Source organism: Falco cherrug, chromosome 8, assembly GCF_023634085.1.
Source record: "Falco cherrug isolate bFalChe1 chromosome 8, bFalChe1.pri, whole genome shotgun sequence".
NCBI classification, from domain to species: Eukaryota; Metazoa; Chordata; class Aves; order Falconiformes; family Falconidae; genus Falco; species Falco cherrug.
In genome coordinates, this window is record NC_073704.1 from 29243107 (window position 1) to 29313464 (window position 70358).

General features: G+C 46.9%; 1 protein-coding gene across 10 annotated transcripts; it reads left to right on the plus strand.

Moving 5' to 3' along the window:
• The first annotated feature begins 16019 nt into the window (after positions 1–16019).
• MRAS (muscle RAS oncogene homolog) lies at positions 16020–57428 on the plus strand. 10 transcript variants are annotated; one of them, XM_055718213.1, is made up of 12 exons: positions 18179–19009; positions 19280–19424; positions 19860–20003; positions 22029–22229; positions 22548–22600; positions 23192–23275; positions 27214–27330; positions 38711–38924; positions 48323–48476; positions 51805–51904; positions 53219–53298; positions 56431–57428. In XM_055718213.1, the coding sequence occupies exons 8-12, from the start codon at positions 38732–38734 to the stop codon at positions 56528–56530; spliced, it is 627 nt and encodes a 208-aa protein (XP_055574188.1). In that variant the 5' UTR covers positions 18179–19009; positions 19280–19424; positions 19860–20003; positions 22029–22229; positions 22548–22600; positions 23192–23275; positions 27214–27330; positions 38711–38731; the 3' UTR covers positions 56531–57428. The 10 variants fall into 10 exon arrangements, with proteins under 10 accessions (XP_055574192.1, XP_055574193.1, XP_055574190.1 ...); XM_055718215.1 differs by lacking the exon at positions 18179–19009 and adding an exon at positions 16181–16581 and having other exon boundaries at positions 19280–20003; XM_055718214.1 differs by having other exon boundaries at positions 18178–19009; positions 19280–20003; positions 38714–38924.
• The last annotated feature ends 12930 nt before the right edge of the window (positions 57429–70358 follow it).

Here is a 70358-nt window from a genome sequence, read left to right on the forward strand (position 1 = left end):
TCTTTCTCCTTCACTATATAATTCTTGATTCCTTTCCTTTGTCCAGCCAAATCTCAGGACATGGGCCTCTAACCTGGTTCTTTTTCTTATGAATTGTTAGGATCCAGCTTGTGGCTATTGGGAGCCAATTGGCAGAGCTGCTTTTATGTGCAAGATCAGGACTAGAGCTGAAAAAACAGAAGCGTTTTTTTCTCCTGGGTGTAGTCTGAGAGCATCTGCAAAGCTTGGGCTGTCACTAGCATCTTGTGTGTGAAATACCCGCTATCTTTAACTAGGTGAATCTCTGACAGCAGAGGCTGTTATTCATGGTACCAGCAATAGGACTGCATCAACCAGCCAATTTTCTGTGTAGCTGTAAATCACGTTGTGTTTCTGCGTGGAAGAGAAAACCCACTGAGAGAACTGATTCTATTTGGGTGAGTTGTAGTGAAGGAATATTGCTATTTTAGAAATAACTATTATTGGTTTTGATTTGATGTGGAATACAATAAATCCTAAGCTGAATTACGGAGGGTTAGTAGAATCATTTTGAAAGCTCAGCATGGAAAAATTTTTAACAGCTCATGTGGTCACATCAGGGATCGCTTCAATTTTGCCCTCATGAAAAGTTGTTCATTCATTGCTGATTACAACAATCTTTTAATCAAGAAAACAGCGTGGATATTTTACTCCAGCTGGTAACAGGGGTTAGAGGAAATGGAGAGATTAATTTTACAAGCTGAATTTGAGAACCGAATTTCTTCAGAGTAATGATTCTTTCTAAATAGAAAGAACTGGCCTTAAAGCTTCTTTCAAAGGAATGATGGTATCAAATTCTTAAGTGGTGTGTTGCAAATGTGCTCTGATCCTAGAAGCAGGCCTGGGAAGGTCTGTGTCAGGCAGCCTACAGAGCTTTTCCCCATTGCTCTTCATGTGGCAGCAATGGGCAGGAGTTCTGGTTTGCCTTACCCGCAACAAATTATAAATCACTGTGAATGAGCCAGCACACAACAAAACAGCTGGAAGCAAGGATCTCCCCTTCTCTTCTCCTCACTGCTCAAATTAGCTCATGCAGGGCTGGCTTAGCCTTCAGTGTCCAATCCCAGTATCTCACCAAGTACCTTAAAGGCTGGTGTTATTTGACAACAAAAAAGTGGACAGAGATTGCAGCTGGGTTCCCGGACAGGTAGATGTACTTAGGGGATAAGTATTTTCTGTGTTCTCCAAGTCCCATATCCGTTGTAGGTTACTCACCATCACAGATGTCTGGAAAGCACCTTTCATTATTTTCCCACTCTTAATGTTGAAGAGAAAGAAAAAGGCAGCGGAAGGATCTCTTTAAGAGTTGTTGTCTACTTCTGTGGGGCTTTTGCCCCTGAAAAAATGTTGGGGTAAGAATTGTCCAGTGAAAGGATGATAAATCTTGATGAAACCTGTTTTGGGGGTTCCCCCTGCAAAACAGACACACACACACACTTTTCCAACAGAAAATGGTACTTCTGGAGGAAAGAAACCCCACTTTTCTGACCACTGTTTGATCTGCTCCAGGACTATGACAAATCCTTCAGGTTCTGGTTATAGTCTGATGGGGTCTCCCATCATTGTTTTTAACTAGGGTCCATCCAGGTATCAATGGCACAAGCAATAGCATTTGCATCAAAGAGCTGCCTTGAAGAAGGACACATCTGGGCATCACCAGCGTCGAGTGTTCAGCTTCAGGTTGCCGTGTGGCTCAGTTGCCTGCTCTTACTGTGCTGTTGACCAGTTTGGATCCCTGCTTTGCCAATGGGGATGCTGCTCTGAGAGCAGGGTGCTACTTAGACTTCTCAGGCGGCCCATCTGAGGAGACAAAATCAAGGAGAGTTTACCCCACAGACCTCACAAGTAGTTTCTGTGACCAAGTTTGGGAACCTGTGAAGGAGACACTTAAACTGTGAGAATATAGTCTTAATTCAGACTTCTGCAAATAGACAGATATGAAGCAAAGCCAAAAGCCCTGTCAAGCCACACAAATACCTGTTTTGCCATCAGGAGATATGACTACATAGTCCATGCTGAAATAGGACACTCCGCTTTTATAAGTGTTTTTGCAATCTGGTAAGCAGAGGAAAAACTGCATCAAAGATGTATTTCTTAACAGTGAAGTGACACTGGTAAGTTATGTACAACTTGGGAGCTTTTCTGTCAGTACAAAAAGGTATGGCCAAGATGCTTTAGTTTAGCTTTTCTAGGCACAGATGGAGTGACCAGATATCAAGGGTATAACTGATGAGAGCCTTCCTTCCTCCCTGCCCCAGCAAACTCTTGGTGGCTTTACTGGGAATCACGCTGCAGAACTCGGGCTGAGGCCAGATACCAACACAATAAAAATCAAATGAGAAATCCCTGGTTAGGTATGTCATTACTACCTGTTTTCCCAGTTTACTCTCCAGAGATACTCCGTTTAGGGAGTTTGTTTTTCTATTGCCTCTTCTGGAATACTAATAGGGACTGGGAGACTTGAACTATTCAAATTGATCTCTTGATATTTCTCATTCATTTCTATATTGAGATTATTCTACAATGAGAAAATGTTTGGATTTCTCATACAGAATCAAGCAGCTTTGATATGCCATACTTTAGCCTACCCAGTACCTTCTACATGGAGGGAGTATAAATTGACCTCTGTCATGGTGATATTTTCCTTATCTTTTTAGTGGCATGAAAACTAGCAGGTAAATCTTCTGTAGAAGCTCCCAGCACACAAATTAAACTGAAATATTTAATCCCCATGGAAACAGCTTATCACAGATGGAGGATTTTCCCCAAAATCAGATTGTGAGCTTCCAAGAACACATCCTGGAAATGGTGATTTCACATCAAAGCTGAAAAAGCGAGTGGGAGGAGGAAAGAGCAGATTTGGGGAAGGAGGGGGAACTCTGCTGCTGGTGTTCACCCAGCCTGCACAGTCTCAGCCTCTGAGATCTAAGTCCCATGGATTTAGCATACATGTGTGCACTTCCACAGATTTTAAGCACTCTAGGCAGAAGTGCCATTGTTAGGTATTTAATCTGAAAGCTGAGAGGATAGTCTTTCTTCCTTTCAAATCTAAATCCCTTGTTAGCTTAATTTCTTAAGAGAGGAATACAATCAGATGTTTTTCCCCCCCCCCAACACAATTGAGTCAGGCTTTTTTTTTTTTCTTTCCCTCTTTACTCCTGAAGAAAAGTACAAGTGACAAAGGAATGCTTACTTTTATTTGTAGATTTTATGATCACTGAAGCGCACATGATGTGTCAGCTCCTTAAACCCCTTTATTCTGTGACTGTCTGTACTCTTCCAAGCATTTTATTTTGTCTGCTGTATCACTTTCTGCTTTCTTCAGAGGTTTGTCTTTTAATTGCAACATTTTAAAACTCGACGCCTGCATACCATCACATATCAAGACACATCTCTTAAGTCTTAGATTTCCCACTCCCGTTAGTGGACCTCTACTTCTAGGCAATGTTGCAATTTATTCAGTTGCTTATGCCATCCTCCAGTGGCAGAAGAAAGGAAAATCTCTCATGAATGGCCCAGACCGCTTTCCCCAATCCATGGGTAAACCAGGTCCCCCTGCTCCTGTGACCCAGAATTTATTTTCCTTCTGCAAGTGACTGAATTTTCCTCATAGTGTGTTATGGTATTTTCTTAACTGTCTCAAGTCATGAGCTTCTTGGTTCTGTGGTTTCTCTCCTTAAGAAATGCCACTCGGACTTTCAATCATCTGACTGCTCATGATCCTCCACAGCCGAGGGGGAATGGATAGGTCCCAGACAGCAGCTCACTTCAGAGCCTTTTCTAGCCTTGCTGATTTGGATGTTGGCTGGGGTCTCAGTAAAAACTGACATTACTTGACAGCTGGTTTTTAAATGAGCTGGCAGCTTCCACTTTCTAAAAGGCATGGCTGATATGGAATACTGGAAATTTTTGTGACACACTCTCAACAGTAAAGAGGCAAGTGTTTGAATTAGCATGCAATCTGAATTACTGGAGCATGCTGAAGCAACTCTTCAGATCAAATTAACTTCTTGTCAGTGAAAACAACTCCCATGGGCTCAACCCCTTTGGATTATTCCTTGGAACCTGAGCTGCTGAAGAATTCAAAAAATTACGTCCTCAGATATCAAGACCTGTGCAAGCAACATCCTTTATCCAAATGGATTTCAGATTGGCAATATGCTATGGGTGAGGTGGAGCCTCAACGCTGCAAGCAGCTTTGCACACGTCCGTGCAACTATATTCAAGCAGAGGTTCTTAGAGCATTAGGAGCCTTCATCAGGAGACTTCCACTGAAGGCCTGCAACCCTCAGCTTTACCTCTTCCAAAGAGGTACTTGTAAAAACGTACAGCCTTCCATAAACACCACCCAGTCCTGGTGAGCGAGGGGATGGGGGAGAAGGGCTGAGTCCTTCCTCACTCAGGCAGCATATCATTGATCATCTTCTGAAAAGAAATAGTTCACTATTAATAGAACTTGGCAGCAGTCAGAAGTATGAAGAGTAGCGCAATCCAAGCAGCATCCCCATAAGGCCTCCACGTGCTGCATGGATGCTGGGCAAGAGTCATTACTCTTCAGGCTGAAATCATTAGTCTGTCTTTGAAACTGTTCCAAGCTCAGCTCCCCTTCAGGAAGCACTGAAAAAGGAACAAATTTGTACCAACCATGATAGCAACTTTAGTGACCTTCCATTTCAAGACAGTCCTTTTTCGAGTAAGGAGTGTAAGTTTGTTTGTGACCTGATTTAACGCCTGGCAGATTCACTGAGCTGCGAGTAGGTTGTCTCCTTCTAAGATTTGCTGTGCTTGAAGGTTTGCCATCAACTACCTATAAAACAGTGGGGCAAAGAGCCTTTGTTTTCCCATTTCCAATATGTGAAATGAGACAACAGTTCTGAGGCTTGATTTACTGATGATTGTAAAGCTCATAGTAGTTTCTGTTTGGGGATTTCAAAGGGCTGCACTTCTGCCTAGTGTAAGTACCCTGACTTCAGCAAAGCTATGAACAGATGAATATCTCCATCTTGTGCTAATAACTCCTAACTAATCTTATTAAATCCTTTCCAGACCCAGACCAATATCTGAAATGCACTCTATCCTGTAATTAATCTGATGAGCCGTGTTATCCATGTTTACAAGTCCCTTCAAATTTTCTTTAGAGATTTTTATTTTAAAATTAAACTGGTTTAGCAGAAGCAGGGTCATGATCTCTGTTTCTCGGTAGCTTTTTCATACCCTTATTAAATATCCTGTACTGAGTGCACTCAGTAATTCAATGATGCTACCCTGGTGAATATAGAGTTGGATAGCAGGGTCTTAAAGACCCTGCACAGGGGCAGGTCTGGCAGTTTGATGTCTTGTGTGTGAAAGGCATTGGTCAGGCCAGTCTGACAGATGCATGGATTTGTCCCTCAGAGACATAAACGTGTGATGAAACGTGTAGACCTACGTGAGTTAAAGCAGCATCAAATCAGCACTCCTGGCTCCTACCTCATGCAGTCATGTGTCCTCACCAACACTTGGTCTACTTCAGCTCCGGGTGGTAGGGTCCACCTCCTGGTGAGGAGTTTCCTGACACCTGGCTCTTTTGCAGCGAAGGGCTATTCAACAATTAGTGATGAGCTACAGTACTACTAATTGGCGAGGGCATGAAAACACCAGCCTTTAGCTTTATATGCCCTTCAGAAAAATGGGTATGTGATCTTAGTTCGTTAATAATATAGATTACTTAATAGTATAGATGACAGCAAGACGTAGAAGTAAGATGTAGGAACAGAAGGAATTAATGGAATAATATGGTGTCTCAATTTTGTGGCCATTGACCAACAGTCACATAGCTCATGTGTGACAATGCAGCAGGCAGTAATTAAAGTGCCACAGTTGTGTCTGGGCTCAAAACCACGGGTGTCTGGGCTCAAAACCACGGCTGCCTGGTCTAGTGTTGACAGTAACTTCCACTTTGAGCTGGACTACAGACCTTCACAGGTTCCTTTGAACTTACCTTTCCAGGAGTCTGTGACCCTGCCCAGGAGTCCTATCATGTTGCACAATGCACAGATGTTCACAGTCTATTGTCATAGAAAGGGGTCTAAGGGCAGGGACAAGATATTGGATATATGCACAGGGAATCATGAAATAGCTGGAAACAATATATTTTTCTTCATCAGTCTTTAGTGTCCTTCTTTGGAAGGAACTCGGCTAACTGAAGGCATAAAGGAGGAGGTGCTGGAGAGGTTTCTGGCAACAGGGACAGCAGGAAGGCTGGGCCAAAACACTGAGATACTGGGTGAAGATTATAACAACCTGTATCAACCAGAGAGATTGTCTAGTATCTAGAGTTTTCCATGGAAATCTGAAGTTTTTCCCATTTTAAGAGTGGAAATCACAAACACCTGTTGTCTTAGATTTAAGGTTTCTCCATGAGATACAAAGAATGCTGCACAGCTGAAAAAGCAGTACTTGCAATCAGTAAGAAAGTTCCGTTCATGTCTTGGCCAGCACAGGAGCTGCTAAAGGTGCTCAAAGGTCCTGTGAGGAAGTTCATCCCCACCCCTTTTATTATTTGAAGCTTAGACAGTCATAGACTCATAGAACTGTTTAGGTCAGAAAAGACCTTTAAGATCATAGAGTCCAACCGTTAACCTAGCACTGCCAAGTCCACCACTAAACCATGTCCCTAAGTGCCACATTTGCATGTCTTTTAAATACCTCCAGGTATGGTGACTCAACCACCTCTCTGGGCAGCCCGTTTTAATGCTTGACAATCCCTTCAGTGAAGAAATTTCTCCTAATCTCCAAACTAAACCTCCCCCGGCACAACTTGAGGCCATTGCCTCTCATCCCATTGCTTGTTACTTAGGAGAAGTGAGGAGAGAAATAGACCCTTGTGTCCTTTCTGTAGAGACTAGAAGTGTGTGCTTATCAGCACTTCATCTAACAAGCTCACTTTCGCACCAGCCTTAGGCTGCTCTTGTGCCCAGCCTCGCAGCCGGTACATGTGCTAGTCTGGATGCAGAGACTGTTTAAGAACAACCTCCTTATCTCTGAGGGTGCTTGCATGCCTCGCTGTTCCCCTTGCATAAAGAAGAAGGCCTGACCATCCAGCTTGTGAAAATAACCCCACAGCTAGGGCACTTTTCTATTATAATGTTAGCTTGTAAGAACCAGCCTTGACCTGGAGAGCTAACCTGACCAGCCAGAGCAGTGGTGGCCTGCCGGGGAAATGGCAAGCTCTGCTCTGCAAAGAGCTGCTCAGCTGGGCTGCTGCATGGCATGTGAGGGTGAGAGACCCTTCTCGGTTGGGATCTGGGGCTCAGCCTCACCAGGAATGTGGGCTTCACTACCAGGGTCACGCAAGCACCCCCATTCCTGCAACTAAATTCTAGAAGAGTGCTCTGCATAGTTTGAATTTCCCAGTGTGGGGTGGGAGAAAGGGAGCAGCTCCAGGTCTCCTCTTGCCCTTCCTCCTCATGGGAATTAAACATAAGAGCTAAGTGCTTGCTTTTCTGAAGCTATTATTGGCAACAAATGCAAAATGTCCCTTTTCATGACAAGTAAATGACCTGCTAAGTACAAGCTATAAAAATTCAGGTCATGTTTTCTGTTTCATTAATATGCTGCCTGACAAAGCCTTTGCCTGCTGGGGCTCTCTGCTGGGGAATGGAAGTTAGAAAACCCTTAAGGATTTCTCACTGTCATTATGAGATAGAAAGGCAAACAGGCTTCTAAGGGAAAGAAGGCTCCCAAAAGACAGGCTGCCTTTGTGTCCTGATCTCATGAGCAACCACAGGAGGAGGGAAGCAATGCCATTTACACGCACAGTCCCAGTAGCGTGGGGTTCGAATGCTTTTATGTTTCACTAATAGCTGGGCCTGACTGTCCCAGAAGTCAATAGAAAGGTTTTCCTTGATTGCAATAGGCAGTGGACCAAAAATGTTATTCAGCCACAGAAATGTTTGTAAAGTTGGTAAGGAGGGGAAGAAGAGCAATATGATTTGGAAAGGGAATCCAAGGGATTTCTACAAGGGATTTCCAAGACTTTTTCTACAAAAATCACAACTGTTTCAGTTGGAAAAGACCTTTAAGATCATAGAGTCCAATCATTAACCCAGCACTGCCAAGTCCACCACTAAGCCGTGTCCCTGAGTGCCACAGCTACACATCTTTTAGATACCTCCAGGGATGGTGACTCAACCACTTCCCTGGGCAGCCTGTTCCAGTGCTTGACAACCCTTTCGGTGTGGACATTTTTCCTAATATCCAATCGAAACCTACCCTGGTGCAACTTGAGGCCATTTCCTCTTGCCCTATCACCTGTTATTTGGGAGAAGAGGCAGACACCCACCTCACTACAACCTCCTTTCAGGTAGTTGTAGAGGGTGGTAAGGTCTTCTCTGAGCCTCCTCTTCTCCAGGCTGAACAACTCCAGTTCCCTCAGCTGCTCCTTATAAGACTTGTTCTCTAGACCCTTCACCAGCTTTGTTGGGTACTGTAGTCTTTGAGCCAGTAGCATCAATAATTTACCAGAGATGTTTGTTCTTTCCACATAAAACTGTCTTTTAGATATCAGAGAAGTGTCTCCCTGCACGGGACATCCAAGGTGAGTTCAGAGGGTGCATCGCTTCTAGGTGTAACTACAGGGCTTTCCCATAAAGGATCTAGGGAGGATGGACCTTCTTTCATATGTTTGGCTAAGGCTGAATTGATCTAAAGCTGGATTCTGGATTGAAGGTGTTCTCCCTGTGTAGCGAGTTTGGGCTTGAAGGAATTTGAAGAGCATTAGCTTTTGCTCTTGGCAATGTTGAGTAAGACACATCCTGCCTTCTTGACTGCATTCTCTGGGCTGACAGGGTGGTAACTGATGGGGCAGTGAGGTTGCGCTGCCCCTCCTAGGGCTGAGGTTTGCCTTTCCACTCCAGGTCAGCTCCCACTCCTCTAGCCTGTCCTGCTTCTTCAGCTACAAGCTGATAGAGTGAGTCTGGAGAGCATGGAGGCTGAGATGAAGTAGAAAGATCTGAAATGTAACCTGACAGGTCAGTGCCGTTCAGAGGGTTATAAATATTTCCTCAAGCCAACAGGTACTTCCAGGTTTAGCATCCATGCATCCTGCTGAACTCTTCTTGCTAGAGGTGGGTTTTAGGGACCAGTCTGCTTTATGCCCTCCTCTGTGATGTTCATGACCATGTACCTTGTTCTCTGAAGTGCTCTTGCCCAGAATGCCAATGTTGGAGCAGCATTGTCAGCCTTGTTCCAGGGATACTCAGCCTGCACTGAACACATTGATTCACAGATTATTTCTAAAGCCAGAAGGAACTGCTATGTTGATCTGCTCTGACCTCGAGCATTCAGTGGGCACAGCAGTATTTATAGCTCTGTTCACAGCCAGTAAGGCCAAGTAAAGAACACGGTCCCTGCCCCAGTATAGATTTGACAGTCACCACAATCTCAACTGCTTTATTAAGCTATTGTCCTCAGTAAATGGCAGAGCAGACTAACCCTGCTGATTCCAGAGCACGTGGGCAGACAGTGGCCCACGCAAGGGACTTGTTGCACATACATCCGTGGCCTCTCTGTAGCAGAAGCAGAAACAAGCTCCAGGTGCAAGGACAGAGATCTGGGAAATCCTGGGTCTATGCTTTAGTGTTTCTCAGTCTCCAAGCTAAGCCTGTCTTGTATCTTCTCTTGGGGGACCATCTTTCCCATGTTCTGACCATACTGAAGCAGCCTAAGAGATGCATAAGGTTAAGATGGCTGAAACAAGCCCCGGGAATAACAAATAACTTGTAGGAAGGTGCTGGAGAAGGACAGAGCCACCACCAACTTGCAGACTGACACAGAGTGCTCCAGAGCCCCATGGTACTACATCTCAAATGTGGTGATGAATTGACCTGCTCAGAGCTCAAGCACACCAAGAAGATAAGCTCTCTTGTATGTGTGGAACTGAGATCATTAAAAGTGAAACAATGCTAAAAGCTACCTCACTTCCCACTTGCCATGTTCTGTCTCCATGTCTCACAGCACCCAGCCAGTCCAGGCCATTTGTCATTCTCCTGTGCTTAATTCTGTTGCCTTAGCTCTTGACGTGTGGTGAGTGTCCATCCAGAAACCTGAGCATTAACTAAATATTTTCACTAGATAGGTAAGCTAGTTTTTCTTCCTGTTCAATATCAAATTTCTGCAGGTTAGTGTCCTACAAGTGCTTTTGGACTGCCAGTGCAACGTAAGAAGCCCTTGTCATTCTCTTTCCGGTAAAATGGCATTTACAGTGTTCCTTAGAATAAAATTTTCATAGCTAAATGTTGTTAGTGTCCCGATTGACATGCATCCCATCAGGTTCAAATTCCCCTGAGAATCTGCCTTTTCACCAGACTCTATTTGTGAGTGAACATAGAACTTGCTGTAATGCTGTACATCCCTCAGATGAAATCCCTAAGAGGGAAAGTAATTGCCTTTTTGCATGCAGAAGTGGTAAAATCAGGTGGAGCTAATGCTTTGATAGTTAAGAGAATCAGTTATTAATACTTCTGCATGGAGGCAGCACAGCCACTGAGGCTCTTGCAACTGTGAATCTGACAATCTTGCTCTTGGGCGAAGCATATGCAGTCATCTCTAATCTGTTCCATCTCTCCACAAGCAGCTCACCCAGCAATGTGAACAAATTGCCTGGAAATGTCGTCATTGGGCTTCATCTGGCACTATCTCCCCTTCTGGGTCACTGATTTCCTCATCTCCTCTGCCTTAAAACTCACATCATACATTAATTTGCGGCTCTCCAGTACTGAAGCAGCTGCACTGTGCCTTCCCTGCTCAACACCAGCAGCTTTCATCCTCTGAAGTGCCCTTTAGTGCTGCTCATACGAAGACCTCCTGAATATGTCTCAAGTGGCCTCCCTGCCTGCTACATAACAGCATGTGCTCTGCTAGCTTTTGTTGCATCACAAGAGAGCTTAGAGCTGTTCTGCTTTCGGAAATTGGGTAAGATTCGGTCTCCTTCCTACAATGACTCAGTGTGCCAAAGAAATTACTCCTGCCTTGTAGGAGCAGCTACTGCAGAGCCCTCAGAGCTGTGCCAGCCTCTACTAGCCACCAGCTGCCCTCTGGAGAGCCCCCTTGGCCAGCAAGGAGCTGGGGCTGCTCCACGCTTGTGTCTTATGATTGCTAAATATAGAGTCCATTGATAAATAACAGAAATGCATAAAGGACACAAGAATCAACAGTTGTTGCAGAGTCGTCTTAGCTAATACAGCCTTTTCCTCTGTTCTTTTGCCCATGTCCCTGTGGTATTTCAACACCACCCTTTGCATTTTGAGTAGATATCTCTGCAAACCAAGTTCATACTCAGTTCTTATTGCAAGGGTGTCCAAGATCAGGCCGTCAACATGTAAATCAGCGCAGAGAGATGATTCTGTAAGAGATAAAGTCTTGTCTGGCTACTCACTGATGCTCTGGTCATTCTCTGCTTGCACTAGCCAGAGTTCATTCCTAGTCCTGGTCTGCTGCCACCGTTTAATAGCCAGGTACCACTCAGATGCTGTATCAGACCTGTTTGCTGAGCTCGAGCCAGTTCAGGCAGCCAAGCTGCCAACTTTTGCCTACTGCGGGTTTGCACAGCTATTCCCAAGGATCTAATCTAGCTAGCAGAAACGTACTTTCCTTGTGTTTTATTAGGAGTAATGATGTCCCACCTTTCCTCAACACTTGTAAACTGAGCGCATCTGACATGGAAATAAGTGCAAGATGGTGAGGTCTCAAATGTGAAGCCCTTACTCCTAAATTAATGGTGATCTTAAAGGAAATAATTCCATTCAAAGGAAGCATCAGAGAAAATGAGTCTATTTCCTCAGGGAAGTGTGTTCTTTTATAAAGCTCTGCTGATCCTTGTCTTTCTAGAAACCAAACCGTCAGTCTCTTTGTTTTGGAGCCAAATTCCTCATCCTATGCCTGGAATATGTCCGGAAAAATATTTCTAGAGAATCCCCTGTTATAAATAACCTGGAGGGGGGAAGTATTCTATGTAACCTTCCTAAAACAAAGAACAGCAGGCTGCAAAAGGGTATGTAGAAAGGGCTGATCTCTTGTACTAGGGGAGGAAAAAAAATCTTGATCTTGAGGCAGATGTTTGCAGTGTGTGCTCAGGGTGAGTCACATGAAAGGCAAATTGAGATAAGAGCAAAGGCTCCTGAAAGAAAACTGCTGATTTTAATCTCTGTATCCCTGCCTACAGGGTCTTTTGCTGTAGAAATAAAAGCACTATGCTTGTCTGTAACATCTCCTTGTTAAAAGGTGCAGCACCACCAGCTCCCTTGAGCTTTTTGTCTACTGTTTTGCTGTACGTTTTCTTTGTATAAAGCCTCTTGGGAGTTTTTTCTGTTGTGACCAGTTTATACATGGTGCTGTGTGGTCAGCCTGTCCCAGCCCTCTTGCAGCTGTTACAGCCACACCATATCCCATCTTTAGCCACGCTTGGCTCTTCAGTCACATGTGAACTTTTATCGGGTTTATGTAGTTGCATATGAATATCACTAGATGTCCTCTACTGCTAAGTAGCTTTATTGTAGTCTGTGCCAAGCGCCACACAGAAATTCACTGAAATGAATCTCAGCTGTTTAGGCTGTCTTTTTATATAGCTTCATTGTTCCTGGTCCATAGATGTGCTGCAATATTCTTCATCCGTAGCCTGAAGGAGTGATCTGCTGCCTCTGACAGACTGGACTTACAGTGACAGCAAAGCTATTGCGTTGGTTTCATGCTGATTTGGAGACACCTGGCACATCATAGGAGCACCTCAACTTCTTCCTTTGCAGCTCATTTGAGACTGAGCCATTAGGCAGGGCTCAGGCTTTGGTCTCCCTGTGCTCTTCTCCAAATTCCAACACCAAAGGTTAAGCCTGTGAGGGTCCACACTAGCGAATTCTGATCCAGTGCAGGATGGTGTGTGCATCTCTGCAGGGTGCAGTCAGGTACAGGTCCCTGCTCCAGCACAACCCAGCTGCCCTCCAGACAGCGACACCAGCAGTGCCTTGGGTCAGCTCACGGGAGGGCCACCGTGTGCGCTCAGACCCCATGTCCATCCTCTGCCTTCTCTGCAGTGACTTCTTACTCCCAGCTACATGGCACTGGCAGGAACTTCTACAGACAAAAATCTTACCCATTGCACTGTTTCTGCAGAAAAAAACATTGCTTTTCTATGTGCAAACAGTCCCTGCCTTGCTGCCATGCCGTACAAGCCCCTGTGCTTGTAGCCACCCACTGCAGACCTCAGCTCACGTGCAGCATGCCGGGGTGAGCAAGGGAAGCATCCCCAGCCAGCCTGAAAGGCAGCTGCCAGCAAAACAAGCCAAGAGGCTCGTGCTGCATTAACCCACTCAGCTTTAATACGGGATAATAAACTGCCACATTCATCTAGCCCTAATAGTGAAATATTATGCTATATAAATAATGTGTCCTCTTATTTAGAGACAGTTTGCCTGAAGTATAGTCTGACCTGAGCAGTTCAGAGACTGTACGGTCACTTTAATCTACTAAGTGAAGCAGAAAGAGACTGGAAATGTCATGTGCTTAAAGCTGTAGGGGGGAAAATGCTGGCTGAAATTTCAAGGCACTTTTTTCTTTTAGCTTTGTATTAAGTTCCACAGTTCGAAGCTTGCCCATCCTGCACTCGCATCCCCCTGGGGAGGACTGGTAAAGGGGGGGTTCTTCATGCTACCACCTCTGCTGTCAAGTTGAAGTTTTGTTTGAGGGCGCCTTGGGGTGACTCAGCAGGATACAGAAATGCACTTAAATAGGAATTGTACCGTATAAGCGCTCAACCACAGCAGAAATTCCCCTTTAGCAATGTTGTTAACTAATACATGCTACAAGAAATTTAATGCTGCTCCAGATACTGGCTGGAATTGAAAGAGGAGGTTTTGGCTTTCCTCCTTATATAATTTTAGTATTCCTTATGGGCAGGAAGGCTACGGAGAACGGAGGAATACTCCAGACATCCAACATGTAGGAGCCAGGCCACAGGCTTTTCCTCTCAAATGCTAACTGAGTTCAGTATAAAATGCATCGGAGATTTTCAGGCTTGAGTGTCTGAATATTGGGCTTGGTTTGGAAAAACAACCCACACTTCTCCACAGAAGCAGAAATGTGCCTCTCTGAGGAGTGGTCTGTTTAAGATGCCCAAGTACAAAGCTGGATGTTCAGACTTCAAGATCTAAACCTGAAATGTTTGGTCTACTGGTCCCAGGACAATGTTTCCCCACCTTTGAGACTATATAAACACGCTGCTGTGTTTGGGATTTACTAATGGGTACCGCTTCCCAGCAGCTTTGCCAGCACTGCCCTCACCCGTGGCAAGATGTGCTGATAGCAAAAAGCCAGATTCCTTGTAGGCAGCCACCTCCGCTGCTGAACTGCACAAAGCTGCTGGCAAAGTCTGCCCTTGGGAAACTGAGGAGACCATTTCGCCCTGGAATTTGCAGCCCACAGAGGAGCCAAGTTTTGTACCAAATTCACGGGCAAGCCTGTGACTCCTTGTTGACAAATGCGTGTCTTACAAACTCAGCTGTTGATTCATGTGGACAGAATGCCTCCGTTTCATGGTTAGGTCAGGAAAGCCTGTGGGGGCTCTCCTGGACAAGTCTCCAGTCTCCAGGCAGGCTGAGATGAGCAAAGAATGTGTGGAGTGAGCCAGCCCCGCCAGGCATGCTGTGGCCACTTGCAGTGGGTCTGCTCCCTCTCACCTCCTCCACGCTGCTGGACCAATGTGGATTTTGAGGCAAAAGACTCCCGTATCTTGTTCGTAAAATGGCAGCGTGCACCTCTCCGCCTCTTACCTATGTGGGAAAGGCAGCAGAGAGGCGCTCTCTCATCTTGTGCAGGCCACAGCATGGTACCGGGCTGCCTTGGGTAGACGTTTTCGGGGAGTACTGGGCTGTGCTGCAGTGCTGATTTGGCACAGAGGGGGATCTGGGGCTGTTCACATCTCCATAAGAGCCAGTTTGAGGCATATAGGTGTGCTTTGCAAACCAGCAGGGAGGTGGGCCCTGACCCAGCCAGGTAAATGAGCAGGTGCCTGAATGCAGCCCCCTGAGATGCTCATGGTGCTTGGCACATGCCTGAGCACCCTGCAGGGTTGTGCCCAAGCTGCTCCTGTGGTAGGACACAGGGCACTGCCAGACCAAGTGGTCCTTGCTGGCATGGATTATTGCCTGCCCCCCCTGCGTGGGCAGCGTGCGTAAGGGAACGAGGGCAGGCACAGCAGCAGGATTCTGCACCCCTCGGCTGCAAGGGGAAGGTGTGAGGGTGGCAAAGGGGTGAGATGCAAAGTGCTGCTTTGGTTCCATCTCCCAGCGCCAAGGGTACAAAGGCGAGGCAGGAGGAGTGACCACTGCCCGTGTGTTCCCTTAAGTCTCAGCTCGGGTGAGCCCTGTTGTCTTAAGCACAAACTCTGCTATTGCGATAAAAGTTCATAGGGCTTCCTCGTATTTCCTATGAGCGTACACGCGTGCGGTAGCTGGTTCTTGATGGCAGTGTGTGCCGTGTTCACGTGGCACGAACGGCGGCCGCCTAACCCCGTGCCCTCCAGCCGCTGCCGGCCCAGCCGGCAGGGACGCGGGCGTTGACCCTCCTCCTCCTCCTCGGTCCCGGCGGCCGCACGGACCCCTGGGCCCGCAGGGTCGCTCCGCTCGCTCTCGGCCCCAGCCCCCGGGCCGCGGGGTACCGGCCGGGGAGCGGCGAGGCACCGCCCGCCCGAGAGGCTTTAAGGTGCCGCCGCCCGTGCCTGCCGCGGTCCACCTTAACGCGGCGGCGGCGGACGGGCCCATTGCCGCGCCGGGGGTCGGCGGCCCCGGGCCCCCCGGGAGCCGCGCTGCCTCCCCGCGCCCGCCGGGGAGCGGCACCACAGCGAGTCAAAAGTGAGAAAAGCGTCGCCGTCACCGAGCCGCAGGTGATGGCGGGTCCCCGCCGCCGCCGTGAAAACCCCTCCGGCGGCGCCCGGCCCGGCCCCCGGCGGCGGGGCCGGGCTATTTATAGCAGCCGCCGCGGCGATATAAGGGCTGGCCGGGTGCGGGCTCCCCTGCCGCGGCCGCCGGGGCGGGAGCGGGCGGGGGCCGGCGGCGCTGCCCGGCCGCGGGCGCCTCTCGGCGGGCATGGGCGGGCGCTGAGGGCGCGGCCCCGGGTGAGCGGGGCTTGGGGACGGGGCTGGGAGGACGCGGGCCTGGGTGGCGCTTTCAGCAGGGGCGGGGGGAGCGCCCCCCCCCCCCAATAAACTGCGCTTTTTGCCGCCGCTCCCCCGCCAGGCGAGGGGCGCGGGGTCGCGCGGCCGGCAGCTGGGCGCTGCACGCGCGGAGAGCCCGCGGGCGCGGCGGGGGCACGGTGACATCCCCGGTAACGGCGGGGCCCCCCCGCCTCTCTTCCCCCGGTAACGCCCGCTGAAATGCGGCGCCCCGCTCTGGCATGACCCCCCCCGGCGGGAGGAGCGCGCCCCGGGCACCGCCGCCTTCCCGGGCCGGAGCTCGCTGTCGGGAAGAAAGGGCTGTCGCCGACTGTCGCCGCGGAGCCGCCGCTCTCAGCCACGCCGGACGCCGGCTCGGGACGGTACGGTGGCTTTGTCTCGCGGGGGGCTCTCGGCATCCCGGGGGGTCCCTCCCTCCTTCCCTGCGGAAGGCTTGGAAAACGGAACATGTGTGGCACGGCGGAGCGCTGTGGGATGCGTGCCCGCTGGGTGCGCGCTGGCCAGGGGCGCGCTCCGGGGCGCGCCGGGTGGCGAGAGGTCTGGGGGAGTTGGGGTTTGCTGGCGTTTTGTTCTGCCTGGGGTACCCACCCCACTCCCCCACCCCCCGATTCAGAGCCGCTCTAATCTTTTATTTTCCTACCTTTTGCATGTTTTCTGTGTTGCAAGATTTCCTATCTTGTATTAAAACTGTTCTTCGACCACTAAGTACTTTGTGAAAGCTTCCAGATTCGTGTGTTTGAGTTATTTGCTAGACTTTTAGAAGAAAGATGTAGATGCTATCTTGAATTACAAAGAGGCAAGGAGAGGAGGAGGTACTTTCTTTTCCCCCCCTTGTACTTTTTTTCAGCTTTGAGAACTGAACCGCAGCTGAAAGACAAGGACATTTCAGCTTTGTGCTTGGGATTGCTGGGGATTAGAAAGAAAACTTGTAACGTTGGTTTGTTTTTTTTAAAAAAAAAAACAAAAACGGCTCAAGAGCCCTAGAAGCAGTGTTTAGAAAACCCTGCTTCCCAGAGAAACAGAGCCACGCTGGCTGCGAGTTGAGGAGCAAGTTAAGAGTTGGACCTGGGGTGGACCAGTCTCAGCATCCTGTGCTTGACTGCTCCAGCAAACCTCCCTGTCGAGCTGCTCACTTCGTACAACAAATCGGGACTTTACGCTGTGGCAGTTCGGGGTAGGGGTTGGGGTTTTGTCAGGAGAGCAAAGCGTACGGTGGAGTCCTGCCCCCCTCTCCTCCAGCATAGGCAGCTGCAGCCCTTCTGCACCCATCAGCTGGGACTTTTCTGCATTAGTTGCCTAACGTTCTGAAAGTGTGAAAATCTAAACCGCCAACTCCTTAGGTATCTTAAGTCATCTCAGTTTGGATTTTGGTGGCAGGCTTCAAGGGATGCTGTTGACTGGAAACATTCTATTTATGTCTTACCTGGATATTTTTGTTTATCCAGTACTTGATACTAAGAACAAGCACACCAACCTTATAGTCGTACCTGGATACAGATATGCTTCTGGATTTTCGCTATGAAATTACCCAGTTAGCTCAGGCCCCCTCTGCATGAGAGAGATGCATTTCAAAGGCCTAAAACTGCATGGGTCAGGTGTCACTAATTTTCTTTAGGAAAGGTGCTTGTCTGTTGCTCTGAATCTGTTAGGGGCATTGTAAAAACGGGGTCTATTAATCAGGAGGAGATACGAGAGAGAACAAGGGTGTGGCAAGGAAATTATGAAGTAATAGGTTTTTAAAACCTGCCTCTCGATAGCATAGCTTTGGACTGCCTAATAGGGGTAGGATTTCTTTCTACATACTTGAGTGTGAAAATACAAAGCTGGCAGTATCTCTTTAGAAATAATAGTGCATATAGAAAAATAGGTGTTCTTTATATTATAGTTCTGCATCCATTTGTTTGACTTCCTTTGATTTTGCTCCTCCATTCCAGGAGATATCACATATGATATGAGTGTATAGCCCAAACTGCAGAGGGCCAAACACCCCGCCAGCATGACTCCTGAACCACAGCAGCTGCACCAGGTTTGGAGCTGGCCCAGCATCTTTTTTCAGAAATGATGTGAAAGGCAGTTTCTATTTATTGAAGTTTTTGGTGGGTGTTTTCACAAGCTCAAAATTTTTTGCGGAGGAACTAAGAATTACAGAAACAAAGCTTGCCTTCTTCATAGGGGGTAGTGTTTGGTATGTGTTGTGTTGGGTGTCTTTTTTTTTTATTAAACTGGGACTGAGGCTAACAAAAGGGAAGAATAAAACTGTATCATCTCTTGGTTAGAGGGGACTTCTTTCCTTTTTTGGAAATTTTTTTTTTTGCATAGGGGGAGAGATGGCATTTGGGGACTGGAAGGAGGAAGGCGAGTCCTGTACATGAGCTGATGTTGTCATTGGCAAAGTAGTACATGAGGGCAACGCACAGACAAGCGAATACAGGAGAAATTAATGAGATGAATCATTATCATTGACATCGTGCTATGGTTCCTTAGAGCTCTTCAACTGTGGACAGAAGCGGTGTCCTGTACCTGAGACCTGCGCAGCCCTTTGGCTCACACCGCATGCTGCCGGTAGTGTTTTGCTGTTAAGACCATCAGGGCAGAAGCTCTTCTCCCTTCTTCTCTTAATTCTGGAGGGCTGCTTGAAGAAAGCTGTTTGGCTTCATTCATTTCTTCCATTTTTATCTTCTGTCTTTGGGTGTGAAATATTTCTTGTGGCTGGATTCAAGCCAAGAGCCTCTACGTATCGCCCACAGTTGCCAAGCCTGGCATCCCTGCTGACCTGCAGGGCAGAGGGAGGTGAGTCAATTCATTAGGATGAATCAGTCTGCCCTATGAAGGTTTTAGGCTCCAGACTTCAACTGGAACAGTCTTAATTTGGTTTTGCCTGGTTTGTTTGCTCTGCGCAGCTCCAGCCACACTGTCACTCCCAGTGGCTCCTCGCTCAGCCTTTGCAGCCTGCGTGGGGCCTCTGGTGTGGCGTGGGGCCCCTGCGTGTGGGAGCTGCCCTTGCCTCAGTGTTGTAACTTCTCCATGACTCTGTGTCCCTTTTACCTCTCTTACCTGCAGAGGTAGAGGCAGGAGGGATTGCATCTCAGCAGGGGAACGTGCAGCCCTCAACGCAGAGCGTACTCCAGACTCTAGAGGTGGAGAATATTAACATGAACCCACAGGAACGAAGAAGGGAGCATTTTTGTATGGTGCTGGTGTTTGCGTAAGCTTTTACTGTCATAAGTAGATGAGGGTTGGGGGGATAGATTCAATATGGAAAATATGGAATTAATTTCCAGGCTTCCAAGACAGTACTATAGATGGGATTGAAGAAGAAATGTGGTGTTAAAAGATAAGGAAATATGCCTTGAAAGTGGCCTTTCAAAGATCAACTTTATTATTCTTGGTGTCTGAGGCACCCAGTTTTAATGAAGTATAAAGCAGAAGGGGTTGGGAGGATTTTGGTCCAAGTGAAAACAGAATGAGCGTGGGACTGGCAGATGGGAGGAACGTTAGCCTAGTCCTTGGTGGAGTTACTGCTTCTTTCTCCTGTTGTTGCCTACAGAGGGACTTGACAGAAGATATTTGGTGGGGAGGGGAGTGCAGCCCTCCTGTTCTGCTTGAATGTCACTGGCTCTTTTTCTCCATGGGGAAACAGAGGTCCAGCACTCCAGTCCGTCACATCCTGAGTGTTTGTATCCAGTGTAAATCTAAAGGAAGTCCATCAACTTCAATAAAATCTGCGATAAGCTACAATTGGCTTTTTCTGGACAGAGAGGAAAAATGAACGCTGTAACTTCAGGTGCTGAATTTTTTGGCGTACTCATTTTTTTGAGATTTATGACTCTTATTCTCCATTTGAGAATGCAGTGGAGCAATTGCTGATCCGTCCATGCATGTATATGTGAGAAAATGTCAGCGGAAGAGTAATAAGTGTGGAAGTCTTGCACAGAGATATGGCAAACCGGCCATCTGTTTTTAGATGATGAAATAAGTATACAAAAATATGTCTTCTGAAATAATGATTGAGGGAAGAGGTGGGGGAAGGGTTGGGGGAGGTTAATGATATTTCTAAGTAGTTTTCTGTACTTTATGATACTTATCCCGATATAAAATTATCCTGATAATTTTACTGCTTCAGACACTAGTTCCTCAGTAAGTGGTGATTCGTGTGGCGCAGACGTATAGGTTTTGTCAGAGAGACTAGTCCAGTGGCTGGAGCTAGCTGAACAGATGGAAAACCTGCTCCAAGTTACTTTCTGTCACAAGACTGCCCAAAGGCAGGGAGGCTAAGGTCAGCAGCTCTTATGGATAACCATAACTGTGAATCTGCCTCTCACTGAACCCACTTTTCTTCTTCCTAAAATAGGGTAGTAGAAGCTTCTTCATTGTGGGGTGTGTTGGGAGCATAAATATAGCAAATGCTGAGATACTTCAGAAGGCATCTAAGTATTTGAGATACTCTGGGGCTGGATTCCCCTTCCTGCTGCTTCTCTTCCACCCAGAACTGACCAGCAGAATTGCTTAATGCTTCTACAGCTGAGGGGGTTTTTTATTAATTTTTGGCTATATTTTGTTTGCCTTAGAACTTTTTTGCCATTGATGGGCTTGAGATTAAAGTCCTGAACTACTTTCTTTCGCTTTCTTCTACTACAAGTATAAAGCTGCTTATCCTTCTCCCAGATAACATAATGCCTGCCTTGCCTTCTCTTTCAGAAGGTCTGCTTCTGGAAGGACTGTTGTACAAATATATAACTTTATGCAGCGTGATAAAAATGGTTTATTCTTTCTTCATCCCTCACAGCCCTCCACTACCTAAGCCTTCTTTGTTGCTGCAAATTCCACGGTTTTATACAAAGCCTCTCTTTTTTGAATGTACAACAGTTCTCGCTCCTGTGCTAACTTGCTAAACCTACCTGAAATGGGCACTTCATTTTGGGGAGGGAAAAATATGTTTATTTTCCTCAAGGTGAGGAAATGCCCACACATGGTTTGCTGATTGCTGCTCTCTCTGGTTATTGCCAACTCCTGACTGCATCTGCCTAGTTCTTGGGCTGGAGATGAGTGTCACTGAGGAATTCCTGGGGACTGTTTGGCACTGAGTGGTGATTTGTAAGGATCAAACATGGTGGGCCAGATGACTGGTTTATGTAGTGGCTGCTGTTAGTCCACTGAAGACCAAACAGCTGCTCCAAGTTTCCGTCATCTCGAGTGAAAACAAGTACAACTGCACCAGCTTGCAGCCAGTTTACAATAAGCCTGTTCCCTGGGCTGTGAGTTAACCTTGCGAAGTGTCTCCTGGGGTCAGGTCTGTTACTCTTGTATGTGAAAATAAGTCTTGGTGTGCTTTCTGATTTACTGGAGTGTAAATAAAGCAAGAAGGTCTTTCACTTACAGGCTCACTCATCAGCATATATTAGTAACGCTCATCAGCTTTTGACTGGAACTTTGATGGCATAATTACTGTAAAAGGGTAACATATTCAAAACTACCTGTGTGACTTTGGGAGTTAGATTCCTAAGAGTCTTAGTCATTATTTTAAACAGGAACCAGCTTTTTAAGCCACACATACTCCTGGAAGTTTTAAGAAAAGGCTTCTGTTATCATGTCTTTTAAATGACAGGTTTTAGGATGAACATGGCAGCTCTGCCACTCTGCTCATCTCTGATATTAAATAAGGAGGTTGAAGAAACAATTAGAAAAATAATGTGGAAAATAGATTCTCAGAGGTAATCTTGGTAGAGAGGTCCATGATGTAAAAATGGCTACTCTTCAGTCACCTGACAGCAGGATGGATGTGAGTGTGTACTTTCATGTGTGTCCTCAGGACATCTGGGAGGATGACTGTTGTCTCAGCCATCACCGTAGACAGAGCGAAACATACATTTCTCCAGATGCAATTTGGTGCACTGAATTCAAACAACTTGTGACTGGAACAGTTCGAGTCACCAGCGCGAACATGGTTATCGGAAGAAACAGATAAACTAAGAAAAGAGTCTTGCATACTCTAGTGTTTATGTTTGTGTAGGTAAGACTTCAATTTGCTATCAGTCTTGGGTCCCTTTTTGAGCAGTGATGGATTAGTGTTGGTACTTGTGCAATTTTTAAAGCATTCCTGTAACACTTGTAATGCAAAATTATTTATTTTGCAGCATGACTGTGAGATAGGGACCTACTATTTATCTTGCTTGTACAGCTGGGGAACTGGAGTATTCAGTAGAGCTAAACACAGCACACAGGATCACACAGGGAAGTGTGAAGCAGGACAGGCAGGAAGGTGCTGAAACTGGTTCTCAATTCCTGTGAAAACCATCAAGCTCTGATCCGTGTTCTGCCTTCCTATCAGGTTCCTCCTCAGTGCTTCTGAGGCAGCTTGGGACGTTTCCTTGGCTAGACAAGGTGGGATTTGGCTTTTCTAAGGAGGAAAGATCAAGCCTGGTTATGGAGGGAGGAAGATGATGTATGTCTGAGGGAAGATGCGGAACAGGGAGCATTCCCCAGCTAAAGGTGCCACCACCACTTCTTCAGCAAGCCTGGCTTCCCCAGTGCTGGCATAGGCTGCCTCACAGCTATTGAAACTCCATTCTGCTGGGCAAATCCCTGTTCTTCCTGTGTCCGGAGCCAGCTCTGCTCTTTTTAATAAAGTTGATATGAGTGGCTGGGTTGATGATGAAGCCTTCTGTCCAGCTGCTGGCTCCACATCTGCTGCCGCCGTGCTGTGTCCCTGTGCTGCCTGGGCTCCCTGAGGGAGATCTGCCCTTGCTCCGTCCTGGCCTTGTGAGGGGCACCGGTGTTTTGGTTTTGGGGGAGGAAGCTGTTGCAAAGCCTGCAGGAGGAATTTTTTGTTTTGGTTGCATGGTGAACAGTAACAATACATGTTTTATTGCTCAGAACATATCCACATTTATATGATGCTATATTTAAAAAGGAGAAAAAATGAGTCATGAGGAGCTATGCTAATGCTAAGTATTTATGTCTATCTCTTATGAGGCTGAAGGCAGCGGGAGTTAAGAAACGCTCTTGTGAAGTGTCGAGAGGATTTACAGATCAAACTAAAGCCCACTGAAGTCAGCTGTAAGTCATGCTGTGCCTCGCTTTGGGCCCATATCACGTACCTTGTGCTGGTTACAGGGAAATTCTTTTCTTGAAAAACCTGGAAGCGCTCAGTGCTGTTAGCTTCCCTGGGCTTGGGCAGGAGCTCGCAGAGCTGCGGGCTGGAGCAGAGATCTTACCTTCTCAGCGGTTACTGCTCCTTTGCTGGAAGGTCACACCTGGGTCGTGGCCAGGGCAGGGATGTCCCTGTCCCTCTCAGGCCATGCCTGCAGCATCACACAGCAGGTACCCACATCCTGAGCAGGAGCAGGCAGAGTCTGGGCACAGCCACTTCTGCCTGCACAAGAGCTGTAGTCCCAAGGAGATGCAGGGTTGGGGTCCGCTGCAGTACAAGCTGCCAGAGCTCTCCTGTTGGAGCCTGCTAGGGACACGGGGGTGCCAGGGTTTGATACTTCCACTTACGGCATGTCTTGACACTAATTCAGTTGGCTTGCACTTAATTATGAAGTGCAAGTGTGGTGTGTGTTTGTTTTATTTAAAAGTTCCTTAATGAAATAGTGTTTATTTGAGAGTGCCAATGAATTAAGCTTTCCAAATGTCTGCCCACCAGCATGGCTCTGTTCCAGTCGCAGGTGGAGAAGGGATTGGAACTGGGGTTCCATTACTGGGTGGGCCAGGAACAGAGGATAGAGATAGACTCGCTGTGAACAAACCCAGACAGCATGATGTGCACAGAAAATATGGATTTGGTAACCGCAAGATGCTCTGCAGCTCCTCTGTTTTGCCCACTTATTTGAGAGGGGTGTTCGAAGTGAGAAGAAATAACTATTGAAGTGAAATCTTCGGGTTTATTGGGTGTTCTGTTTTGTTGTTGGTTTGGTGTTTTATTTTTGTTTTGGGGTTGGGTTTTTTTTTGAGAATTGGTCATATCAGTATGAAAATGAGCATGTTTAAGCTTCCTTCAATATATTTTTGTGGGGTACACTGGCAAACAAAAGGCTGTAATAGTATAAGGCTGGTTCGGGTCTGTGGAAACAAATAATTGCTCATCTTGCAAATGTAAGGGTGGTTGAAAAGCTTTTGAATAGGAATCTGTTATTTGCACTTTGCTGGAAGCAAAAAGCCTAATGGTGAGTCTGATACACAACAGCTGGAATAAAGACCCACCCAATTCAAGTTAAAAGGATGTTAATGGACATTGGTGTAGCGGGAATCCCACTCATTTTTTTCTTGAACTGGCCTTCCCGCTTAAAGAGCTACTAAAATAATCCACTGCATCATGTCTCCAGGTACCTGGTCACTCCAAAAAAGCATTTAGAGGATTTTCTTCTGTGGGTTTGTGAGCCTGTGATACAAGCTCTTTACCAGTTGGTTGTGACACAGAAAGACTCCAAAAAGATACGAAATGACAAAAAGTAACACGATGCAGATGGAATTTAATCTTTCAGGCACATCCAGACATTGTTATCGAGTCTGTCATCTGTACTTAACATACCCAGATAGCTCTTGAGTGGTCTGCATAGACAGCTGGCAATTTAGTGGAGATTGTGATCTTCAGAAAATATGTCGCTGATGCCTTGTGTAACACTTGGTGTGGAAGTATTAGTGCCACCAAACTAAGTACAAGATTTGCCGGGTGGGCAGATAGATCTGTCAAATAGGACTCTTCGGGAAGAAGTTACTCGGTACCCAGCATTCAGTCCCAGAAAGAGTCATGAAGGGCATTGACAGAGCTTGTGCTCTGGGGTGATCAGCTGGGGAGATCACTGGAGGAATCCCTTTGGCTTATTAGGGCTCGCTGCCGAGCTGTAGTTGCAGACTGGAGGTTAGTTTGATGGCTGCTGGCATTTGGGGGGGGACAAGAGCCCCCAGCTAACCTCAGAGGAGATGTGCCCCAGTGCTCTGGGAATCCCCTAAGCTCTTGTGAGTTGTTTTTGTGAAACAACAGTGCAAAGTCAAATATTGCTATCATAGCTCTCAGAGGAGTGTGTGATCTTGCTGTTAAGGTACCTGCCTAGCCACAATCCTACATCTGATATAACCATCCTTGGAGAACAGGGCAGGTATCACCTGAGCCCATCCTATGCTTGTCCTGCTTTGCTTCCCCCTGAGGAGACCTTGGTGGTAGCTGCTGAAGGATTGTAACTCTGGATTACAAGTCCAAAGGTTATGATGAGCCTTAGCAATAAGGTGAACTTGAATGATACTTGCAGCTCTTCCCTCAGAAAATATTTTGTAGCTCAAAGGGCAGAGTACTGGGAGAGAGACTTTTCTGTTTCCTCCATGTGCTATGGATGCTTTCAGATTTTGTCTGCAAACGTGTAAAATAGCAGGCATAGGGAGCTGCGCAGACTAGTTGTTTTTCTTGAGGTTTGGTCTGGTCTGAAGAGATGCTGAATGCTCTGTTAAGATGCTCTGCTGAGCATTGTTTCCTCTGCGCATTCTGCAAAATGGCTCCATGCAGCACAGAGATGCTGATAAGATGCCGCATCACCCCTGTCCTGTGAGCAGCAAGTGTTATGTTACGGGAGATTTACCTGTGGAGTATTAAGTCCTTCTCTAAAAGTCTGACTTGGACTGAACGCCTGTAGAGCATGGAAAGTCTTTCATGTCAATCAGCAAAGTTAGCTAAGGGAATATATAATTTCTTACTCTTTTTTTGCAATGTAGCAAGTCTGTTTAATTAAGCATCTGGGATTTGAATTATTAAATAATGGAACAGTTTCAGTCTACTTTCTGTTGTACAGATCTCCAGCAACCCTTTTTTATTCCTCCAGCAACCCTTTTTTGTTCCTTGGATTTTTAAATTATAAGCTTCAGAAACTCTTTGAGCCTCAGGAGGATGGCTTACTGGATCCGGGAGTGCAAAGAAATACAACTCTTATTCTAAGGTCTCCTGAGCACAGCAAGTCACTCCCTGTTGTTTACATACCAGCCTCGCAAGAATATGGGAATAAATGTTAGGTTGTTGAAGCAAAGCAGAAAAATAGTGTTTTCAGGCGTATCCCACGTTGAAGCGTCTGCTTGGTTTTGTGCAGCGTAAGAATAAAACTTTTTGCTGCACAAAACACGGGGAGCAGTTCTCTGGTTTGGAGGTCAGATTGCCTCATCTGGTTTGGGGTAAAAAAAAAAAGAGAAAAATAACAGTAGCTGCAGTTCCTGTAGGCTTGGGAAGGCTCACAAAGAGATGGATGGGTCTAGCTGAGAGGTGGGAAGGGGCAAAGATGAGTTGTCAAAGCCAAAGTGGTGAAGGCTGGAGGTGGTGGAGCAGCTGGGGTGGTGGAGACCTGCTTCCTTCAGGGCAGCAAACGCGGAGCTGGGGAGGGGAGGGAGTGCTTGCTAGTGTCCATGGTGGGGACAGAGGTGCAGGCAGCCCTGGGCAGGGTGTCCTCGTGGGCAGAAGGAGGTGAGGGACTTGCTGACAAAGCCACTTGGCCCCAAGAAGTTCCTGAAATGCCTCCCAACCTCGGGAGTGCTCCAGCTCTCCAAGCCCTCCTGACCCAAGGCTAATGTGCTCTTGCTTCTGTTTGAGACCGGTGCACTTCAAAAGCCTTGTTGAGTGGAGGGGTGGGTGGACATGGTGGGTGGAGCTGATGACCCAAAATATCATTTCCCCTTCCTAGGGCTGGGCGTATACCAAACTTGTGTCTCTGTGTGGTAAAAGAATATGAACCAAAAGTGCTGAGAGATGCAGTGGTTAAATTGAAACATGCTGTGGCAGGATGAAAGTAATCTTGTCCCTTACCAACCCTTAATGCTTGGGGCTTTTTTTTTCTTTTCTTCTTCTTCAAGTGGCTGCAATCCGTGCCATCTCTATCTGTGGTTTTAATAGAAAGATTTTTATATCCAGAAACATGTCAGGACACCAGGGTAAACCATCCCATGCTGTGTTATAGCTTATAAGGTCAAGATAAAACGTAAGGGTATCTACAGTTGTCGTTTGTGTTTTATTTTTGCAGTGCCCTTGAATGTACTGAAGCATATGAAAGACCCCTGTGTGGATTGAATGTCCCTTAGGGAGAACCCAGCAGTACAAAGAAGCACCAGATCCATATTTCTTGCTCTCTCTGTGTCTGGTATGTAAAATATGACGCAAATGAGTTACCTGAGCTGCCAAGACTAAGGCTAACATCTCTTTGCTTAAAAAAAAATCTGTTTAAAAACAATGGCACTATATAGGCATAGGAATGGCATATGGGATCTACCATGAGGTCAGAGCAACACAACACTGCATCCCACTATTTTTGAGAAAAGACCTTGATGTCTTTACTCCATTGTGACTTTGCAGCAGGATAACTGTACTTCACGGCTGTGTGGTAGATGGAAGTTAAAAACGGATATTCCTGGGCTCTGATGGCAGAACCTAAACATTCCTATGAAACTTCCTAGCCAAGGTCTCAAAAGGATTGAAAGTCAGGAGAATCTGAGCAAGGAAACCTGTTCAAACAGGAGAGCAGAGTAATTGAACCAAAATGATGCTCTGGAAGAGCTAAGCAATGACCAGGATTTTTTGAAAGTAGCTTTTGATTGGACTGCCATAATCTAGACTCAGAAACTTTATCCAGTTACTTTGCTTTGTTCAGTTCATGTGTGGTCTTACCTGTGAAATGACCTTTCCCATTGCCCAGGTAAGGCAGAAGTCCTGTACACTTGTGGGAGCCAGCGTTCTGTACCACTGCAGGTACACCTACATGTAGTACCACTCACATTTAAGGAAAAATGAGTACATCCAGCCACAGTAAATTATGAGCAATGTGGTGATATCAGTGTTTAACCAGTATGTTACCCTCCTGTCCCATCAACGGTCCTTAGCCACCCCTTCGCCTGTACTGAGTGGTGTGTTTGCTGACTGTGTTGCTGTGGGGAGGGAGTAGTGGGTCAGCACTGGCTAGCCCAGCACATCTGCTCATCCCTCTGGAATGGCATCCCTTCAGGGAATGTGACTGCACAGTTTCTGGAAATCTGTTAGTACCAGCCTGATACGACAGAAGCCATCATCTTTGGTGAGAGGCAGAGTACCTGGAAGACTGACTTACATAATGAGTATAACCATGTGTGATGTGTTTCTCCTATGGGAATGCTAAAACCAGTTTATAGGGCAAAAGCAGAAGATGTTATTGTTTGGTGTGTGTAAAAGATGTTTTGTGGTAATGGTAGTGGAGGGTGTGCCTCTCGCTTTTCCTTTAACTGGGGAGAGACTGCTGTGGCTTTTAATTTTTGCCTTTTTGGTTTTTTTCCCCACGGGGCAATTTATTTTTGAGGGGGTTTATCTTTTCATGAAATTGTGAGTGAATTTCTGATGTGATTGCACAGAGGCAGTGGTGGTTGGAGCCCTGCTGTTGCCTTGTTCGTTGGAGGTGCTTCACAAGAGTGCAAAACTCTTTTGAGGTATGATTTCCCATAGCATGCTAATCGAGTGAAGTGCTGTAGACTTGCTTGCTGGCACTGTTTAAATCCATAATGCAGCACCACCTGCCAAACCATGGGACATAATGGAAGTGTTAACGAATGTACATATATACCCTCTGATGCAGCTGCAAGCTGAATGACTTAAAAGTTGAGGCAGAGGGTTTAGACTGAGCATAGGAGGAACCAGGCTTAAGGTATCCTGATATGTGCTGAAACTGAGGGGTAGAAGGGGTGACTACAGGGGTCTAAAGTTGGGTCACGTGATCCATAGGGTGCTTTCAAAGATACGCTGATTTTCAGCTGCTGCTCTGATACATGGAGTCATCTACTTGTGACACCTGAAAAGAAACTTGAGCATTCAACAGCAAAGTACAGGTACTGAGCAGCACCAGGTGGGACCCTGGTACCTGTTTTCTGGAGGGGTGTCCTCGCAAGATGCTTCTCTCCGGTGCTGGCAGGGTGAATATGCTTGACAGGAGGGAGAACTTCTGTCATGCGTGGATAAACTCTTCCTCAAGGGTGGTTTGGCCAGTTGCCCGCTGGTCTGAGTGTCAAGGTGTGCATTTGCCACCAGGAGGACTTGCCCAGACAAGCAAGGAACAGGAGGAGGACAGCAGGGAGGGAGCTCACAGCAGGGAGGGAGCTCACAGCTGAGGACGTTTCCAAAGAGAAAGGCTGAGAAGAAGTGCCAGGGCTGGCCTGGCACTTGACCAGGGTGCTGGTGGTATCTGTGCACCCTGTCCTCCAGCAGGTTCGTGGAGAAGCTGTGGCTTCGTGGTGTCACCACATGTAGGGCAGAGGAGGGGGCTGCGCAGCCACCCCCATACCTAGCCCCGGGCTCTGCACACACTCCTCTTTCGGACAAGCTTGTCAGATTTGCCAAGTACGGAGTTGCCTCCCCAGCATGTTGTACGTAAATAAGAGGCTCACGCTCTTGGCAGACACCGTGACAAGCCTGGAAAAAATGACTGTAATGGGTCCTGGACCAGCGATGAGATCTTGGAGTCTTCCAAGTGACAGAGTAATGACATGGACCTGGAAATGTCTGAAAAATAGCCTTCCACATGGTTCTGGGATTTAGAGTCAAGAAATTCTACCTAAAATCTGCCAAGTGCCTATTTTGGTAAACATGCGAGATGACTGTTCCTTCATCTTCTGAAGTCCACGCTGGTGCAGCTTTACTAAGCTCCAGTGTCATGGACTAGCATGCTCTGGGCTCTTCTGTACCTGTAAATGAGTATTAAATGGGTTGTGGGGAACCAGGAGGACTGTCCTTGACCCAGGAGCCTGAGAAAGCTGACAGAGCATGCTACAAGCCTGCCTGGTGTCCTGAAACATCTGGGCTGCCCTCTAGCTTACAGGTAATTCCAGGGGACACTGTGATGCAAAAGGGAACAGGTAATCTGTCTGTTTTTCCATAGAATATGGACAATAGTCTTTTTGCCTAGAAAGGGCATAGTCATGAGTATTTTTGGAGAAGGTTTGCAGTAGAGCACAGGTTTTGGAAATAGCCTGGAGATCCCCACTCTTCTCACCTTCCTCCCTCTGCCCCAAAGGAGGGAGCATCAGCCTGGGACTTGATAGGATTCACCCATCCCCTTGTAGAAATGCTACTACCAGGGACCATCACAGCCTTCAGCTTTTTACTGCTGTCTGAAAATATGCAAAATATATTTGCCAGGAGGGAAGGGAGTCTTTAAAAAGCCATTTACGTCCCAGAAGACATCTGGTAGCAACACTGGAGATGTAAAAAACATTAAATACCAAATTGAGCCTGATTGGAAGACAAACTGGGAGCCAAATGCGTTGATAGATTTGCAGGAAGGTGACTGGAATGAGATGGCCACGTACCCTTTCTATCCATAAACAGTCTCCAAACCATCCTTAGGTGCCATGAAGACTGTGCGTTGGCTCAGTCATGCCTGCCCTGCACACAGCGTGGTGTCCTTAAGCCTGCAGCACAACAAGCCATCAAGGAGCTGGGTGGAGAGGTGGGTGCACCCCTTCTTTTGGCAGGGGGATGCAGGGCTGAGTGAAGGTAGGGTGGAGCCGTAAGGATAGTTCATGCTGGGCAGTTCTTGGAGCTGCTTGGGATTCCCCCACAGCTCTGTGCTGCAGTGCATGAATTCGTTGCGTGGACTGCTTCTGCCTGCCCAGGGTGATGCTGGCTGAAGCCAGGAGGGCTGTGCTGTGCACATCTGGCTGCATCACAAGTGGCAGGGCCACATGCAGGCGGCAGAGCATCTGGCTGCAAATGGAGCACTGGTGCAGCATTGGGCTGTTGCTTCGGAAACCTTACTGAGCAGCGTAAGAGCAGCAAAACCACCCAGGGCAGTGGATTTGGGGTCTTTTTATTGGCGTGTCAGCAGGCTGGGATGTGTGGGAGGGAAGCTGCCCATTTCCAGGGATTGTGCGAGCAGGAAGGGCAGCTATTGGAATTCGAAGCTGCTTCCTCCACTGTAAATTTGTTCTTGTTGTGTTATCTCTGGTTGGGCAGGGCAGGGGAACATCTTGGCTATCTGATTTTTTGCTACAGTATGCTTAAGTCAGCTTCACTGGTTCCATGATAACATAGGAGAGGTATTCCTGGCCTCACTAGCCAAGAATTTTCAAGAGTAATAGAGGAATCTGTCATCCTCGGTGTCTCGTGAGAGCTTTGGAAATAAATGAGTAAGGAAAGGGATGGTGGGTTTAAACACACGAGAAATGATGGGCTGGCTTTCTCAGGTCCCAGTTACTGTGCAAGGATGCTCTCATGTCATGTCTTGGCAAAAGGCTTGGATCAGCCTCCAGTGGACTCCCCTAAACTGGAAACTATGCAGTTTTAGTCAAGGTCTGAGACGTACAGCAATGGATCTCATGTAGCTGCTTTTTGGTCTCATAGCTGAATTCTACAAAACTGGTAGCAGCAGTGCTGTAACTCTGCAGATGACCCAAATCTGACTCAAGTGTTGTTTTTAATTAAAATAATAATAATAATCTGGCTTCTGCATCTGACTGTTGGCTTGTCAGAGTGACAAGAATCTTCTTACGTATTTTGAAAAGGGCACTACATCACCAAGAGAGATTAATGGAGTTGCTGTGGGAGGTGGAGGAGTAGTTGGGGGAGGGAAGCAGAGTTCGTTTTGGATGGCATTTGTCAATATGATTGACGCATGCTGTGCTGCATTTACATACAGATCAGGACGTGGACAAGCACGTGCTTCCAAGTGAATGCTGGTGAGCCCCCGCGCCCAGCCTGGCCACAGCCACTGCCACTCAGTACTGCAGCAACGGCTCCTTCTTACTGCTTAGGGTTTCGCAGCAGGGGGGGAGGGGGGGCCGCCTACCACCTAAGCAATTTCCAGTGACGTGGCTTTTTATTATTATTATTTGTTCAGACTATAATTCCATGTTTCCTGAAATAACTACCAAGTATTCATCAGGCAGCTACTGCCTTTAGCTGCCTTTTGTGTGAATCTCAAGTGCTTCATTACTCCCCCGGTGCGTTTTCTTTCTCTTACAGTAAATCCGAGCAGCATCTGTGTGGTGGGGGAGGCGATGCGATCTTGGGTTGAAAAGGAGAAAAGGTTTGGCTGGCACAGGAAACCAGCGAGGAGTTCAGGGAGTGCAGCCCTCGGGGTACAGTATCTTTTTGCCCTAGAGGAGAATTCACGTGACCGCTTCCAGGACCCACAGCTACATCCTCCAAATTCAAAACCCAACCAGTTGCAGCTCTTTATTGCTGGATTTTATTATAAAATTATAAAATTGAGGATTTTATTTTTAAACAGCAGTTGGTTTATGACTTCTGTTTTTTTCTCCTCTTTAGTAGCAATCTGATAGTGCTTTGATCACTGCTCCAGAAGGAAATGCCTGTAATTTCCTGTGCAGGTCTTGCCAGGTGCTGGGCTCCATCAGATCTCCTGGAAGCTGATGGGAGTTGAGAGCGCTCTCACCTGGCAGGATCCTCCTTAATGGAAAACCTCAGAGAGCTGAAATTACACTTGGGTTTCGAGCAACTTAATGCCAATGCTACAAAGGGTGTAAGGCTCTGACTTCCCACATGACAGATCTCTTCCATGCTGACTTTCCACTGAAGACTTGCTCGGAGTCCAGCTTTTGCTCGGTGCATCCTTTCTGAGACATTGACCAGGCAGGAAACCTGGCTAAGAGTCAATCATCTTTATTTAATAATAATTGGCGGTGGTTGTTCATACACTTATGGGTCCTTTGGCTCTTGAGGGTTTGGGACACCATCATGCCTACTTGAGGGAGCACTCCCTGAAGTTCATTCGGTCCTGATCAGCATGACTCAAGGGACGCAGCTGCCTCCAAAAAGGGCATGTCCCGTGTTTCAAGGATTGCCAGTAGCTCCCAGTCCGAGGGATTGCCTGCAACGCATGAGGCTGAACTATTTTTGTACCTGGCGAACGTCTCTGGGTGTGTCGTGGTGGTTGTGTGGCTGCAGCCAGCAGTCTGCAAGAGGAACAGAGAGGGAAGTGTTCAGATCTGCAAGAGTTTCAGCCCTGGAGGCACTGCATGGAGCTGCTAATGCCTGCAAAGTGGCCGGGTAAAAGGGCGTAACAGAGTGAGCTGTGGCAAGCGAAAGAGTTATTAATTGTAACTGTGGGAGTAGTTGGCAGCCTCAGTGGCTGATAGTCTTCCTCAGCCTCAGGTGAGGGTGTCTTCAGGTGTGCAGAGCTCTGACAGGGCATGTGTGAAGAGCTATCCATGGACCAAGGCAAGCCGATAATAGAAAAGTTCCCTTGGCCGTGGGCTGATGGAATTGCTCAGCACACATATGTGTACCTGAGTACGGGCTAAACCTCAGCCTATTGCTCCAGCGGCACAGGCTCCCTAAAGCTGTCCCGTTTGGAGAGCTGCAGCAGAGAAGGGAGCTGGTGATTCCCACGCAGACCCTGCTGCAGCTTTTTCTTGAGGTTTCATAACAGAATTATGCAGTTTGTGTCATGTGTTGCCATGGAGACTGTAAATCACTGTCATGCTGGGCTTCTCTGTCAGGGAGCCAGTGTCTTTAATTGCACGAACCTCCGGCAAATCCAGGGCTTGGTTCTGAGCTCGTTTACCTGCTGTAATGGCTTTGCCCGGGGAGCTCTGCCTCCAGAAGAGCAGAGTGGAATCAGGGATAGCAGTGCTCACTCATCTGTATTGAACATCTGGGGTCAATTTTATTATTGTTATATGTGGCCACACCTCTGCTCAGCTGGACAGAAAGTATAATGATTTACAAAAGCTTAGATCTGTCCCACTTGCGTTCAGGGCAAGATTTGCAATGAGGGTGGGGATTAGATGCACTACCCACATGTGGTGGTGACCAGTTGGGGCTTGGTGGCCCAGTCACACAAACTAAGCTGAATTTCTCAGTCTTTGGTGGTTTTGTAGTACTTTGTTGCTCCAGGGGGATAGCTCGGCCCTTCCACTCCATCCCCATGTTCAGACAGGTACGCAGGGTTTTATGCAGTTTGCCTCCATACAAAATCATCTTTACAGAGGAGTCTTAGCCTCAGCAACACTCTTGGGTCAGTGTTTCTCTTTTCCTTGCCCTCTACCCCAGGAGTAGCCGCATTTCTGACTGTCTCAGCTTTACTGGCTTGTGCTGTCAGGACACCGGTCTTGCCGGTGCATATGAAAAGAAGATGGTGGTGTAAACCAGCCTCCTTCCCGTGACGTAACCAGAGTCCTGACAGGATTTGTCAGCACAGGGTATGGATCCTTCTCTTGGCTTCTTCAAAATAAACAACTATATAAATTGTAAGGTGATTAGCATCAGAGCTTATTAGTGTATTACCACATGCTGCTTTGTATTCAGACAATAGATAAAAGTGTCTGTGCTTCATTTTTCTCAGTCAGATCTACAGCAAACACGCTTATTCTTGCTCCCATCTGAGGAGGACTGTGTCAGTGCTCTTGCCAAAAACACAGGAAAATCAGCCCGAGCCTTGTGCACTTGCCCGTAGCAACGTAATGAGCCAGCACAGAAGTTCTGTACACCTTTGGGAGTGTTTAATATTTTCCAGGTGGTGACATGTGTTGTTTTTAAGGTTTGATTTATTGGCTGGTTTAGATGATAATCTTGTCAAGGCATGAGCTGTCTACTTGCTTTGGTTATTGGGGCAGGTGGAGGTGTAGAGGGATTGAAGTAGTTGGCTTTTGGAGGGTTTGCGTTATGTACCTACATGTTGGGAACACAGGACCTGCCGTCTCAGTAGAAGGAGGATTGTTTCCATGAGCCGTAGAAACAGCCCTGCAGAAACATCTAAACTTGCTGCTGCCTTTTGACACTCAATAGAAGTTTTCATCTATTCATCCTAGCATCACCTAAAATACAGGGGTTTGTGCTCAACAAACCAGCCTACACTTCTTGATTATTTTTTTTTAAAACTATTTTTTTTCAGTTCAGTCCTTGCATTTTTTTCCAGGCTACGCAATACCCAGTCTGGTAGCTTAGACGTACAGTATGACCAGAATTCTAGAAACAATGGGAAGCAAATGCCCCAATTCAACCCATAAGCGTTTTGGGCAGAGTCACAGTTTGTACAATGGGCTAAATATTATCCTAGTACTTTGGGGAGAGTTGCATGCAAGATAAGCTTGAGGCTTCGTAGGAGCAAGTTAAAGGGGCTGGTACAAAATGTCAATGAAAATGTAATGCTTGTCTGCTGAGCAGTAGCTTGTGGTTTTGTGATGAGGTCAAAAATCATGCACAAATGGAGTATGGTTTTTGCATCTGCAGCCTGTCCCGCTCGGTGTCAGTAACAATCGGTCTTTCATACCGCCTGGGCGGAGCCACTCTGCTGTGTAAAGAAGGACAGGGTGAAGTCTTGGCCACAGGCAAAGCAAAAAATTCTCATTAGCTGTGTTGGAGGGCAGGATTTTAGCCAGGGTCTCTGTCCTAAAGAGCCTCTGAGGATTTTCTGACCTAAGCCAGGTTACGCAGAAGGAAAACTTGGTCTTCCAAGCAAAAATGACAAATTTAGTTGAAATTTGTGGGTTTCTGTGCAGGCAAGCATGCTGCTTGTTGATGTGTGATCTTGTAAATGTGAAAAAGTTGCTTACTCTCCCAAATTTGGGCTAAGAAACTTTTCCTTGGGATTCTGGTGAGGAGCTGCTCTAAGACTGGTTGAGACCTCAGCTGGTGCTTGGTCTCCTTTTCCCCATCCAGCAGCTGCAATGGAAATTCTTGCTGTTCTCAAGAATTTCCTCCAAAGATAGTTTAGAAATGAGCAGAGTTGATGGTGTTTCTCTTTGCCATGAATATTTTGGCTTGTCTCAACTCGGACAAGAAGGCTTTGCAGTTCTTTCCTGCCTCAGCGTTCTCACCTCTGTGATCACCCTCTCTCTCTCCCTCCTATGGGATTTTCTTTTTAGAGAAGAAACGAAGACAGTTCATATACATTTGGTTCATGTCCAGTACACAACTTTAATTAGGGGTCAAGGTATTCAACCTGCACAACGTACAGATTACGCATATGGGAAGTTACTCCTGTGTTTGCAGAAGTCCCTCAGGTGCAAGCTGTACCTTGTCATTGTGCATAATGTGGGGGGGAGCATGGAGGAGAGGGGATTCCCTCATCTAGAAAATGGATGGTTTTTCTCTTTTGGCATTGAGCTGTGACTGTAGGTGGGAAGGTAACTTCTGGAGTTGTGTCCTGCTGGCACTATCTGGATTATGCTGTGGTGATCAGAAGCAAGAATTATCAAGGAAACCTTGTTCTCATGCCTACCTTGTGGACAGAAAAAGCATGGGGTGAATCACTCAACTTTCATCGTCTTGATACTGTCTTTGGGCATTGCTGTGTTTTGAGTGGTGCTCTCACAGCATGCCTCAGGTCACCTGCTAACACTGAATGTTTTCACGGGTTACGTTTTAGATTATGGCTCAATTTCCACTGCTGCTTTGGCCTGAGGCTCCTTTTCACACAATTAAAACTTAAATGTGGACGTTCACAACCGGTTTTATGTTGTCTCCTTTCATGCACTTGCCCACATGCAGGGGAAGGTGGGTGTGTAGTGGGGGAAGAAGCTGGTTAGCAGAGCTGTGAAACGGCTGTGAAAAGCCCTTGCTCAAGTGACAGGTCTCCAGTGCACAGTAAGGAACATGGGCCCCCCACGCGCACCAGGTCAAAAGTGCCTGTTGTGGTTCAATGATTTTGATTAAACTGAAATAGTGATTTGGGAGAAAGGGACTAGAGAAACCAGAAACTGAAGCTCGAAGTCAGGTGTTTTCTTCAATGTGAAGCCAGACAATTAGGGGGTTACGTTCGTGTTTTGAAAAACAGTCCAAGCTGCTTTCGGGCCTCTTCAGAAACGCAGAAATGAAGTGTTTTGTTTGGAAAATATGAACAATGAAAGATTTTCTGGAACAATGTTGGTTTGGGGTTTTTTCTATAGTATAGGCTGAAATGAAGTTACATTAGTTGGTAGCTCGACTTGCAGTGTGCGTGCAGCAGCTGGGCAGCCGTGGCTCCTGAGCACCACCTGGGCCAGCTGCGGCACTGAGCACAATCGGCCTTGCTCGGTGCTTTCTGAGAACAAAAAAGTTAAAAGTCCTCTTCTTCACAGAGAAAAATCCCTATGGTTATCAGGAAGTCCTCCAAAACCTTTGGGGTGGGGGGTGGGGGGAGCACGTAGTGGGGATACAGATGCTGACAGTTCATGGAGGTTGCCTCAGAGCACCTCCTTGTCCCCCTCGGTGCTGACCCCAGCCAGCACCTGCAGCACCAAGAGCAGGAGCAGGACCGGAATGGATGGGAGCAGGTGCCTGCACCAAGTGTCACCGCAGCTGCTCTCGTGCTCGATGGTTTGCGTCAAGAAAACCAATACCAAGGAAATCAACATCCCTCTTAAGCCTCATCATTAGGATGGATTTATGTTGTTGGTTTTTTTTAAAACTGTAAAACCTCCCCAAAAATGCAATGGTCATTCAAATCTGGGAGATGGCCGCCCATTTCCCATGTGACTTGCATAAGCATCACTGCTGCTGTGGGCAGGTGGAGGGCACTGCCCTCCATAGAATCATTTACGTTGGGAAAAACCTTTAAGATCTTCAAGTCCAACCGCTAACATAGCATAGGTACAAAACGGCTTGCCTGGCTTCTTAAATAAGCAGCCGCTGCTGTTGAGTGTTGAAATGGGCCGTTCAGCAATGGCTGCCTCTTCTCCTTTCTCAACACGTGTGCAGTTGCCCAGTTGCAACCGGTGAATTTTTTTCTTTTTTCTTTTAAGAGTCAGTTCCTCCGCAGCTCGCCGAGAGGAGGGGAGCGGTGTGACAGCGCTGTGGGGGAAGCTGCTCGCCTGGCTCTCCGCGCTGTGTCATAGCCACAGAAACCAGCCTTCCTGCCACCACGGGGCTGGAGGTGTCTTTTTTTTTTTTATTTAAAAAAAAAAAAAAAAAAGGCGAAACAAAAACCACCTGTCGTTCCTGGCCTGCTGCCTTCTTGGTTTTATTTCTCAAACATGAAAATGAGGGAGAAGCAAGCAGCTAAGTGCATTTTTGTCTGCTGGCAGGGCCAGGACTGGATCTCTAACTCTGGCTTCATCCCCCACTGCCACTTCTGCCTGCAGATCTGGCCCCAGGATGTAACGCACCAGTTCATGTTTGCTGTACGGCTGGTTGAGCAGCGCAGAACAGCACAGCTCCAGTTTATTAATGAGGTTTGGTCGCTGGCAACTGGAAATTACCCGGAGCTTGGCAGCTGTGCTGAGCCAGGGTGATTTTTGGCATGGCTGCGTGGGCCCAGCCCCTGTAGGAAAAGTGTGCGGATGATACAAGTTTTGCACATGCGTTTGGTGGCAATTAGTGATCCTTGTAGCTGAGGCAGGAGGAAACAAGCACAGCAGTGGGGTTGTCTGCACTTCTAAGTGATGGCGCTGAGTTGCAGTAGAGCTGCTGGGGAGGTTAGGTGCTGCTGCTCCTGTCCAAAAGAACTTTGGATGTCCGTACTGCCTTCATCCTCACTTCCTAGGCAGCAGGTAAAAGCTGCCCTGTGCATGTTGCCCTCTTTTTGTTGCTAACGAGTGATCGGAGATGATCTCTTTCTCCAGCAGATTTAGCACACTGGAAGCATGGCTACAAGTGCCGTTCCCAGCGAAAACCTCCCCACGTACAAGCTGGTGGTGGTTGGAGACGGTGGCGTGGGGAAGAGCGCTCTCACCATTCAGTTTTTCCAGAAGATTTTTGTGCCAGACTATGACCCAACTATTGAAGACTCCTATCTGAAGCACACAGAAATAGATGGGCAATGGGCAATTCTTGATGGTAAGCAAGCTACTCTCGTTGTTTCTCTTCCTTCTAGCTAAGCATAAGAGCAAATCGACTTCAATGCCTCCCACAGCCTGTTGTGCCCTTGTGTCCATCCTGCTCTCCTGTGAGCTGCCAGGAATTTGAGTGCAAACTGGCCTGTGAGCTGCGGTGCATGGTTTGCAGCTGATCTTCAGCAAAGCTTCTGCTTCCAGTTGCAGTGGTTCCAGTTCTGCACAGAAGTGTTTCTTGAAGTGTTTCTTGCAGGAGGGTGAAAACCTATAGATCATCATAGATAACTGGGGTAGGCTTCTATGAAGCTGAATTATAGCACTGTTGCTAATGATACTTCGTTGTGGTTAGGCTCATCCCCTGGGAAATAACAGTGAGTGGGTAACTGGATGAGGGTTATAACCAGAAAGAACATTTAATCAAAACTGTCATCCACTGACAGTGAAAAATTATAACACCTCTTAACTCCCATCATTCAGGCATGATGTTTTCATATCTAGTTACCTGTTTCATTTAAATACAGGTAGGGTACCAGCCTGGGGAGCTGCTATAACCGATACCTTTCACTTCTTTGAAGAAAAACCACTTTTTTTTAAAAAAAAAACACCTACCCACAAACAAAGAAAAAACCCAAAAAACACCCCCTAAACAAAAACAAAACCAAAAAACCCAAACCAGCCAACCCCCCAAAAAACAGAACTAAAAAATCTTGATTCTGCAGGTGAGGACAAAGCCCTGTATTACCTAAAGCTACAGCTTAATAGTTTGTGCTGCAAGGGACAGACTAGCCACAGCTATAAGGGGAATCTCGATGTTAAATGTTTGGCTTTATACAATAATTAGTTAGTATTTAAAAGCAAGCAATTATTTTGTGCCTTAATTACCCAAGTGCATCTATGTGGCCACTAACACAACTGAACTAAATTTAACCTCACTTGTGTTGAGTTCCTACCTCTGCCCTCTTGTCATGAAGGCGCTGAAGATCTTTGGTGTCTCTGTGTATGTGCCATTGGTGTGGGCACAGAAAACCAGCGGATTTGCACGGGTGGTGGAATGTGGAGGCTGGTGGGCATTTGCTGTGATGACCATAAGCTTGGTCTGGAAACCTGAGGTCTTAAGTTGCACTTGTAAGGATTTATCAGATACAATTTAGTGAGTACAAATGTCCCCAAGGTCCTTAAAGAACAGCCATTACTCAGTATTTAAAAAAACCCAAAGAGCATAATCTTGCCAACGTTTTTTCATTTAAATATGTTAGTGGTTGATAGCTGATATGAGGGAGTATTTGTGAAATTGGTCCCCAAATGTTTCTTCTGTTGTCATCTGCATCAGATATACCTGCTCTCATTTAAGCACCACATAATGTACCTGGGCACCTTTTATTTTTTAAAATGCCAGTGCTGTATGAAAGAAAAACCCAATCTTGCTGTAAGTAAAATCCATTCTTTTTAGTCTAGATTCCAGCCCCCTAAAACGAGCAACCTTTATCTTCGCTAGTGTGCCTTGTGTTCTGATATAACAGTACCAGCTGCTGTGCACATTGGTGTTGGCTGGAACAGCCTGGGTTTATTTGAATTATTTGAAAGTAGAAAAAGCATCTAACACTGAATATTTTGAATTTTTGTTTAGTCAAAAAAACAGAAGACAATCCTGACCTGGGTGTGACTGGGCTATGAGGTTGTTTGCCAACAAGCAGAAACTTAACCTTTTGTTTTAAGGAAAAAACCTTTCTTTTGCCCAGACGGAGTTTAGTGGCTATACTTAGGCTGAACTGAATTTGGCTGTGGCCTTGAATGGCATGTTGGGAATCCCTGACTTTCAGAGTTCATGTGCCTACAGATGCCTTGCAGCCACAGAAGTGAAACTGCAGCTTCTCCTTCTCTTTCCTACCGCCTGAGAATTTGAACCATCAGAATTTTGGAAGAAAGGCAATATTATTGCTTGGAAAAGCATGTGAGCCTTTACCATTTGCCCAGTAGAAACATGGCATAAAGACTGACTAGCACATGTGTTTTCTGCCACAGTTTTCTGTCACAGGCTTTGGATTTAGGCCATTCTCAGAGGTCACCATATACTTGGACAGCTGCTCTTGTGGTTGCACGTGGTGACATGAATCATTTGTGGTATAAAATTAGGGACAAACATGATTGGAAGGGTAAAGATGCATCATGATAAATTACTAGACTTTCCAGTTGTCCTTTATGATCAAATCCTTTACAAGCTGATGTTTCATGCAGGGCTTGGTGGGAAGAAGCTGACCACCCCCAAAATAGGAACTAGTTTTAGAAGATGAGACTACCAAGTGAGGATATAGCATGAAGAGCCTTATAAGTTTCTAAGTTTGCAGAAATATTTATTAAAAAAAAAAAAAGCCAAATACATTGGCATCCAACAACTTAATTAAAATTAAAAAAAAAAAAAAAAAAAGAAAACACAGCCCACCCTCTTCCAGGCTGTTGCCTGAGCAGTTCTGTACAAAGCGTCTCTAGCATTTGGTATCTGCACCAGCATTATGTTGTAAAAAAACCCTTGTGCTAGCCAGCTTGCATAAAACATTTGGCTTCCCTCCATGAAGACCTCCACCCACATTCATTCAATGGCACTAACTGGCAGTGCGATGAAATGTTTAACTTGCATTTTTCTCCTTTGCTGAAATCTCTCACTGAAAGTAGACTTAAATGGAACAGGCTTTTATTTCACGTTTTAGACCTTGGAGCCAAACCTACATTCAAACTCTTCTTTTGCATATTTGCTCTCTGGCTTGGGCATGTCTCTGTGTCTATTTTCTCATCAAAGAATAGTCTATGATAGTTCCCTGCCACCCAGAAGAATGTGGGACCTGTGTCTGGTGTGTTCAAGTCCAACACTACACAAAAATACTTCATTGTTGGCCTAACACCAGCTTTATAAGACTATCGATGCAATGTTTGGAGGACAAGAGTGGAACAGGGCACTTAACCTGAATAAGGGATGCACAGGCAATTTGTGACCAGCCCATGTTTTCAGTTGCTGCCACCCCAATGAGGCTTCATGATCAGCCTCCAATTTTCTCTGCATATGTTATCTTCATTTATTCCCTGCTGTTCATCTTGAAATCAGCATGGTGATGTGCTTGGTTAAATGCATTCACACGCAGGTGCTGTATAGACACATCAGGTCAGAATTAAGTGGGGGGCCAGGGTTAATTGGCTTTGATTAACTGTTGCTCCAATTGAGTTGCTGTCATTAATTTTGTATGCTCCTGGCTGCAAAATGCCAGTCTGGAATTACTAATCTGGGCATGAAGCCAAAAGTGCAATACCTTAATGTGGCAAAAAATTGCCATTGGTTCAAAGTTCCTTATGGCTCATAAACCACACAGAGATTAAAAGGTGGGGAGGAAGAGGAGAGGAAGAGATGGCCACAAGCATGTGGCTTGGGCATGTTGATGAATCGGGCTAAGCTCTTGTCACCTGTCAGTAGGGCTGTGCCAGTTGGTACCAGCAAAGCAAGGAGGTTTGCCTGTGTGTTGGGCGAAAAGGGGCTGTGGTCTTCCTCCTTTTCCCTTTCTTTCCCCTGGTATGATAGACTCTCCCTGCCTAGGAGTTGTCTTCCTACTCCTGAGCTTCAGTTTTCCATTTTATTTCTCCTCTGCCCAAGTTCCCCTCTCAGCCCCTGGGTGCCCTTGTGTTGGGCAAGACCGGCACAGCCCTGGTGTGTGCCCCTGTGGAGTAACAGCAGGCACCGTGCCTTCCCCTGGGCTCCCTCTCTGCCCTTCCCACCCGTGTCTCCCATGCATCCTTAGTGCTGAGGGGTTTTGCAGTTAGTCATCCCAGGACAGGCTGTCTGCTTTTCTCCTCAGGAAGCTTGGGAACAATTCAACCAGGAGGCCAGAGGGAGACCAAAGGTCACTGCAGACTTGCAGGCAGAAGGGTTGGTTTGCAGCTCATTTTTTTACTATTATTATTCTTATTATTTAAAATTTGGGAACTGTCATTGAAAGAATTAAAATTCAAATTAAGTTTTTGCGTTCATTCTTTTATTTGTGTGTACAGTATTTCCCCTCCCTTAATTGCTGGGATTTTGCAATCTTGAAAGAGGTTGTGTGGTTTGTTTTTTTGTCTTGGGTTGTGGGGATTATTATCCTGCCAGGAAAATTTTGATGTTGCAACATGGAAAACACAAGGCTTTGAATACTTGCCCTTTGTTAGAGAAAGAGCTCCTTTAAGGGCTCGCATCTTTATTCTGTTTATTGATGTGACAGCCTTTCTTCTGAAAGCCCCTCTTTTCTTTTTCTTAAAGAAAGGGCAAGAATTCAAGTACTCGGGTTTTCCATGTTATAACATCTGTGTATTTAGTTAGGGCACAGAAGAAGGGCTCATAAAAGCCCCAGTGTTTTCCCATCATGTGTTTTTCCCTGAGGAAAGCTCTCATGCTGGGATTAGTGTGGCTGTATCTGAGAAGGAGCAGAAGCATCAGAATGACCAAGCTGAAGCATCTACCTCGCTTTGCACACAGCGTGGGCACCTCATACCTCTTCAGGGTGACTTGGGGTATGGGAATAGAGAACATAAGCCATGGCCACTGTTGTCTGCTCAGCCTCTAACATACTAACTCATCAGGTGAAGCCAATGGCTGGGGGGGGGTGCCCTCTCCCAGTGCGCTGCCGATGGAAGGAAGACAAAGATGTGGGGATGGCTTTTCTCAGCCTGAGACTTTTTAGTTTGACTTGTCAATTCAAGTTAAGTTTTCCCTTGAGCTCAGCTACCAAGCTGCAGGGCAGCTGGCGATGGACTTTCTCTCTGGCCCCACCTTTTGAGGCAGAGCTGCCGTGCCAAAAGAAAAGCAAGACTTGGAGATAGAAGTACAGTGAGGAATCCAGCTGTGTAACCTGTGGCCCCCTGACAGTGCCACGTTCCCAGTTCTGCTCTTTGCTCCAGGGACTTTTCCTTTACTTCATATTAAGAACTAAAACAAGCAGAAAATGCCTGGAGTCGGATGCCTTTGCACTGCTCCTCTCCCTGGCACTGTGACCCCAGGTTCCTATCTGCCTGCTGACCCGTCCGGCCCCTTAAAGGCTTGCATGTGTCTTGGGCTTATGTAGCCAAAGGGATTTCACTGGACACTGCTTGCAAAAATCAAGTCGTACACATGGCGCTTGCCTTTGCAAGCGTGAGATCAAGGTAGGCACAAACAACTGCGTCCTGTCCCTGAGCTTCCTGGTGTACAGCCACTCTTCTGGATGCTGGAAAGCACGGAGCCCCGAGAGCCACACTGGGCTGCTCTCAGGACTGGCTGCAGCCATGTGCAGTTGCTGCTTGGAACAGGGTGCTGGTGTCTGATTTGGACAGTGAAACCCAAGGGCTAAAGGATAGAAAATGGGTTTAACCTGCCTGTCTGGCCATCTTTGGCCCCTTCAGTGCCGTGGACAGTGGAGAAACTCAATCTGGAGTTGATCTATACAGCTACTTGTCCAGCAATGTAAAGATAAAGACGTAGGAGGAAATTTTGTGTAGGTACAAAAAGAGAAGAGGAACTCACCTGCACAACCAGATCTGAGATCCCCAAAGGCTGTGTTTGAATCTGAACTGAATCCAGCCTAGGCTCTAGAAAAAGCAATGCTGTGACTTAGCTTTCATAGTATGTCTCTGCCCTTGGCTTAGATTTGCATGCCTGTGTCTCTGCATGAGCACTCAGAGCACTGCTGGTTGCAAAGACATTGCCACATAAAATACCTGGAAGCATCAAGTGCTTCTATTTTGAGCCACAAATTCCTGTGTATTCCTGGGCTCCTGTGTCTGCTCGGAAGAGCACTCTAAGCAGTCACACTCTTGCCTAACCCATCGGGATTCACAGGAAAATGGTGTGGAGAGCTCTAAGGGGTCAGGATTCAATTAGCAAGTAGTTCATTGCAACAGTTGGGGTCACATCCACTGGAGAGCAGAAAAGGCCAGCTCTTCACTCAGCAACCTCCTACCTGTGAAGCAGGAGACCTCCCTGCTGGGCTCTCACAGCGTAATTGCTTTTAGTTTAGTCTCCAGCTGATTGCGTGATAGCTCTGTAAAATGCCTTTGCCCTCTTTGGATGTCTGTTGCTACATCAGGCATAGTCCTTGTCTTCTCTCTCCTTGATCTTTACCCAAATGCTTTCATTAATGCTCCTCCTTGCTGCTTCTTCGGTCAAGTTTGTGGGAACTTCACCAAGTTTGCTGTTGGAAGTCCCTGACCATGTGCTGTGCAGCCTATGAATGTGATTTCAGTTCTTGGAAGAATGAGGTAGGGGAAACCCGCTGTGCTTTGGTCCAGCCTTGTCTCCACATTGGCTTTCATGCGCTGCCAGTGGGGCAACTGCCAGTAAGAGGCAACTGCTGTTTTAAAGTGTACTGAGAAAGAGAGAGCTCACAGTTCTTCTCTGCTCATGATTGTTTCCATGTCTTCTGACATCCCATCTGCAGAAATGGGGAATTTTAAAAGAAGGTGAGTGCTGGCTAACATCCTAAACCTCGTCACCCCTTCAGGAAGCCAGTCAAATCACCTTCCCAACGTTTGTTTCTCCTTGCTGCTTTCACATTTCTGTAGGTGAGTCTTCTTGAAGCTTTTATGCCACAAGATTACACCAGCAGCAAAGCTGCTTGCGTCTGGCCCTTTTTCAGTGCTGGTGCTTTCCAGGATGTGGTCCCATCCTGCCTACAAAGGATTGGGGTCACACTCTCCTCTCTGATTGTTTACAATGCACGTAGCACAGCAGTTTTAGGATGTGGGGGTCGTCTTTATGAAGAACATACTTAAAGTTAAAACAAGGACTTTCTCTGGCCATCCACATGATGCTTCACTTTGTATGAATAACTCATGTGAGATTAACCTTAACCTTCACTGCTGAATGTCTTTTACTTGCATTTTCAAAGTGCCATTTTAGATGCTGCCTGGACTTGCTCGCCTTTCTACAAATGCTGCAAATGAATTCCCTTTAAATAGCAGCTGCTGACACAGCAGCTCTGCCTGTGTTTAGTGTGATGCCATGGCCAAGATCCAGGCAAGGTAGGAGTGGCAGGAGCACAGCCCCATGCTGTCCCTTTGGGTATCCCTGCAGCCCCCCCGCCTGCCCAGGGCTTGTCCCCTGGCTTCTCGCAGGCAGGGCAGAGCTTTGGATGGACAGCAGCTGGGGGTGGGTTGCTGGGTGAAAGAGCAGAGCTGAATGCTCCTCATGTGTTTCATGGGAGGTCTGCAAATGTGCCAGAGCAAGGGGAAGTCCCTAAGCAAATTACCATGCAGGATACGGCACATCCATCTCCACCTTCCTGCCCACGGCTTCTGCTCAGGCACCTGCCCTGTCTCAGGGGGAGGGAGGGCAGGAGAGCCCGGCCCCCTGCGAGAAGCTGTTGTCCCCCCGACAAGTTGGGTATGTGTGCTGGAGAGGGGGAGTGTTTATGCGTGCATGTGTGTGTTGGTTGTCAGCGCTGAGCCCTGCCCTGACATCGGTCCAGCTGGTGCAGGAGTCAGATGAGGGCAGCCCAGCCTCTCCTTACAGGTTGGGTGGGTAATTTCCTTTTCCATCCTAGCCACGCGGTCTTGGCCTTATTCCATGGTAGCAGTTCTGCCCAAGGCATAGAAATTCACCAGCACATGCTGTGTCTTTGGGTTGGTTTTCTATTTTATTTTTTTTACAGTCCTCAAGGATAGCCTGGGTGTCTGTTTGCCAAAACCCTCGTTTCCTAGATTTAGAGGGGAGAAGCAGGAGGAAAGGCTGTGAAGAGACACCTGTGACTTTACAACAAGTTCCAGCTAGCTGGCAAACAAGCTTAAATTTCTGGATCTCTGTAGGAGCCTAGAAGCTCTTTTCACATTAAGGATTCATGGAAATTGACATTTCAGACCAGCTAAGGCAGGTGAACAAATGAGGCTGAAGGCTTTGAAGGACCTGCCATCACCAAGTAAGGTCTCCCAGGTCCGCCAGTGTAGCTGCCTTTTCTCCAAACATAGAGCGAACGTGTGTGAGCTGGTTCGTGGGGTGCACTGTGACATGCAGCATGTCCACCTGCGGCCACCCGTGCTGATTCAGCACGTAACACCGGCAGCAAAGTGGGCTTTATCCTGGCCCCAGCTGGAAACTGGGACAACCTGGGTACTTCCCCCTACAGGGAACATCTTGCTAGGGCTGTGGGCCTGCTCAGACTAGAAAAACCCGTATCAAGCCCTGCTGCTCTGTCAGCAGTACACTCCTGCCACAGTCTCCATCCACTGGTGCCCTGGGCTTTCCCCATCACCTGTGGGCAGCGGATGCTTATGCTGTGGCTGTACCACAGAGGCGGAAACAGTTTTCTCACCCAGCCCAGTTGCCTGGGATGTGAAAAAGTTCCCAGTCATCATGAAGGTCCCTCATTTGCCTCAAGGGCAAAACGATGCATTAGGACTATTACTTCTGAGCAGCTGATGCACTTTAAGCTCACACTGCATTTGTACTGGCACAGCCTAAACTGATGAAGTCCTTTTGTACCTTCCTCCTGCCAGTCAAAATCCTGGCAGTGTACAAAGCTGGGGCCCACGAATTGGTATTGATGTGTACATCAGTATGTGGTGTTTACCCAGAAGACTGGTGTAGCTTGCTTCAGATGTGGTCAGTGATGTAGCTGATGGGACACCCTGTGTGGAGAACCAGTGAGTTATGGTTACATTTGCGAGTTTAACCTAGTAAGCAGCAGCATCTGGGTTGCTGCCACAACTGTGGTGTTTTAGGGGATTTAAGCATAGGTGTAGGCATTGTCAATGTACAGAAACACAATTGCTATATAGGATATGCAAGTCACTTAAAGCTTTTCTACCTGTTTTAATTAGTTTCTCAATATCACACACTACAGGACTAAATATTTAAGGGGAGCTCCTCAAGGCTTTACCATCTTACTCTGAAAGCATGTAATTTTGTAGAAATAATACCCAGGTACTGAGAAAAGGAAAACACTTGTAGCTATTACTCTGGGTTGTCTCCCAGCTCTGCTTCACCATGCAGTTTGTAATTGTCCCTGATGTTTAAACTGGTGTTTACTTACTCTTCCAGTCTTAGGGTTTTCCATGCAAAGAACAGAGAGAGCTGGGAGAGGGAAAAAACGGACGGCTGGGAAATACTTTGAGCCATATCTTGCCAGAGGAGCAGCTCCCCAGGTTCGGTGGTCAGCACTTGGTACTGGAAAAGGAAAGTAAAACCCACGTAGTCGTCTTCCCCTCTATCCGCTTCCAGAACAGGCACACGGTGATGAGTGGGCTCTGGGAGCATTTTTTGTTTTGTAGCAAGAAACCACCTTGTCCATCTTTGTCAAATCTTGCAGCCTTTGAGAGCACCAAGCCCAGTGGAGGCAGAAGGGCCATGTAGGACACACAGTGGTGACAGCAGGTCCTCACAGTAACTGAAAACCTTCCTCTCTTCTGTCCTAGTGCTGGATACTGCGGGCCAAGAGGAGTTCAGCGCAATGCGGGAGCAGTACATGAGGACCGGAGATGGTTTTCTTATAGTCTACTCAGTGACAGACAAGGCTAGCTTCGAGCACGTGGACCGGTTCCACCAGCTGATCCTCAGAGTCAAGGACAGGTGGGTTCCATGGAGCTGGGCACTGCCTGACGCCGCTCCTGCCAGCCACTCTGGAGACCATGCCGTGGGGGCGGTGGCATGTCTCACCCTGCCTTTTGCCTCCTGGGTGTCCTGGAGCAAATCCTTGCATGTGGGTTTGTGGATCTACGTACAAGGAATAAGAAGTATTTTTCCCTTTCTGATAAGCATGTAGTGCTTTCAATGTAGAAAAGTTCAGCAGTGTTACGATGGAGGTGCAAATGGGTCTGGAAGGGAGAAGCTCCTGCCGGAACGGTCTGGCAGAGCGGCGTGAGCCCGCCAGGTCAGGCACCTTTGCAGGTAACCGGTTTGGCTCTGGAGAGCGAGGAAGGATGCTCCGTGCACAGTGCAGGCACTTTGGGAACACCATCAGGGAGTCAGCCAGTATTCAGCCCTAATCATTTTGTGTGTCCTGGCAGCATCCTCCTTTTCCTGGCTTCAGTTTGTGCCAAACAAACCTTAGAAGGTCCTTCATGATTTGGGACCCTGAACAAGTGTCTTGAAGGGGGGAAAGCACCTCGTGTTTGAAGGAACTGTGTTTCTTACAAGGGTTGTAACGCAGTTAATGCGCCGTGCTCTGCAGCAGCTATTTTCAGTGAATAAAAAGATCTCTCCATGACTGGGGAGAAAGCAAGAGAGGTCACCTGCTCCCCTCCCTGTGCGTGCGTGGGAGAAGGTAGCGCCGAGAGTTTGATCGTGGCAAGCAAATGGGTCCTGGCAGAGCGAGGGGAAGCTGCCAGTTATCTGCGAGATAACTCCCTCTTCCCATCCCTGTTAGAGAGGCGATGAATCTGTCCTCACTGGGTGGGGTGTGAATTAAGCCCTTATATATCTGCAGCTTTGAAACACTTAGTTTTTCCATTCATAATGACTTTTAATTATGGAAGTCATCAAGAAAAGCCACCAGAGGGTTCGGGCCTCATTGCTGGCTTCCTTTTGCAGCTCTGAATAACTTCCCCACAGGAAGGGTGGGCTCGTATCATGTGAGGTTCACAGCTGACAGCTCTTCCAGTAAAGCATCCAAAGCGGAGCCCACAAGAGTGAAAAGTAAAGGAAAACCCACCCTTTGATTTCATCTAAATGAAGAAAAAAGTCAGTCACTCAGTCTGCCTCCCAGATCAGGACAGACTTTTTCTTCACTGCTAGTTCAGCTTGGGGCAAAGTAAATCTGTTTCTGAAAGCTGAAGAAGGTGGGACAGCGTCTCCTGTAACCTGCCCCAAACCAGCGCCGGTTTTATCTAATTTAACTTTGTGAAAATAAGATGCAGTGTTCATTGTTTTGCTCTGGACTGAAACTTTCCCCGCTCTGCACGCCGTGTGAACGCTGCAGCCGGCGTGTGAGAAGCAGGAAGTGAAACGGGCCGGCCGGGGACTTGTTTTTGTCTCCCTGCTCAAAGCCACCTAAACGCTGCGCACGGGGAGCCTCACGCTTCACCCAGAACCTGAGCTCGTTCAGAAAATCACGGTGGTAGGAGCAATGTGAGTGAAGAAACCGGCCGGCCAGACCCACAGGTAGCTGGGAGCAGAGCATCGCTCTGGCGTCCAAGATAACAGTCAGTTTTAGCAATCTAAAATCCAAAGGAATTGCAGGCTGCCACATTAGCATAGCTGTTCAAAGCCTTCCTCCTGTTTCTTGCCATAACCTTCATTACAGTAAAACTTACAACTATAGTAGCTTTGTCCAACTAGCAATCGTACAGCTTACAACAGGGAACAAAGTCCCCATAGAGTTTTATGCCTGGTGTAAACAAGGCAAATGAGATACCGTCCAAATGTAATCCCTTTATCAGTCTGCTGCAAGCCAAAAGGGAATCAAATAATCCAGACAAGCAAGTGTTTTGCTCCAGAATGATCAGAGTCAAGATATATCGATGCTCAGGTATTAAAATTATATCAAAGCCACGTTACCAGAACAAATAACTGTAAGACTCATTTAAAATGCAGAGTGCAGTACGGTATTTTTCCAGCCAGAGCAGTGGGGCAGCATGCCAGAGAGAAGATGGAGCCCTTATCATCTTGATGAAAAATGACACAGAAATGCTGTCTGAAAATCCAGAGTTACTCAGGGAAGTGTTTTATGCAGAAATGAGTATGGCCAGCTGCTCTTTATCCCAATAAAATTAGCTGTGTTACAGCAGAGCACTGGAATCATTTTAGGAGGGTTTAAAGTTAAATATAAGAAAATAATATTGCAGTAACTGTCAGTTATCAGAAGGGACCTACTCCCTCCTAGCAGTGGGTAAAGACCCTGCAGCATGACTTTGCTCTCTGTGTCATGCAGCTGGAGGAGATGCTCCATATGGGGGCAGGGTGGGCAGCAGCTGCGCTGCCAGGACCTCCCGTGGCATGAGCTGCCTTGGCTCTGGTTAATCACTGGAGCTACGGGGGTTTCTGCCAGGGGAGAGCCTGACCCACTTGCCTCATCAGGAGTGCCTTGCACTGGACGTGCTGCGGATAGATGGGTCTCTTCTCAGGTGGTGACTGAAGGCGGCCATGTGCTTGGTAAAGTTAGAGAAATACTGAGCAGTATAACAGAGGTCGATGGTTTTGGTACAAAAGGATGGTTGTTCATCAGCTTTTCACTCTGGGATTAGAAGCAGAAGATGGTAGGTAATAGCATCTGGAAGCTTACCGAGACTCCTTGGCTCCATCCAGCCTCCTTCCAGCTACCACTGTCAGTCTTTTAGCTTGTCTTGGGGTAACAGCTGATGGCCATCTTTGCTCCCAGTCATTGTCTCCTCCTTTTGATGCCCCTCTAAGCACCAGCTCCCAGAGTCCATCTGTTCTTCCCCCACGGTTGCTCTCGGTGGATGACTAGGACATGAACTGACGCCAGTTACTCTACCACACCTTGTTGCCTTGCAGTGACGAGCAGTTGCCAAGATATGCAGTTACTGAGATGCCTTAACTGTTACAAAAGAGTCCCAGTCTCCTGTTCAAGATCAAATTCTATGTCTCAGTTAATTTCCTGACTAATTCTTTAGTTCTTTCTTCACCTAGTTGGATCTTCAGGCTTAGCTATTGTCAGGCATTGCAAATATGATAACACTAAGTCCTTGAACTGCCTGCAAGTAAGAATTAATATGTGTATGCATGCAATTTGTCAAGTAAATTTTTACAATATGATGAAGGTATGTGTAGCACAGTCTGGGGGCTGATGTGTGTACATTTGGTCTTTCTGCTTCTTTACATGTACGTGCTACATCCGTAGCTGAGAATGTTAGATGTCAGCATCAGAAAGTGAAACTTATGCTCAGCATTTTTTATTGTAGTCTGCTAATAATTGGGTGGTGGTTTTGATTTTTTCCAGAGAGTCCTTTCCAATGATTTTGGTGGCAAACAAAGTTGATCTAATGCATTTACGGAAAATTACAAGAGAACAGGGAAGAGAAATGGCAACAAAACATAATGTAAGTTTGCGGGATTGTTTAATCGGCTGTTGTGAGTCCCATTACAGGCATTTAGAATTGAATTCTCTGCTCATTTGGAGCTGAATTAAAGCATTTCTTTTACAACTGAACATTTGCAATTACATTTTTGCCAACTACAAAGTAGTAGCTATGCAGTTTCCTTTCAGTAGGGCCACTTCACTGTTGAAACCAGAACCTCTGCTGTGCCCCAAGCTGCAGCAAAGCTGTGGCATCATGAAGCCACCTGCACAAGGTGTCTGCAAGTGGCGAGAAATGTGAAATGTTCACAGTGAGGGAAGAAAGTGCACTATCCTGCAGTGAAAAGGTGGAGTCAGGCATCTGGAAGTATACCTGGGTATCTGTAGGAAGTGAGCTTGTTAAAGATAATGAAGTTACAGGGTGGTTAAGCCTATATGAATCTGGCCCACCATCTTAGCTCTGCATTATTCCAGCCGTAGTTTAGCCTGAGAAATTGGTCTTGGATGGGTGTAGATCACATGCCACTGCACTAATCCCCTCTGAAACCAGCAGTCTGGAATACCCAGAGGGGAGACGACAACTCCTCTAGGAGGAACTGAATGGAAAGGTAAATGGAAAGGCCTAACACCTCTTGGCAACTTGCAGTGCCTAAATGGCAAGCTGCGTGGTGTGTCTGAACAAGCCACAATGGGCATTGGCAGGGCCCGTTCGCTGCCTCCCCTCCCCAAGGAAGCTCTTTCCTGTAGGAGCCAGGACACCGAAACAGCAGCACAACCTGTATGCTCACACTTTGCAAAAGGCCGTGTATGAACATACCTGATCAGAGGCAGTTCTATAAATCTGCCAGCGTCCTGGACAAGCAGTCTAGAGGGCCCCATCTGGCTGTCAGACTTTGAAGGAGAAGATCATTTTACACTGAAGGGGAATTGTAGTCATGGAATATTCATGCAGTAGTCCTAACAAAATGTGGCAAGCAAGAATTTTTGGCAAGTGCTCGTCTTTCCACAACCTTCGGCTATTTTCATGTCTGCAAGCACAACTATGGGGGAGAGAACATCTGATGACATGAAGCCTATGATTGTTCTTCCCCAAACCCGGAGCTTTGATAGCAGCTGGTTTGCCTGGTGCTTATTTTGGACCTTTTTTAAGTGCTCGTCGGTTTTGCTGTGAACGTGAAAGTGTTGATAGCAGTGTCACAACAACACTTTGTTTACCTGTATTTCCCTGGTCTCTTAGGCACCTGATTTCTCCAGCTTTTGGGGCTTTTCATTTTGAAACTGGTTTGCTACCAACATGTAGGCTCTTACTAATCTCTTTTGCATTGCACTTCTCCAGATTCCCTACATAGAGACTAGTGCCAAGGACCCACCATTGAATGTTGACAAGGCTTTCCATGATCTCGTGAGGGTAATAAGGTAAGCTGCAAACTCATCACTTGCTCACTGCCCGTGGATGGGATGTGCAGGAGTCCTGGCCTGGAGAGCCAGGAGCCAGCTTTTTGGGAGCAAGGGCCAAGTGGTTTGGTTGAGGGTTTCTGGGGTTTATTAAATTTTCTTGTCCTGTATCTGCACAAAGACATGACTAGCACTTAGTTACCCTTGCAGGACATCAGCGCTAGGCAGGTTGAGTACTAACTGTGGCCACAATGGATATATTATTCAATGAACAGTGCAAAGCCTACTGTAATGATTGGCTTTAACAGGCGGGCAGTAAGCTCTGGACCAGTAATTTGGGTTTTCGTAGCTTTCTACTCTCAGGGTCTCGCGTTGCTAAAGGTTAAAAAGGACTGGCAAAAAATTCTACAAAATTCTAATGTTGTAGGTGACTGCTAACATTTTCTGCTCACCAAATGGAAAAAATTAAGCCGCTTTGTATGAAAAACGGCATGACCTAATGGCTAAGCCACAGGTTTCCTCCTCAAGACTGCAGAGGTTTGTTCCTAGTTTTGGCATGAGTCGCCTTTGCTCGCTTTGGCAAACGCCTGCTCTCCGGGCGAACCCCTGCTCCAGCTGCCAGCAGGGAGGGACTGCCTTCCAAAATCCCGGCTGCCCTGCAGGAAAAGAGCTGCACGCACATCTCGGCGTCTTTGCTGATAACCTCAGATCTCTCTAAGATTTGTTTTTCTGGCACCACTTGTCTGCCAGATTTTTCTGGGCCCTTATTTTTCGTGTTTTGGGAGGGTGCTGAGCTGAAATCATGCTCCTCCCCACCGTGCAGTCAGTGTGCCTCGCTCGGCAATTAAACCATGAAGCATTTATTCACAGCGTATCTGTACTTGCGAATCTTAGCGCAGCCTTGACTCAGTCTCCATCAAAAGCAGATGGTACTGCCCACTCTTCCCACATGTCTCAAAAGCAGGGGGCAGAAAGTCTTTGGAGAACTACAGAGCTGAGTTGGAAATGTCCCAGGCTATTTCCCAACTGTTCTGTAACTCAGCATTAGCTAGCTAGATAGTGCTGCTGTGTTACAGTGAGCCCTTACCCCCATCTATTCTGCTGGGGGGGGGGGGGGGGGGGAAGAAACATAGCCAAAATAAGATGGTGAGGCAGTGTTTGCTTTCTCTACTTAATGCAAGTAAAGACAGGCTGGAAGGAGCATTGTAAGGAGGCATCACTGAATTCAAGCCCTGAAAATGCACTCCATAACCTCAAAAATAGGTGATGCACCTCAGTTCCCTGAGTAGTCATTGCAAAAGTCATTGCCAGCCAGGTGAAACCCTCCGTAGCACTGAGGGTACCAGAGGTGTTTGCAAGAGCTGGAACTTGGGTTACATCAAAGAGCAGAGAGATGCTGTGTGATCTAGCCGGTCATTTGCTGCAAAGCAGCTTAGCGTGGCCTTTGGACATAGCAAACTGTCCACAGCCGTAGGATGGCATCACCCACCGAGTACTGCTTTTCTTTTTTTAAGTGAGCTTTTCCAAATAACATGTACATTTACAGCTCCCTAATAGCTGTGTCATTCCTGGAGGGCTTTACAAACGCAGAGGCTCTCAGCCCATGAGAGTTTGCAAGCTGAGGATGCTTGTTCAGGGTTGGCAGTGTTTGTGCTCCTTGCACTTGGCCGATTCCCAGTTTATTTAGCTTCATGTAAGAAACTTGTCTGGAAGTAATCCAGAAAGGAGTGGGGTGATTGAGTCTGCCTCACAGATCTTTTAAATTTCCTGATACCCCTTTTATGCTGCAGCGGTACATACACAAGGACTGTCACAGCAGAGATCTTGAGCAGGCGTGGGACGTGGTTTTCTGGATCTCTAAAACAGTTCCAGAACACTGTGAACAGCTTGCAGCCACTTAGTGGTTATCCAAATTAACTTTAAAGTATTCTTTTACTTCAGCTTTCTAGTTTTGAGCTTTAAAGTTCTATGTTTTTCATTCTTCCAGCTTTCATACTTGCTGAAAAAAGCCCTTTATTAGTCAAAGCTGAGTTTTTCAGGTGGTTGCAAGCATTTGGGAGCTGAGGCTGTAGGAAAAACATCAGCTAAAGCCATAGTGATTTGCCTCCCAGCTATGTCTCATCTTGGTCTGGATAACTTGGTCTAAACACTTAGTTTAGTGCCCAGCATATGGCATAGCAAAGAGGCTGGTTTTGAACTATTCAAACTCTCAGGTTGGTTATTTAGACACTGTTTGAATCTATGGAAGCTGCTGGTGCTTGTATGGTTTATTTTGCAATGAAATCTAAGTCTATGGGCTGCCTGTTGGGTGCTTGAACTGCAAAGCTGCATTCTGTTCAATTTGCGCTGTGGGGCTAGCTGAGTGGCTGCTGCAAACAGGTACAGTTGCAAACAGGCATTTGGGCAACGCCTCGTCTTATGAAAAGGGAGAAGCCCTCAACAGAACATCACAGAGGTGGCTCACAATCCTGACCGATGGGCGCCGCCACGGCGCGGTGCAGGGGTGCTCGCAGCCGCGTGTTTCTGGTGGCTGTGACTTCAGACAGCCAGGGATATCTTTCTGGGGTTGGCTCGCTCCCTGTGCTCTGGTGCTCTTCACCACTTCCAAGGGAGGCCCAGAGACCCAGCAGCAGCAGACTCTGTTTTTTCATTATGGCTTTTTAGCCCCCCTCCGCAACCAAGTCCACAGCAGTGCAGCAGGCTAAGGGCAATGCTGAGTGAAAGCAGACCTTTCCAGGAGGGTTTATTTCTCTCTGCACTCTGTCTCTCTTTCATTCTCTTTCCTAATGAGCATTAGCAGCAGTGTGATGGATGATGTTGCATTGCTTAGAGCATCCCTGTTTCCCAGCACAGCCCCCTGGCAGGGAAGGAGGCAGCGGTTCACCCAGGGCAACTGGAGGCATAGTGCCCTGCCAGGACGTACATCCCTGCTGTTAGTCTTAATGTTTGCTTATGGCTTGCTTTCTTCCTTAAAAATGCAGGTGTGTGTCTCGTTAGCTGTGTGGCCTGAAAAGCCACGTGGTGGTGGAAGGGTATGCGGAGATACATATGCAAATACACATGTGCATGCCACGATGCCGTTCTGCTGGTGCCCAGGGCTCTGGATGCTGAGGTCCGACCTGACCTTGTTTTCCTCTCCGTCTCCCAAAACAGGCAGCAGATCCCAGAGAAAAGCCAGAAGAAGAAGAAGAAGACCAAATGGCGAGGGGACAGAGCCACAGGCTCCCACAAACTCCAGTGCGTGATTTTGTGATGGGACTGCCTGGGAGTGTCTTGGATGCCTCCCTCCTCCCCACTTGACCCACCGCCAACCCAGGCGAGGAGCAGCAGCGCGAAACCCGCACGGCGATGCCTGCACGGCCCCACTGCCCCCCCAAGCTCCCCATGGCATCTCGGGCTTGGAGGAGGCGGCTCGACGGGGTCCGGACCCCCCTGGAGGGTGGCTTCGTGTCAGGGCCAGCGTGGGAGCCGTGCGAATGGGAGGCGGAAGGGATCAGCAGGACCTCAACTTTCAAACATCCCCAGCACCTTCCAGGGGCCTCCATGATGTTTATTTAAAAAAAAAAAAAAAGGAAAAAAAAAAAAAGGGAAGAAGAAAAAAAAAGTGTTGGTTTTATCTGCAAACATATTTCTCCTTGTGACTCGTTTCTGAACAGCCATGAATAGCCCCGCTGTTGGTACAGCCGTCTGTGTATGTGTGGGGGAAGGGAAGGGAAAGGACTTTTCTTTTCTTTCTCCTTTTTTTTTTTTTTTTTTTTTTTTTTTTGTCCTCCTCTCTCTTCTCCTTTTTCGTTGTTTGCTCAGCGAGTGTTGGGTTGCAAAGAAACACGGCTGGGGTTAGATGTTTTGCACTGAACTCTGTCTTAGGCGGCAGTGCCAAAACACGACTTCATATGAAAGTGCATAGATTTGGAGGAAGAAAATTAATTCCAGCTGCTCTGGGTGCTCCAGACATTGTGTCAGACTCTGGAGGGCAGCCAGCTCACAGACCATAAACTCCAGCTTAGGAAAGGAGGTTTGGGCTTGGATTATTTTTTTTTTCGTACCCTTTGTCAAGAGGTTTTGTTTCTGGTTTGTAATTTGGGGCATGTCAAAGTTAAGACATTTTGTTAACCTGGAAGTATTTAAATTAAAGTAATTTACAAATGGAAGGGGTATGTCATCTTTAAGTGCGGGAGAGGGGGAGAAAGGAAGTAAAACCTGAACTGAATTTGTTATCTGGGTGTTGAATTTCTCCCTCATAAATGCATGTAAAGTGGTGCGATCTAAATCCCTCTTTATTATTCCTTAACCTTTCCCTTCAAAGCCACTCTTGGATAGATGAATTGTTTTGCTTTTCCCAGGCTCATCTTGCACACGCAAAAAAAATCTGTTCATGGGCTTTGACTCAATGTTTCTTCTTCTTCTCCTCCCTCCTTCGCCGAGAGTTGGTGACTTGAAAGGAAGAGGTGTTTTGAAAATGATTCAAGTGGGATGTGTCTGTTCATAAGCTTACTGTATCTAAAATGTCTCCCTGAAAACAGCAAAAGCTAAGTATCTTGATCGTTATGAAAAGAGAAGGCAAAAAACCTGCAGCCATTGAAGCTGCCATCTGTGGCACCACAGATATGGTTGTGCACATCCTGGAGGGGCCACATTTTCTTTCACACTTTTCCTGGCACTCGGAACTGCAGTGGCAAATTTTTCGTTAAATTAATGGATTGTCACCTGCTGGACTGAAGCCATCGGCTCCATTCGCAGGGTCACCAAACCCCTTTAAAAGTAACGATTTGCTTTTCCTCAGCTTGAATCCTACTCAGATATGCTTTATGGGCATGACTTATAATATTGGCAGAGATGCCCGAGATTTATGTGTCTGAGTGCAGAATATCCTGGTATTGGATACTGAAGATCCATTCAGGATGGTGGATCATCACAGATTTAGTTGTTTATGTTTGTCTTTGCAACCTATTTGCCACTGGATTTCATTTCTTGACTCTTTGCCAGGCCACCTTTTAAAATGGGAGTTGGCTGCTGTTTCAGGTGAGTGAGGCTAATGAAAACATTTTCCTAATTTGTCCAGTCTTTGTTATAGCCAAAAGATGGCAAATGCCTGTGGCTGGCCCAGCAGGCCATTTATTGTAATGCTGGCTCCAGTGCCTCCCTCCCCTTCTGTGCGATGACAGATGCTGGCGATGGATTAAGGAGGGGGATATTGGAAAGAAGTATCTTTCATGGACTCTTGGGTTGGATGCGGGCCATACGCTTCAGCACAGTTGCAACACCCCGTGTCAACAGGGGTCTGGCTCCAGAACATCGCAGCATTTCTCCCACTATGTCGTTTCCTTGTTGGCTGAACTGTGGTGACCGACGCCATTCGGGTCAAATCCTGGCTTCTGAGACTTGCCACTATCTTCTGGGGGTGAAGAGCTCCCTGTAAGCATCTCGTTTGTTCTGGCTTGAAAGCCTCGAGTAAATCAGAAGGTGCCTGGTATTTGCCACCAGCCCCGTTTGCTGTAATCCCCGTCACCACTTTCCTGCTAGAATCTCCATCTAGCCTGACTGCTGGCTTAGGGTTTTTTAATTATACACAGCTAATGCTGTGGGATCCCACACACAAGAAGATGACGGCATTTTCAGGGAGCCCTGTTAATACCCCCTAGAGCCCTTCCACTTAAAAATAACCTGATTTCTGCTGAAACCCCTCATCCTTATTATTTTTATCTAAACCCTTGGGAATACTTGCCTGAAAACAGCATGCGTGTATCTTGAGTCACATCTGCGGAGTACTCAGCTCTGCGTGTGAGAAATTATCTGCCTTTTCTGAAGCGGCTTAATTGTTTCTTCAGCTTCTTCAGAAGGGGAAAGGAGCAGATTAGCAACGGAATATGGATAGTGGCAAATGGGGAAGGCATGCCCATTCTCTCCTATGTTCATCAACTTGTTTATAGCAAGGAGTGTTTTCCAACAGGGATCGCATCTCTAACGAGTCTGGAACGCTCAAAAGAGTGAGGTATACAAAGCCTGCTGCCATCTAACTCACCTTTTCATATTCAGGGCTGTTAGGAAACCGAGAGCCCCTTCCCTGCTGTACACAGCACCTGGTGACACAGGCTGTAAGACACTGGTTGGCACTTCAGCTCCAGAAAGCACCAGCCCTGCTGGTGGATGCCGTACTTTTTTCTATGGAGCATCCAGTGGGTTAGGGACGTTTTTGCTGTGGTCAGAGACAGTCTGGAGAAGGATCCTGTAAGGGTGTGCTTGGGGTTCATTTTCCAAAGAACTGATGGTCCAAGTGACCTAACATCTTCAGCCCCTGGATAAAAATCTGCATTTGCTTATCTCGGAGCAATCTGGTTCTTCTTCAATTAAATAAGAGTTCAGAAGGTAGAACTGTCTGTAGCCTTACCTTACTTTCAAACAAAATGTAAAGAGGAGTAAAACCTTGCAGATTTACTTGTATTTGGTAACCAGATGGCCTCCTCTATTCATTTTATAAAATAATATTTGTAAAACAACAAAAAAAGTTCTTAAGCCACATAAGTTTCTGCTTTGTAAAGGTATAACCACCTCCCCAGTTTGGGATCTCATCTCAGCTGTACCACTGCCTTCAGGTAAACTGTGTTGCTGTTTCCTCCCTCAGGTGCTTCTGCCTGTAAAGCAGACACTGGCTTGTTTCCTTACTGGCTTTTGAGATGTATGGTATCTGTTGTACAAACAAAATCATCCATCTGTCCATCTACCTTTGTTTCTCATTTAAGGGGGGGGGGGGCTGTGCAGGGGAGAAAGAGAAGGAAAAGCGCCTGGCTGAAATAAATAAATTTTCGTCTGGCATGAGCAGAGGCTCTGCCTGCCAACTCTAGGCAGAGCAAAAGCCTGATAACACCAGAAGTAAACACCCCCCCCCACCTGTGCAGGCATGCAGATGGGGTTACCTACGGACCTGCTTGCTTGGCTGTGTCAGCCAAGGCCAGCACTGCCACTGGCAAAGTGCTCAGGGACAGTCTGGGTACGTCTGAGCAAACCTGCTGGGATGGGGGTGCTCAGGAAAACACTCGAGATGGTGAACAAGACAAGCAAGGGCTTATCGAGGGCCTGAAATTGCTTGGTTTGAATCAGATGTTACGTTGCTCTGTTCCTTAACCTGCCATAATTAATTCTGGCTGGCTCTTTAAACCTACAGCTGTACTAGAATTTGTAAACTGGGATAGGCTGAGGGTTTTAGACATACGCAATGTGTCTTGTCTCAAGAGGAAATGAGCATTATTAGGCATGGAGAGGGCGGCATTGTAATACTGGCTCCAACTTTTCCTTTTTTTTTTTTCTTTTTTTTTTTTCTGCTTGTTACCATCCTAAGGCCAAAACAGACTGCCCAGGGCCTTGTTCAGCTCCACTGATTTCAAGTGATGATCACTAAATGTTGCTGAAGTGCTTGGGAAGGAGGCGATCCCCTCAGAGCTCTGCTAAGAGTAGAATATAATGAAGAATACAAAATATAAGAGTGTTTTAAGAGGCACAGATTGTGGACTACTCCAGATGTCAGGGTTCAAATACGTATTTACTAATGAAAGAGAGCTCGAGAGAATTTTGGCATTAGAGAAATAGGCAAGCCCCTGTGACAAATGCCTGCCATCAACCTGTGTACCTGGCATGTGACAGAAAAATTCTGTGTCTGGAAATTCAAGTTCTGTGAGTTGGGGTTCAGTGGCCATTCTGTTCTGCTGCAGGTTGGGCAGAAAGGAGGACCTTCAGTGCACGTATGAAGTGCTGTATCACAGCTGCACATCTCCTAGTAAAAAAGAGATGAAGGATGCTGCAACACAGGCAGTGTTGGCAGTTCTTGGCCACTGTTCCCTGTGCTGGGAGGTCTGCTGCGGTCGCATAGGCTCAATTCTGTGTCTTCCATGTATGTATTTAATGCCACCTGAGATGCCTTGGGGTATCCAAGGCATTTGCCTGGGGGGTTCAGATGTAATACAAGACCTATGGGAGATCTGCACCCTTCTGGAGCAACAGCTAGCATCCAGGTAAGATGCACATGAGCATCTGAAATGGCTCCAGATGCACATTTCAGGTAGCTAGTTGGTGGTCTGAGAACCCTTTCCTACATCCTAGCAGTGGTCTGAGAAAATTCTGTGGATATTTCAAGTATCTCTGGGTATTCTAGCTCTTCTCCAAGGAGATTTCACCTCTTTTTTAGGGTCTCACTGATGCATCGAAACAAAGTCTGAAGCAGAAGTCACCAGTTTTGTGAAATGTATTAATTGCATTTTGCAGACTAAGCAATCTCATGAGTATCACTTGCACAACTGGGCTGTAAATAATTCAACATTTGGCTATTGGGGATTCCATTGATATTATGCAGGCTTTTTCCTTCTTTTTCTCTTGCATGTGAGGGGAATAAATATTTCATAGATGATCTCATGGACAGTTTCTGGGATGACATGGGACTTGGACTTGCTTGCAGCAGAACAGAGCAGGGAGGTGACTCTGCACGTGCTTGATCCCGTGATGGGGAGAGACAAGGAGCAGCAGCACGGAGGTATGTTCTGATTTGGGTTTTTTTCCCCACTGCTGTGGCAAATCACTGCTGCTTCCCTCCAGCTGCCACACGTCACACGTAAGTGGCCAACAGGTCAAGCAGGCCGAGGCTTCCCGAGGCAGAAGAAGCACGCAGGCACTGCCAGAGGGGGCTGGTGGAGGAAGACTCATGCTCAGCACGAGCCCTGCCAGGCTGGTGAGCGCAGGGGTCAGTGCTAACGACTGTGATGGGGATGTCCAGCAGTGCTGAGTGCAGAGTAGAGACAGGCAAAATCCCCTAATCCTGGCAGTTTTGGAACAGCTTTTTGATTTCTTTTGAATTGAGGGCTTCCTTTGCCAATTCCTGGGGAGGGGCAGCAATATTGTGCCAAGCCCAACAGAGCAGCCTGACTTGCTACAAGTGTTACTGCTTCCCTCCTTTCCATCCTTCCTCCCAGGTCTCCCTCCTGCAGACCAGGGCAAGTACAACACAGTCTGAGAGCTCAGACTGGGCATGTGGTCATGTCCAGGAGCCAAAGAGAAGGGGCTCTGACAAAATCCTGGATTTGCTCAGTAAGAGAGCAGGAGCAAGGAGAGGAGGAAGGAGCTTTGTGAATTGGGAGACTGTTCTGCAAAGCCAAATCCTCTGCAAGTCTGGGTAAAACACGTTGTATGGTCCATGATTAGGACAATCTCTGTTGAGAAGTCAGCCCAGCTGAACAAGTCACACGCTGGTCCGCTCAGAGGTGGTTATCATGTGGCGTCTGTGACAGCAGCTCCTCTTGACTGCAGTAGTCAAGCCTAACCAGCCAGAGACCCAGTCGGGTATTTGGCATGCCTCTTTGCATCTCAATAGCCCACGTCCCCTAAAAGCAGGAGCCCTGGCGCTGGGAACCCACTGAAAGGCCTGGGCACATGCTTATGGGGCAGGGGTTTCTTTTCTGCAAGCTCTATAATAAGAGCCGTGTTTCAAACAACAGTCCCCAGGATGCGAGCAGACAAAAAGCAGGAAATTCGAAGTGAAGGCTGATGCGCCGGGCTCTGCTCGCACAATTGTGGAGGTCAAACAAAGCACAATGGTGTGAGCTGGGGACAGGGTGCTGCTCGCCCTCCCCCCGGGAGCTTCCTGCCTTGCCTTGCCCTCATCCCCGTCTCCAAACCTTCCCACAGAGCTGGTCACAGAGCTTCATTCCCACGTTTTTTTGCTCGGCTTGGTGAAGTCTCTTTGTCTCCTCCATCGCCCTTTGGCCAGAAGGGTTAGCTTGCTGATGGGGTGTTTGGGCAGCCTGTGGCAGATGGTGCTTCACGGGGAAGAGGAGGTGCAGCAGGACATGGGGCAAAGCAGTCACACCACCAACATAAAATACTTAAAAGTCAGAGGTGGCACTCTACTAGGTTTTTGTTGGTTTTACTCTAGCACATAACAATTTTTCTGGGAAAATTCACATGATACCTGCTGCTCTAAGAATAGAGAAGTAGCACTAATGATTTTTCATTTTAGTATCTTAAAGCATTCATGAATCAATGCAGGTGCTTTGCAGTAAGGACACTCAGAGGTGGCAGATCTCGTTCTGTAGGCTGCAGAAATGGGAGTGCAGAGATCTGAAGTGTGGAGAAAGAAAGAGGCGAAGTGGGTGAGATGTCTAAACACCTCACACTGCTGGGACTTGTGCTCAATTTGCTTCAAGCTGTGAAACTACAATTAGCATAGACTTAATAGAAGATAAATATTACATGCTAAAAGAAGAGGTCTAAGGCCAGCTATCTTGACAGGTTCAGACCCTGATAAAAACTGTAAGTACCTACTAGTTATAGGCTGCTCCCAGAAGTGGCTTATTTCCCGGTATTTTCAATTACATTTTTTTCCTAAATAATTCATCTCCTTCCTAATTTGGGATTCAACTTACCACATCATAGAGATAAAACAAAAATGGAAAAGGTCACAAGCTGTACTTCATTTAGGGAAAAAAAAATTACTTTTCAAGAAATACCTTTGGACTTATTTACATGACTGCTTTTGTTTTCCTTACAGAACAAAAGCTTGGAACCAGCTTGTTCCATGGAGTCCCCAGGTGACAATCGGTGATGGGCTGCCCTCGGAGAACAGACCTGTGAGCCCCGAGTGTAAGCTATTTAAGCCCACAGCTAGTTGCTGTTTCAAGTTTCCAAGGGGCAGTGGCTAATGCGTATTTTAAAACTGCCCGGTCCTTTGGCAATGTTGTCCTATGGCAACAACAAAGAAATTACGCTATCCGATGCCAGCATGGCTGTTCCTCTTAGCATCCCAAGGACCTTCAGAACTGGCCGTATAAATAATGTTACTGATGCCTGTGCTAAACAAACTGCTTCAGCTTCTTGGGCCAGAGTTAGCATCAGCCTGACCGACACTCAGGGAGGAAGGCTGCCTATATGTTTCTTATCTTTTATTGCCAACTAATGGCAAACTGCAGGCTTATTCAGCCCTAGCAACAGTCTCGGTTGCTTTTCCTCTTATTGTGACCAGTATGGTACTTGCAGCACTGAAAAACCACTGGAGAGCCAGTGTGGCTATAGCACAGCATCTTTTACTGCCCAGCTGCCCCTTCTCTGCAAAAGTCTTTTACCACAGGCTCTGTAAAGGTGGGACAGAGCTGGCACTCCTCCCTGGGTAGAGGCTGATGCCTGGAATGTGATGATGTGGGCTTGGGTTTGTGTCTAATGCACAGAGCAGCTTCGAAGACAGGGTCAAATTCATTGCCAGTCTGTACACAAAGGGGGTCTTAGCACCTCTTTGGGGCAATTTGGCTGTTTCCCAGAAATGAATCCCCTGTGTCAACCAGCTAAGGACAGGAACAGTTTGTCTGTGTTTTCATATGGTATCAGGTTTAGCTGTTTCATATAGAGATTAGACCCCAGGAGAGCATCTGTGATGTGAGATGGCCTTACCTGCCACGTGGATCAGCCTTGCCCCAGCAGTCTCCATCGGTCCCACCTGCCCCTTGCAACAGTGTCCAGCAGCAACCGCAGACAGGTGGGTGGCACAGGGTCCTTCAGACACAGCCATCCATATGGCATCTGGCGTGACCGGGGAAGTCAATACGCCCTCAGGACCCCTTCATGTGTGTGGTACTGCCAGCAGGACCGCCAGGTGCTGAGCACCACTGGGAACCCGCTGGAGTTTTTGGCCAGGGCATACTACGCTTGTCCAGATCACTCCTGTCCCCTTCTCTTGCATACTGGTGCAGAAAATAATCCAAACAACCACTAAACAGCAGAAAAATCTCCTCTTAACACCTTAGTCCTTTGTGTCCCTTCTCAATGAAGGTCAGGAGTAAGGCTGCCCCAAAAACAATGGTGAAAAAATTGCTGAAGGGGGAGAGGGAAACTCTCTAAAAGGGAAACTAGAAGGGAAACTAAGCAATCTGCACTTGTGTTGGTGGTGGATGGTTTTTAGTATCACTGTTACTGGCTATTCAAACACCCCAAAAAAAAGAAAAGGAAAAGTGGAGGTGGCAGCCTCAAATCAAACAGAACATTTCAAACATTTCACAAACTTTTTTCTAAATATATTGATCTTCCAAAGACTGTTGGTTAGACTTAAATAATCATGACCTAGTACTTACTGAGTAACTAAAATCTTTTGAGAGTTCACATTTATATTCCAGGAGATTATTGTAAAACAAAGGGCTGAAAAAATCCCATTTGGATGTGAATATTTAATACGGCTGTTTGGAAAGCTGCTGTGCTGACATTAATTTGGGCAGATAATCAAATAAGTATTAAGCCACACAATTATGCAGAGATAAAATTAGAACAAGAAAAATCTTAAAGTTAAGCTAAAAGAAAATGGTTTATAAAGACCATTTGACCATGGCCTTTCAAACACAGCTGGAACAAAACACCAGGGTTGTTATGTTATATTCAGCATTATAGATCCGTGGCAGTACCAGTAGTACCTGGTATGGACATAGGATGGATGTTGAGTTTGTTCCTCAGAGACCCACTTCAGAGCCTGTGAGTGTTAGCCAGAGCCTTTCTGTTATGTCAAACAGACTTTGGATCAGGCTCCATCACCTTCTGATGAGGCAGTCCCGCAATTTCTTTAATTGGCAGCTTGCAGGAGAAGCAGAAGTGAAACCTATTGCAAAAGCCAAGCTCCAACAGGAGTTCTGTTCAATTATGCCTTAACATTAAACTGTAGCTAATGTGCTTTTACCAGATGTCCTGATGAAATACTATTAAGAGCTGGTGCATTGCATTAATTAAAGTGAAATTTCATAATGAATTCTTTTTGCCAGGCAGCAGGGATGAATTGGTGACCTACATAACCTCCCTTCCCTCCGAAATAGCTTTCTGAACTAATGAAATGAATCCCCCTGGTTGTGGCAGGAGAGCGGAGGGAGCCGTGCTTTGCATCCCAGCTACACGCTGCAACATGAAAAAATCTGGGCACTTTCCACAGAGATTATGCCTTGCCTTTCATTGTGTCTGGCAACAAGAGGGAACTTTCAGAGGCAGGAGGACTCTCCATTAAGGGCACCTTGCATAACAGGAGGCTTTTGAAAGCTCCATTAAAATTCTTGGACAGTGCCCTCGCAGAGAAGCTGGGGGATAAGCTGGCTGACCCTCTACCTTACAAACCAGCACAAACACAGAGACAGCTAAATGCACGTTTGTTTGAGCGTAAGAGGCTTAGGGTATGTCATTAAAATATAATCCACAACACACAACAAACATACACGCAGCTGGCAAGCTCAAACCCATTTTTGCCAGCGTGTTAGGAGAGAAGCAGGAGAATAAGCATTACAGAGCTCGTGTACACGGGGAGAGGATGAGAAGAGAGGAGATGTCTGTTCCTGGGCATATGTTTTTAAAAGAGAAAATGTGCCTGTGAATTCTGGTTATGGCTGTGTTAGTACGTTTTTATCTGTGGTGGTTTGAGATTAAAAGCGATTTACGATGTTCCGAAGTCTTCAGCAGTCTACATTTCACTAAGCCATTGCTGTGCAATCAAAACAGCGCCTGTACCAATGCTGGATTGTGCCAGTGAGCCCTAATTGCCTGAAAGATAATGGTGTCATTAAAGTCCCTTGCCCCTGTGAGGCTTGGGCTCCTCGACAGAAAAGATGCTTTTATCGTTGGTTTCAAAGAGCCCTCAGTCACTGCTGAAGCACATTGTTCATTGAGTACTGGGAGGCTGTATTCTGTAGCTGCTTTATTCCTCTGCTTTTCTCTTCTTAGGCAGCGGACAGGGGAGGGCAATGGAGAGATACACAGAAAAAATGTTGACTTTTCATTAAGCAAGCCAAAATATAAATCAGATATCGTTCAGCTAGATACCGTGAGGGGCAGAAGTGGCCGAGACCTTGCACCACTGGTTGGGCTTCTAGCAACAGAATTGGAGAGTGCTTCTGTGAAAGGAGGCACACTCCACAAGAAGTGCCAGCTTCACTAATAATTTTCAATTCAGTAATCATTTTGACAAAAAAGCTGTGACCAGCTTCCTTATTCATACAAAAGGCATGTGGCTCTGCAATTGTGCCTTAATTCATAGCCATCCTTCTTGCTGGACAACTTCAATTAAGAAATGACATCTCCCTGAAACACTAAATTCTGCTACATAATTTATTCCTGTCTTCATCTGGTACCATCTTTCTAAAAGGCAGAAAGGTGCTTATGCAGGTAAATCCGTCACTTGTCAGTTTATGCATGTGAGGTTTTTTTGAACAGAAGGGTTTTTTTAATTACCTGTACTCTGAGCCTTGTTAGCTGTTGTGCTTCGAGCCTGTCTTCCCTGGGGTTAGCAATACAAGACCACATAAAAATGAAAGTGACATGCAGCAGCAGCCTATTAACAAATATTTTCTACGTTTTTGCCATACAAAAATGAACAGAGATGTATTTAATCTGTAAGACCTAGGACAAGTAATATCTGCTGAGTACAGTAAGAGGCTTGGTTTGCAGAGAGGCTGCAGTCCATCTGACCTGCTACCCTCATAAAACCATTGCAGTTAAATGTACACTCAGTTATGCTTAAGAGACTTATGGCAGGCCATGACAACATAATCCAGAGTGCTCACTAAATGCACGCATTACAGAGAAAATGCTTTGCGTTGCTGCTGCAGGGTACTTTAAAGCAAAGCATTTGGACTTTGCAGCTTACAAGAGTAAACCGGCTCTCCGCAAATCAGCACTCAGATAATTTTTCCTTTCATATTTTTCTTCTCCTTATCTGCCTTTCATTCTCTTAGCTGCTGCCTTTCCTCCCCCATGGCTGTCTTTCCATCTTCCCCCCATATTATCCACCACAGCTGGTATAACAGCCTTTCTTCACTGCATCACCTTTCTGGAGCATTCTCTGTTGTGGCTTTTGCGACTGACTCTCCATCTGTTTAAGACTTACTGGCATCTAATGTTTTTTCTTTGCTGAAGCCTTTTGAAAACGTAGGATCTAAAATATAGTCCTGCTGCTCAGGGCTGTGCCTGTAAGGTGGGACCAGAGCAGGGGCTTCATCTGAAAAACGAGGAGCCTCGGTCAGCTGGGTGGGTAGAGGGACCTTACAGGTGGAGGGGAGACAAAGAAGAGCTTAACACTGCTCGCCTGAAATGTGAGCAGGGGAGAGAGACTGGTTAAACTCTGAAAACAAATGTGGAGACCCCCCTGTGCATATCATGCAGCAGCCTGCAAGTCAGGAGGGTCCCAGCAAGCCAAAGGGGCTCATCCACAGCCACACTGGCCAGCCCAGGGCAGTGGCATGGGCAGCTCTCCCCAGCCTCCCGGACCCCCTTGTGCACACTGGGCGCTGCCAGGGGCTCGCTCTGATGCCAAACCCTGCAAAATGTGAGGTCAGATCTTAATCCAGTGTATTCAAAATAGACACTGGTTTACTTGTTTTTATAAAGGTCCAGAGCACAAATGGCAGTAAATCCATGAGCCTTTTGGCTTAATCCCATTTCAGACACAAAAAAGAAAACCCTGCCTGACAGTGACAAGCTCTCTGGGAAGAGTCAGCTCTTCCTATATTTCCCTAACTATAATTTCACTCAGTCATGTGCTGTCATCCTCCAATCCTCTTTGAGTGTCACTTGAAGAAAAATATCTGTTGCCGATTATAACGACAATGCATTGAGGATGGCTTACAGCAGAGGATGGCACTTCATAGCAGCCGGCTGTGACAAATCTGGGTTGGGACAGAACGTTGTGTGTGTTCTAGAGATTATAGCTTTTAAAATAAAAACCTCATTCTCATCCCCTGGGGCTTTTTAATGAATTGCCACATGCAACAATGCCTTAAAGGAAGCGTTGATGATTACCCAACTGACTCCAGCTCACTCAGAATTTACAAAATAAAAGAGCAGTCAGCTCCCTGAAAACCCTAAACCTACTTGAAGAGCTCTACCGATGCTAAGGATAGCCCCCACTTTAAAGCCAATGATATAGGAGGTCACCAAAAGAGCAAAAACATTTAGAGAGGTGGGACATCCTACCATGGTTCACATTACTTAGAAGGATGGTACATGCACCTCTGAGCTGTGTACCAGTTGCACCACACAGACTGATGGCAGTAAGTATGATTCAGACATCTGGGTAAAGGGGAATCGTGTTTTATACTGCTGGCAAGAGCTAGAACAAGGCCAGGAGCAGCAGTCCTGCTGCGGTGACCCAGAGGGAAGTGGTTCTTGTTGGACCACGAGGATACAGTCCAATGAGGTCTTGCGCTTAGAGCCAGGGATGTCCTGTCCCATCCAGGTATCTGCTTAAACACATAAATAAGCACTATGGCTTTTCTCTCTCAGATAGACTTGCTGGTCATGGCGTTTAACTCTGCATTTGGCTTAGGCGTACAAGTGACGAGTCCGAACTACCACAGCTCCTTCTGCAGTTGCTGGATGAGATGGGCTCCTCTCCTGTGTCGTACAGGCTCTTCTGTGGATCACACCGCCGGAAAGCCTGCCTCTCTCCAATGAATATACCAGGGCCTCTGGAAACCACAGTCTTAAATTAGACGCATCATTTAAATGCCTCAGGTTGGGTTGTGCAAATACTCACCATGGTACCAAGTATTAGTGGAGACCTTCAGCTCCCCTGGCCATCTTTAACCACCCTCCGCTGCCCATGCACTCCCCCTCGACCCCCTGGAGCTCCCCCAGTCCTGTTACAGCCTGCACACTCAACCCCAATAGCTTTCAGTCCAGAAGTATGTTTTAAAGCATCCCAAAGCGGATTGCTCAGAAAAGCCTCTGCACATGTGGAAGAAGGCTAATGTATCCCAAGGCACTGGCTTTGCTGTGCATGGGACAGTGTCGCTCTGCATTCGCCCAGGATTTCCGGATGCCCGGCAGCCTGGCTGGCAGATGTCCAGATATCCGCTAGCTCATCGCCCGTGTCGCTGTAGAGCTGGCAAGTCCGCACGCTTCCTCGATGCCCACCCCGCATTCATCTTCTATTGCTCCTGGGCTTGGCGGCTTCCAGGATAAATCTGGGTCAACGTCTTTCCATAGGATTTCTGTTCCCTTCCTGCCGTGGCTGGCAGGAGGAGCTGTGCCTGGACAGTACTGAAGGGCCATTGATTGATGAGAAAGGGCAGGCAGGGAACGAGGGG

Excerpts from the sequence above, each read along its gene's own strand:
- MRAS (XM_055718217.1), top strand. The coding sequence starts at position 38,732 with ATGGCTACAAGTGCCGTTCCCAGCGAAAACCTCCCCACGTACAAGCTG. Across the intron at positions 38,925-48,322 it reads GCAATGGGCAATTCTTGATG|TGCTGGATACTGCGGGCCAA; the intron begins GTAAGCAAGCTA and ends CTTCTGTCCTAG. Across the intron at positions 53,299-56,430 it reads GATCTCGTGAGGGTAATAAG|GCAGCAGATCCCAGAGAAAA; the intron begins GTAAGCTGCAAA and ends CTCCCAAAACAG.